At 35.6% G+C, this 72089-nt stretch overlaps 2 protein-coding genes and 1 long non-coding RNA gene across 3 annotated transcripts; 1 reads left to right on the forward strand and 2 right to left on the reverse strand.

The window, feature by feature from the left end:
- Positions 1–15457: 15457 nt before the first annotated feature.
- On the reverse strand, positions 15458–16740 carry LOC149956145 (dynein light chain LC6, flagellar outer arm-like). The gene is made up of 2 exons (XM_090164635.1): positions 16679–16740; positions 15458–16029 (listed from the first exon to the last, which is right to left on the reverse strand). Exons 1-2 carry the CDS (start codon positions 16723–16725, stop codon positions 15561–15563), a joined length of 516 nt encoding a protein of 171 aa, XP_090020761.1. The 5' UTR covers positions 16726–16740; the 3' UTR covers positions 15458–15560.
- Positions 16741–20676: 3936 nt separating this feature from the next.
- Positions 20677–25586, forward strand: LOC149956146 (uncharacterized). The gene is made up of 3 exons (XM_090164636.1): positions 20677–20920; positions 23495–23836; positions 25097–25586. Exons 1-3 carry the CDS (start codon positions 20866–20868, stop codon positions 25438–25440), a joined length of 741 nt encoding a protein of 246 aa, XP_090020762.1. The 5' UTR covers positions 20677–20865; the 3' UTR covers positions 25441–25586.
- Positions 25587–26537: 951 nt separating this feature from the next.
- Positions 26538–33532, reverse strand: LOC149956147 (uncharacterized). Its single transcript, XR_016478625.1, has 5 exons — positions 33488–33532; positions 31681–31800; positions 28696–28737; positions 26716–26751; positions 26538–26573 (listed from the first exon to the last, which is right to left on the reverse strand). It is a non-coding gene; the product is annotated as an uncharacterized LOC149956147 (long non-coding RNA).
- Positions 33533–72089: the final 38557 nt, after the last annotated feature.

Consider the following 72089-nt stretch of genomic DNA (forward strand, 5'->3'; position numbering starts at 1 on the left):
TCAGTTATGAAGGTCCCGATGAAACAGTTTACAATGGTGAGGATTAATTTAAAACGAATTATTTTTTAAAATTAGTTGATAACGCGTTATCCGCCATGGAAAGTAGATTTAACAGTACAGAGAGCACAAAGATGTATTTGGTGGGGGTGCAATAAAAAACATTTCGGAAGAAGATCTACAAAATTCTTGTAAAAATCTTGAAACGACGTTAACTGACGATGTAGACGGAGAAGAATTCTTTGAAGAGTTTCAGTTGTTTAAAGATGTTATTCCTGTAACAGTCTTGAATTAAATTATTTAACTAAAAATAACATGGTTGTACCCTAATATTGTAACAGCTTTGAAAATTTTGTTGACCACTCCAGTTTCAGTAGCCTCAGCAGAAAGATCTTTTTCAAAATTGAAATTAATTAAAAACTATCTATGATCAACTATAAGCCAAGATGGACTGTCATCACTAGCCTTATTGTCAATCGAAAATAAAGTGGCGAAATCATTAGAGTTTGATGGCTTAATAAAAGATTTTTCTGCCAAAAGATCTAGATGTCAATTTTAAAGGGTAAAGGTAACAAGTAACTGTTACAACTGTAAATGAACTATGAAAAATAAAATAATATCTTCCAATGTTGGAAACTAAAAATAGTGCAATATTTGATCAATAAAACGACGGGGGGTAAAACGGGTGTGTGTAAAAGGGAGGGTAAAGCTATAGGGGTTATGAAATCCGAAAGTCGAGAGCCCCGCAAGTATATTTCGAACCCGGCCCCGCAAAACACCGGCCCTGCTCGGCGTATTCATTCTCCCTGAGTATAAATAAATTATACAACAAGTTGGCAAGCCAAAATATACCTCTCCTCGGAAGTATGGTCCCTAGTGCTATTAATTTCTCGATACGACCCCCAAATATATCTCCGCAATTCAGAGTTATTTACGAAAAACGTATTCTCGGTTCAAACCCTGCCCGGTATAAAATTTTAATTTTAATTTAAATAATTGAGACGAAACAATCGAGTTTAATTTATTCAGAATATTATAAATTAAGTAGTTACAACAGCGAGTTAGATTCACTAAAACAATGCACAATTGAATTTAACCCTTTTTACAGTACATGTTTATCAGTTGAATATAATACTAAGCAAATTTTAATGAAATAAACATCTACAGATGGTATTTGTATTTTTCTCGCTTACGAAATACTTGCCGCATCTTTAACGCTCATTTTATTTCAACTTCCAGTTGACGTTGTGACACATACCGCATGAAAAAGACCAATGCCGTCCAATTTCCAATATCATATAATGACTCGCACACCCAAGAAATCATTGACTGCGTTAGAAATCGTAGATATCCAAATATCCACACCAAATATATTTACTAGAAGCAAAAACCTTACCATCAACAAAGCACAGAGAGCCACTTGACTAACCGCCAGCTCTTAAAGCAATTAACGTTAAATTATCTCCTTTGAATTAACACAACTATATATAGGTCGTTAAGAACACCCGTAAATAAATAACAAAAAAAAACTAACAAAGTGGACCACCCACAGGGTCTACCCTTTAACCCTCTAATCTCGGCTGACTGCGCTAAAACAAGATTTAACCTTTAAAAAAAACCAGATTAGGCCTTCATAAATTCATTAATAAAAAAAGACTTTATTACCTATTATGCTTACGATGCCTGTCTTAATTTCAGTGAATCTAAGCAGCTATCGGTGGTTCTGTGGTAGAGCGCTCGACTGCCAAGCCGAATGGTCTGGGTTCGAAACCTGGGTGGCGCATTTGTTTTAATTAATCAATATAGAAACGCTAAATTAGAATTTCTTCGATGCAATAATGTCAATTTCAATTCTATTTCAATTAAACCCAAATTTCGTACTCTATTAAATACGCTTCCGATAAAGTTGAAGGTCTAATTTTCAATAAGGCGTAACACGTGTCGGTGGTTCTGTGGTAGAACGTCCGCCTGTCAATCAGGAGGTCTCGGGTTCAAATCCCGCCCGATGCGATCGCAAATTGATACTAAGACGAATACCGTGTACAACTGGTGGAAACCCTGCCATTGGACGTTGAGAGGTAGCATTACACTCAGCACTCGGTCCGTCCCAAAGTCATTAAGAAGAAGTTGGAGAGAAAACGCCCATATAAACACAACAGACTCAACATGCACAACCATTAGAACACAAACACAACAAATTCAACACTCACAACCTACGCATAAACATTACAAAAACGTAATACACCAAACCATCATGACGGTGAGCGAAAAAACACCATCCAAACAAAACCGCAAATGCTTCCGTTAACGCTCACCGTCACACGGTGGTCTTGCCAACCCTTTGAGAAACTGCGTACGCAGTGATTACACTTTGCACCGAAAATGCGAACGCGTTCGCAGGCCTGACAGACCCACAGACCCACAGACCCACCCACAGTCCCACAGACAGACACGGTCGTTGTATAACCCCTCCTAGGGGACTTTGTCCCCTCGGAGAGGTAAAAACCAGTTCTACGAACTGAAAAAACAGTGTTTATTCTTGTAAGTGTTACGGCTAAGAAGGGACAGACATTAAAATAAATTTAGAATTAATGTTTTTACGAAACATCATAACAAAAAATGCCCGCAAAGTTTATCCAGAATAAACTCTATAAACGTTAAGAGATTATATACCAAATTAAAGAGTGGAAAAATAATTATGAAAAGCGATTCGAATCGCACGTCATAATTATATTGTATAGAGATATAAAAATAACAAGAAATGCATGTTAAAAAAGGTTCTCAGTCGAAATTTTGGGGCTTACGGTTTCAGCATAGGCCAAAGCCAGGCGATGCGGAACAGATTGCGTTGTAGAATGGGGGGGGGGGGGCTTGTAGAAGGCAGGAGTCGAGGGTAAGAATAAACAGTAAACCTATCGGTTTACTTTAATACATTCTTGTTAGAATTTAAGTTTTTCTCTGAAATCTATTTTTGGAAACTATATTCATAAAATATTGGTTTTTGTAGAGATAACCTATCAAATTTGGAAACATTAACTTATAGAAACCCAATGATACAAATAACAAATAATAACTGTAAGATCAATTCTATATTACACTAAATTAAGGTAAAACATTATTGTATTAGTTTCATCTAATTTTGTACACAACTAATTAGTGTTGAACTGGAAATAAATATAACGTACGCTCTCTCAAATCCCAAAAATGAAAATATTTGTCAATATAAATTTAATTTTATTCGTGAAATTGCATATTTAATAAAATATTGCACAAAGATACAACTGAACACTGCATTTGTAGACACCAATCTCCAGAAACCAAATTACCCGTTGATCAAAGATATTACTGAGCACTGCAATTGTAGACACCAATCTACAGAAACCAAATTACCCGTTGATCAAAGATATTACTGAGCCCTGCAATTGTAGACACCAATCTCCAGAAACCAAATTACCCGTTGATCAAAGATATTACTGAGCACTGCAATTGTAGACACCAATCTCCAGAAACCAAATTACCCGTTGATCAAAGATATTACTGAGCACTGCAATTGTAGACACCAATCTCCAGAAACCAAATTACCCGTTGATCAAAGATATTACTGAGCACTGCAATTGTAGACACCAATCTCCAGAAACCAAATTACCCGTTGATCAAAGATATTACTGAGCACTGCAATTGTAGACACCAATCTCCAGAAACCAAATTACCCGTTGATCAAAGATATTACTGAGCACTGCAATTGTAGACACCAATCTCCAGAAACCAAATTACCCGTCGATCAAAGATATTACTGAGCACTGCAATTGTAGACACCAATCTCCAGAAACCAAATGACCCGTTGATCAAAGATATTACTGAGCACTGCAATTGTAGACACCAATCTCCAGAAACCAAATTACCCGTTGATCAAAGATATTACTGAGCACTGCAATTGTAGACACCAATCTCCAGAAACCAAATTACCCGTTGATCAAAGATATTACTGAGCACTGCAATTGTAGACACCAATCTCCAGAAACCAAATTACCCGTTGATCAAAGATATAACTGAGCACTGCAATTGTAGACACCAATCTCCAGAAACCAAATGACCCGTTGATCAAAGATATTACTGAGCACTGCAATTGTAGACACCAATCTCCAGAAACCAAATTACCCGTTGATCAAAGATATTACTGAGCACTGCAATTGTAGACACCAATCTACAGAAACCAAATTACCCGTTGATCAAAGATATTACTGAGCACTGCAATTGTAGACACCAATCTCCAGAAACCAAATTACCCGTTGATCAAAGATATTACTGAGCACTGCAATTGTAGACACCAATCTCCAGAAACCAAATGACCCGTTGATCAAAGATACAACTGAGCACTGCAATTGTAGACACCAATCTCCAGAAACCAAATTACCCGTTGATCAAAGATACAACTGAGCACTGCAATTGTAGACACCAATCTCCAGAAACCAAATTACCCGTTGATCAAAGATATTACTGAGCACTGCAATTGTAGACACCAATCTCCAGAAACCAAATTACCCGTTGATCAAAGATATTACTGAGCACTGCAATTGTAGACACCAATCTCCAGAAACCAAATTACCCGTTGATCAAAGATATTACTGAGCACTGCAATTGTAGACACCAATCTCCAGAAACCAAATTACCCGTTGATCAAAGATACAACTGAGCACTGCAATTGTAGACACCAATCTCCAGAAACCAAATTACCCGTTGATCAAAGATATTACTGAGCACTGCAATTGTAGACACCAATCTCCAGAAACCAAATTACCCGTTGATCAAAGATATTACTGAGCGCTGCAATTGTAGACACCAATCTCCAGAAACCAAATTACCCGTTGATCAAAGATATTACTGAGCACTGCAATTGTAGACACCAATCACCAGAAACCAAATTACCCGTTGATCAAAGATATTACTGAGCACTGCAATTGTAGACCCCAAGCTCCAGAAACCAAACTAAGGAGTTTAAAATAATGATGTCGTGAAAAAACAATGTGGATGATATTTAACAGCCTATTATACTTAATTAAATCTCAACGTTTGCATTGAGGATGAAAATGCGCTCTTTTAAATTCCAAGGAACAAGGTGAGATTTTCCATTAGGTAAACAACAAAATTAACATACATAATAAAGCACTAGAAAATACGCTGCTATATACTTAAGAACAGAAAAAGCAATAATTCCATAAAAAATCGATAATACATAAGAAAGTAAGAGGTACATAATGGTACCCTAAAATGTAAGAAACAACAAGTTGGCAAGCCAAAATATACCTCTCCTCGGAAGAATTGTCTCTAGTGGTATTAATTTCTCGAGATAACCCTTAAAGATATATCTCCGCAATTTGCTAAAAATGTTATCCCAGTTCTATTCCGCCCGGTATAAAATTTCAATTATAATTAAAATAATTGAGACGAAACGACCAATTTTAATTTATTCAGAAAATCATAAGTTAAGTAGTTACAACAGTGAGTTAGACGTACTATAACAATGCACAATTGAATTAAACCCTTTTTACACTAAAAGTTTATCAGTTGAATATAATACGAAGTAAATTTTAATGAAAGAAATATCTACAGAGGGTATTTGTATTTTTCTCGCTTACGGAATACTATAGCCACACCTTTAACGCTCGGGTTCGAATCCCGCCTGATGCGATCGCAAATTGATACTAAGACGAATACCGTAAACAATTGGTGGAAACCCTGCCATTTGGACGTTGAGACGTTTATCGTAACCCTCAGCACTCGGTCCGTCCCAAAGGCAAAACGAAGAAGTTGGAGAGTTAACACCCATACATACAAAACGTAAACACAACAAACTCACAACCCACAACCGCCATAACACAAACTCAACATTCCCACCATGGACTAATTAATGTATACACAGGGACGGTTCGCATAGGAAATTTAGTGGCTAGCGATTGCTAAATGTGCTCTCGAGCGGCGCTTCTGCGAACTAACGGCAACCGAGTCAAAAGGGAACGAATTTCCGGTGAGTGGGAAGCTCTCTCGTCTGCTTCAAAAATAACACGTGTGTTCCACGCGTAAGCTTTGTCGTGAAACTCGAGATATAAATGCATTTTAAATAAGTTTAATTTAATTTTTTGCCCTGAATTTTTCGGCCTGCACTTCTGATACTGTATTCTCAGTTTCCCCACAGAAAAAAATGAGTAAATATGAGGAAAGTGATTCTGATATTGGTAAGTTATTTATTTTCACTAAAGCTTATATTAATTGCCTTATTTTACCATGGACTGTGGTTTTACTATAAGAAACCTTAATTAGCATACATTATTATTTAAGGTGATGACTTTCAAAATTTGAACTGGGATGATTTGGTAAAAGGAATTGACAGTGAAAATGAAACTGAGGAACCTAAATGTTCTACATCATCTGTTCACGTATTTGAGGATATATCAAATGGTAAATGTAACACGTAAAACAGAAATGAAATGCAATAACACTATCTTTGATTCTTTGATTTAGATTCCACGATTCATTCAGAGTTCATTTCAAAGGCCGAGGTCATTAAGGTACTCAATGATGATATACCTAAGAAGAAAGTGCAACGGAAGAAAATGGAGCCTTTGAAAAAGCAACTAGTATCAGGTAAGGTTTACCAAAGAGTGATTGGTTTAATAATAAATGACTTACTTTGCAATATTTATAGGGACGTTGTATGACTCAATCTTCGCTCCTGCATGGAATGATGCCATTACATCATTTGAAAAATTAAAACAGCTCAATGATAATGAAAACGTAGCTAAAATGTTTTCTTGGGTTAATAATATCAAAGAAGAGTCGGCTGTATATTTGGGAGTAATATATATTTATCAAGATGTCTTTACAAACACCCGAGAAGATGCCGTTTATGAGAAACACAAGGCAATATTTTTGAGAAATTTCTATGAAGTTGTTCAATGCGATACGACAAATGAGGTACTGTTTATTTAAACAGATTAACATCTAATTATTGAAATAACAATTCTTTAATTTAATTGTAGTTGGAATTGAATGATGCTGAAAAAGAAAAAGGAATTAAACATTTTCTCTTGCCACTCTACAATAGTTTAATACTACATGTGAAGAAAGACCTAACATCAGAAGTTCAAATGAAAAAAAGTTGAAGAAAACTGTGATATTTTATACTACGTGAGCGGGACTGTAATTAATAAGTTGCTAAAACCATCAAAATCTATCGAAAGCCATAAAATTGGGAATATTTTAAGAGAGGTAGATCAAGAAAATGTTGATAAACAATTAAGAGACTGGGTGGATAAGCAAAATAGGAATGGTCTTAAATACGCCACTAAACAAGCATTTGGTTTTTTTTACATAATATTTAGGCATATTTCAACATACTACAACAACAGTTTTGTTGCCCAAAAAAAATTAAAACATAAGGCTCAATAAAGAATGATAACGAGTTGAACCAGATTTGGTCTGATATATGCCATCAAGCCAATGTTAGCGGAGAAAAAGGCGAGTCTATTTTTCAAATAATAATAACTACATGTAGCAATACCGTTGGTAATGGACATACCAAGAAAGTGAAGAATAATATGAAATTGCAAGTCAGAAAGAAAAGAATGGAAACTAAAAGCAATTCCAAAGAAAACACACTAGTTAAAGCGCAAGCAGGTGTAAGAGGACTAATTAGTACAAAACTAAAATTGTGATTTTCCCCAAAAAAATGTGTTATTTTTAAAAAGTTGAATGGTTCAAAGTTAACTATTTTAAATAAAGGTATTTTTACCTTTAGTTGTTTAATGCTTCTGTGTTTGCTCCACCTGATTTGACCATAACATTTCCTTCTTGTAGTGTTTGTAATCTTAAGGTATTAGGGGAAAACTGATAAAAGGTGGGTTTTGAACCAGCTTTGCAGGCTTGTCTGTGTTTACTAAATAGCTGTTCAATTGGGTCCTGATTAAACCTTGCAGTAAGGACAAATTTTGCTCCCCTCTCAAGTAGAAACGGAATTATTTCCAGTACTGCATTAACTTTAGTAGAAAAAAATGTTACATAATGAAGTGTTATTTTAAAAATTGAAGAACGTACTAGTTTGTCGTAAACCTGATAGCGTTTCCCTACTGAGTAACATTTTTTTCTTCTGTTCCAGTTTCACTTCAAAACTGTTCACGTAGTTTTCCCATTCCTCGAGATACCCTAGGAATTCATCTTTTAACCACTGGAAAAAAAGAATATTATTTTCGTATATTCATTACCATATTTCAAAAGTGTATGTATACCCGAAGTCTTTGATCATTTTGGCTTCTATATGGATTCAGATTTGGGTTTCTTGAATGATATCCTTCATACAAATAACCGACATTCATCAGGTCAAACCATTTGTTAAAGATAATGACAAATTTGACCAATTCTTTATGGTCCTCTCCATATTCCAATTCCAAAGCATTTGCTACCGACTGACTCAGTATCTGCGGAGCGAGCTTAACTTTCATTCGGTTTTCTAAATATAGATGATCTAGTGTGAGTTTATGCAATTTTCTTAAAATTCCTGGCTGGTCCATATCTTTCTTGAATAGATCCTGTAATATGTCCCAAGTCAGTTTTTCCCCGTTGATTTGCATGATTCGCGAACCACCAATCTCTCTGCTTCTTTCCAAATCCACCTCTATTTGCTATACGTTCCATTTCAACAAACTGCGAACTGAGCGTACCATAAAGGTATTACGTTTTAACAAAAAAAACTTCAAATTTTAAAGTATTAATAAAAACATTTAATTAAAAGAAGAACAAAATATCGCTTCCAACAGACTTAAAAATATATTAAAACGCTTCCATAAAAATCAAAAGGAGTAGAAAGAACAAGTTGGCAAGCCAAAATATACCTCTCCTCGGAAGTATGGCCCCTAGTGGTATTAATTTCTCGATACGACCCCCAAAGATATCTCCGCAATTCAGAGTTATTTACGAAAAACGTATTCTCGGTTCAAATCCTGCCCGGTATAAAATTTTAATTTTAATTTAAATAATTGAGACGAAACAATCGAGTTTAATTTATTCAGAATATTATAAATTAAGTAGTTACAATAGCGAGTTAGATTCACTAAAACAATGCACAATTGAATTTAACCCTTTTTACAGAACATGTTTATCAGTTGAATATAATACTAAGCAAATTTTAATGAAAGAAACATCTACAGATGGTATTTGTATTTTTCTCGCTTACGAAATACTTGCCGCATCTTTAACGCTCATTTTATTTCAACACTCGCCCTTGATGAAGAAACCGTAGAATAGCTATATTCGATATCAGGTAGTGGACGACTCGTAGACTTTCAGTTGACGTTGTGACACATACCGCATGAAAAAGACCAATGCCGTCCAATTTCCAATATCATATAATGACTCGCACACCCAGGAAATCAATGACTGCGTAAGGAATCGTATAGATATCCAAATATCCACACCAAATGTATTAACAAGAAGCAAAAACCTTACCATCAACAAAGCACTGAGCCAATTGCCTAAAAGACAGGTCGTATTTCAATAAACGTTAAATAAACGCCTTTGCATTAATACAACTAAATTTTAGTCGATAAGTAAACCCGTAAATAAATAACAAAAAACTAACCCACAGGTTCTACCCTTTAACCCTCTTATCTCTGCTGACTGCGCTAAAACAAGATTTGACCTATAAAATTTGATACTTAAAAATGTAGACTTTAAAAACCATTAATATACTCTAACGCTAAGCTTAGTTTATAATTTTCAAAGAAGGGTTATATATACAGGGTCTTTTTTTTGCTCGGAAGAGTGTTTTTTTTTCAAAAACTATTTATAGTACCGATTTCAAATTTGGAAGGTCAATTCTCTATACCGGGGGACATGAGTTTGAGAAATTTGAGCGTTTTCGGTAATGTTTTTCACCAATTTTGAAAAATTATTTTTCGACCACTAGGTGCGAGATAAAAAATTTCTATTATAATAAAGTTGTAGGCCGTCATCGAAAACCCTTAAAAATTGTTCACTCGACGAAAAACAACTTATTTATCAGTGAAAATTCGAGCTTGAAAAATTTACAAGTTGGTGAAGCCAAATTACGATTGTTTGAAACGATAATTGAAAAGGGAACAAGTCTAATACAAACGTAGTAGAGTTTTCACACTTGAAAAAATGTACACGTTTGGTTTTTAAATGCAGATATTTTATTCACATGAATTTTTACAAAACATTTACAATAATATCACCATTGGCTGCAACACAGGTTTGTGCGCGGACAATTAAGTTCTCAAACGCTTTCTCTACCATTTCTGGTGTGACGTCTCGGCAAGCACTGATTATTCGTCTAATGAGTTCCTCCCTAGTTTCAATGGGCGTGGCGTATACCTTTGCTTTAACGAATCCCCAGAGAAAATAATCCAGCGGTGTTAGGTCAGGTGACCTTGCTGGCCAATGCACTGGACCATTTCTCCCTATCCACCTTTCAGGAAACTCGTTGTTGAGGTGCTCAGTTACTTGCCGGGAAAAATGCGGAGGGGCGCCATCTGGCTGAAACCACAACTGACGTCTTTCAGCCAATGGAAGGTCGTCGATCGCGTCACTCAGTTCGTTCTGTAGAAAATGTAAATACCTTTGGCCGTTGAGGTTCGTCGGCAGGAAAAAGGGACCAATCAAACGGTTTCCAACAAGTCCAACCCAAACATTGACCCGTTCAAATTGAACCTGGTGATGATATTCAAAACCCCAATGTGGGTTGATGTCAGACCAAAGATGGCTGTTTTGATGATTAAAGGGCCCATCTCTAGAAAATGACGCTTCGTCGGAGAACAAAACATGGCGCAAAAATTATCTATCTTCTTGGACAGCATTTAGTAACCAGTTGCTAAATTCATAACGTCTTTGATGGTCTCCGTCAATTAGTCCTTGGTGGAGCGTAGCTCTGTATGGGTGATAGCGATTCTTACGAAGAATTTTCCACACACGATTTGCAGAACAACCCAAATCAGCAGCGGCGTTAGCGCAACTGTGACGAGGATATGCCACAAAGTACGCGAGTACATTGTTCTCGAAGTCTAAATCCGGTTGACCCAATCCCCGAAACCTAGGTTGCAAGTTACCAAATTGATTGAAATCGTGAATTGCTCGTCTTACTGTATTTACAGATGGTGCTCCATTTGGATGTCTTTCTGCGAAGATTTCAGTCACTCTTCTTAGGTTTTGCGCTGCTTCTCCATAGTAAATGGCAACTATCTCGGTACGCTCAGCTACTGAATAACGAGGCATTGTTCGAAATATTATCAAACACTGATAATAATCTCCCAAAGTTTTCCTTTAAATACCCAATGCATGTTTAGGATTGACCTATAGCCTCGTGTTTTTTAAATCCGGTCGTTTTTTTAACCAAAGTTTCAACTGGATTAGGTAATTCGGTTTCAATTATCGTTTCAAACAATCGTAATTTGGCTTCACCAACTTGTAAATTTTTCGAGCTCGAATTTTCACTGATAAATAAATTGTTTTTCGTCGAGTGAACAATTTTTAAGGGTTTTCGATGACGGCCTACAACTTTATAATAGAAATTTTTTATCTCGCACCTAGTGGTCGAAAAATAATTTTTCAAAATTGGTGAAAAACATTACCGAAAACGCTCAAATTACTCAAACTGATGTCCCCCGGTATAGAGAATTGACCTTCCAAATTTGAAATCGGTACTATAAATAGTTTTTGAAAAAAAACACTTTTCCGAGCAAAAAAAAAGACCCTGTATATATCAGTGGTTCTTTGGTAAAACATTCGCCTGTCATGTAGGAGGGCTCGGGTTCGAAGCCTGGGCGGCGCATTCTTTATAATCAACAGAGAAGAAGCTACATAAGAATATCTTCGATACAATAATTTAAATGGAACACGAAATTTCGTTCAATATTTAATAAAAATCAAAATATAATATTCTGTTAATTTGTAATAAACACTTCCGATAAAGCTGAAGGTCTAATTTTCGATGAAGCGTAATAAGTGTTGGTGGTTCTTTGGTAGAACGTCCGCCTGTCATACAGGACGTCTCCGGTTCAAGTCCCGCCCGAAGCGATCGCAAATTGATACTCAGACGAATACCGTAAACAATTGGTGGAAACCCTGCCATTTCGACTTTGATACGTTTTTCGTAACCCTCAGCACTCGGTCCGTCCCAAAAGTCAATAAGAGGAAGTTGGAGAACATACGCCCATACATACCAAATGCAAACACATCGCACTTAACACCGACAACCACCATAACACGAACTCAACATTCCCACATTACACATAAACATTACGATAATAAAATTTTCAATGAAACTGAATTGACACCGTCACGACGGTGAACGTTAACGAAAAACAAACAACCAAACCGCACCAGCCGTTTCTTGGATCATTGCGTACGCAGTCGAATAACCGTTTTAGCAGTTTAAAGGTTGGCAAAACCACCGTGTGACGGAAAGCGTTAACGGATTAATTTGCGGTTGCGTTGCGTTTGGTTGCTTTTTTTTTCGTTAACGCCCATCGTCGTGCCGGTTGTTATGGGTGCTATCTCTCCAACCCCTTCTTATTGACTTTTGGGACAGCCGGAGTGCTGAGGGTTACGGTAAACGTCTCAACCTCCAAAAGGCAGGGTTTCCACCAATTGTTTACGGTGTTCGTCTTAGTATCAATTTGCGATCGCATCGGGCGGGTTTCGTACCCGAGATCGCCTGCTTGACAGGCGGACGTTCTACCACAGAACCACCGACACTCATTATGCTTCATCGAAAATTAGACCTTCAGTTTTATCGGAAGCGTATTTAATAGAGTATGAAATTTTGGTTTAATTGAAATAGAAAAAGATTTCGTGTAAGATTTAAATTATTGCATCGAAGAAATTCTAATTTAGCGATTTCTCTATTGATTAAAAACAAATGCGCCACCCAGGTTTTGAACCCGGGTGGTTCAGTTAGGCACGAGCGCTCTACCACAGAACCAACGATAACTCCTTAGCTATTCTGCAAATAAGACACTCATCGTAAGCATAATAGTTAATAAAGTCTTGAATTTTTTTACGAATGAAATTATGAAGGCCTAATCTGTTTTTTTTTACGAATGAAATTATGAAGGCCTAATCTTGTTTTTTTACGAATCCGGTAATATCCGAATATCGTGTGCTGGACCGTCTGTTAGGGGTAAATTATTTTTTGTTATTTTAGCCTGTTCTATTCATTGACCCCAGTGGCGCTAATCGCCATATTATTAGTGGTATCCGCTTTTTTATCAAGCGTTATTTAGGGAAATTATAATTACGTTTGGCGCTAAATTGATATATATATATATATATATTTATTTTTAGAGAAAAAGTTCATAACGAATGTCAAACTGAAATTCAAGTTATTTCTCAAGATATTTTTCAAATTTCGTAATGGAAATAAACACCAGTAAAATCAGCGTTAAAGATGCGACAAGTAGAGGTCGGGGACGGTTAATCATTAGCCATGTTCAAATTGATTTTTTTCGGGAAAAAAATGTAAACAAAGAAATTTACCGGTTAATATTTCGGAAAATGATTAAAAAACATGTATTATTCGTAAAATTTGAGCTTTTTATCGAAAAAAACGTCGTTTTTCCGATTAATTTAACAAATTTATCAAAAAATTAATCGGATAATACAGAAATATAATTTACTTGATCAAAACATTTTTCGAATAGTTTTGAGAGCTTTATCTATTGAATAAAAGTTAACAATCCCCGAACTCTAGCGACAAGTATTTCGTAAATGTAGTGGCAGGGGGAATAAATTATACTAAATTTATAAATATATAAATTTTAAATTATTAAAATGTTTAAATTTTCGGCCCGTTTATTAACGTGTTTTATAAAAACCAATGAGTTGCCGTTATAACAGTTTTACTTTAGCGTCGTTATAACGCGTGGGGAATGAACTTAAACCCCTCCGATGAGAGGTAATATTACGGGCTTGACCGACTTGTTAAAAAATCGTTTATATAACCACAAAAGGAGACGACGCCACGAAAGCAGACGAGAAAAACCGCGAATCAGAGATGGGTACAGGATCGGGATTGAGACACTCGTGTTGTGGTGCAACCGAGGGGCTAACCACTCTTAGAAAGTCTGTACACCGGATGACGCTTAGATTACCACTGCCAAAGGCAGGGACTTCAAAGATTGCACGTAATCCCAATAGTACAGTTAAAGGTACGGCTCTGTACACCGATTACGCGGAGTGATCAGCCCCTCGGGTGCAACGCAACCACATTTATCTAAAATTCATCAATTAATATCCAGCTAATCATTAGAGTTGAATAATTTCATGTTTAGCTTACCTTGAAAATATTTATTAAGTCCTTTATTAAGTTTTAGCTCAACCCTTTTCTTGGCTTTGGGTTTTGGTTTTGGAGTAGATGTTAGGGTGAAGAAAAACATTCGCGGACAGACCAAACTGAACACTATCATTAGCTAACTCCAAAGTATCTAACTCGAGGCCGTGGCTAAGCCTTAAGCTATTTTCGTCGTTTACTATTTCATTATTTTTCACATTTTCATAATAATTGTAAATACCATTTAAATAGTCCGCTTTCTTCCATTTAGACTTAAACTTTATGTTTAAATTTTCACACAAGAGTTTCAACTTCTTTAAATTTAATTTTGATAAGCGAACTCTACGGCTATCTCCTTCCTTTTTTTAGAAGTGACGTCTGCTTTTGAAACAAAGCTCTGCGCATTTCCATTTCTATTAATCTATTCTATGTAAAAGTCAAAATTGTCCAAAGCGTAATAGGAAGCTAACTTGGCCATTATAGGGGTCGCATGAAAAAAATATGTAGATTTGACAAATCCAGGTATTCTGAATAAATGAAATATATATAAATATTTATTATATGCACTCTCTGGAGTTTTTGGCCTAAAAATCGGTCTTTTGGAACACTGTGCAACGTTGTTGTCGTTTATCGTGCTATGTAAAAAATACACGTATGCGTTCCTGATGAATGCAAGTTTAGTTCTTAGGCTCGTGTGAACTATTTCGCATAAAGTAGCATTGAATCATTTTGTAACTAGGTTTCTGAGTGTAAATAAGAGCCACAAAGCGGCCAACGCAAAGATATTCTTAACCTTTCAATTATTAACAAACGCTGTTTAATTAATAACGAAGTTTGCCTAGCAGATGAACATTCAGCACTAGGTAGTTTTAAACTGAGTATTAAACCGATTAAGGTTGTCGATTTATTGAAGATAAGAAGCTTTATCCGCACGGTGGGTGACCACCACATCGAGTTGTCGTGGCTCGACAGGTATATGAAGGGATTAGAGGCTGTGTTACGAGTATGAGAAACAACACATTGACATTTGTTTTTTGGTTAAACACCTATTATGATGGTAAAAGTTCTAGTTGGCTGCAGTTTCAGTTTCGATTGATGTGCATTTAAGTTATTAAAAATATATTAATTATGCATTATGGAAGCAACCTTTTTATTCGTAAATATATTACAATATATTATTCATCAAGGGTAATATCGCTTAATAAGTAACAAAGGATCCGTTAGTTCATTTAGTTTTATACAACATTATACCATCTTGGTCAACGTAAAAGAAAGTAAAATGTTTGGATTCATGAGTGACGTAACTTCCGAAACTTCGGCCAACTATGCAGTGCCAAGCTGGTCCGTACTTGGAATCGAATTCTTTCTTCATGAACGTAGCCACGTTCTTCTCCAGAGAAAACCTTTTCAGAGCTTCAATCGCCAAATTAATGGCTTCCTTTTGCACGGCGTCAACCATATCGGCTCTCTTAATGACGACCACTCGTTCCCGCACATGGTCGTTAGTGCTCTGGGTCCTCTGTCTTTGTGTGATTCTCCTTCTAGAGCGCCTGCGATTGTTCTTTTCGACTTGGGTTTCTTGAGGACTGACGTTCAACGTCACGTGTGGTTTGTTGGCAACATTCCCAGCAGGTTCACCAACAATTGCTGGTTGGTTTTGATTACTGGAATTGTTGAAGACCATTTTTGGAATTCTGAAAGTAGAATAGCGTGGTATTATTAAAAAGTCAGATTCCACCATCTACCGAGATAAATCGAAAGTATTCTTATACTCATCGGTTCTTCCGAATAGGCTGAGAAAATGTAACACTAGGTGCCCGGTATTAGTCTTAAGATAAGTGGACCCCGAAAAATACCAAGGTCAGAGGGGCCCTAGTGCGCCACGTACTGACTAGGATGGGCGGCGTCTTTCAGTATTTTAACCGCCAACGAAAATAACATTTTATTTTTAGAAATATAACGTTCTACAACATCTATTTATAATCAAATTAATATTTGGCACTAAGCCTTGGCGATAAAAATTGCTACGTTCCAGTCGTTAGATATTAAACGTTTTTACGCCGAGACAAGCCACTAAACTCGCACGAAGGAATCCCCTCCCCATTTGGTAGACTGCTTAATTTAAGTCGATATTCATGATGGAAGTGAATAAATTAGGAAAGTCTGCACGTAATTTACCAGTAGCGGTAATTTTAAAAATATAACTTACATGTTAAATTGCTGTCGCGTTCGGTATCGCAACTGAATCAGTTAAAAACAAACTAAACAAGCGACGGTAATATTCTGAAAATAAGCATAACATCGTAATAGCTTGCTATCTTAAAAAACAGTTTCAATTCATACCTTTCTTTACCAAAAATTTTGATCTGTTCAAAATACCAAAAATACATAGAACTACTTACATAAAATAACAGAAAAACACTTTAATCGATTGCGCCCAAAGAACTTTTCGACGCGAAATCAGAAATAAGAATGAATCTTGATACGCATGACTAGCTATAAACAAAAAAGTAATAAAAAGGTGAAACCTCCCACGATGGCGTAGACTCTCTAGTATTAAACTGTCGACTTTGATTTGCGCTGTTACTCTAAGTTAATGTTACCTGCGACAACTACTGGGGCAGAGATTTTCCGTAACTCGTACGTAATAAAATTTAGGTTACAAGTATCGCCGTCTACCGACCACGTTTTAAATTGAATAAACGAAAGCTTCCTGCAAATTATCCATTGAGTTGGGAATATTAATCTAGAGACCTAATCAAATCTGCTCCCCGCGAAACAAGTTTTTGAAAATTACGAATGTGAAAAAGAAAAATCTTTTTGCCGGAAAACGCGTCTTATTTGAACGAACCATTGAGAGATAGACGGCGCCACGGGTAGAATGATTAAGTTTTCTCGTCATTTGGGAGCAGATGGCAGTATTCTTATTTTTAAAAACTTGTTTCGCGAAATACTGAAATCCGACGTTTATATTGGACCTCTAGATTAATATTCCCAACTCAATGAAATTAGAAATGAAAGTTCCAAAATAAAAATATATAACTACAAATGTCATCTGCTATTTCCTCACACATAAGGTTGTTGGGAATTAATCCACATAGCGCTATATTTCCTATGCTAGATAAAGTGGTAAAACTATTTTATCAAAACTCAAATTTAAAGGAATAATATAAGTTTCTACATTATAAAGAAAATTACAGCCATGTTTCAAAATAATATATAAATAAAGACCAACAAAACTTTTGTATATCTGTGTAGATTTTTTAAGAGCTTGAGTCGCGAGTTCTTTCTATTTGTGTGAATGCTTTTATTTTAAAACAACGCCTCTTAAACAACAGTAGACGACTAACGCCCTCTCTTGATCAGTTAATGAAGTCCCAAGGCTGCTGTTCAAAACCGACAATTGAATGGGTGGTCGGAATGCTTCCGCCAAGGATGTCACCAGCCCTGTCCGAACGTATCCCCCTGTTGTTGTGGCCGTTACACATATCTCACCCCTGATTACCCGAAAAGGAGGAAACAGAACAGCTATTTGTACCATAATATTCCTGTATAGCACTAAAAAAAGAAAAACAACCACTGACAAAGCGACTAAGCATGTTGCTTTTAGTGGCTTGGACTTACTAAAAATTTAAAACAAGGACCTTCCGATTCCCCAAAAACTCAAAACACTTCTTTCGATCCTTCTCCCGACTTGAAAATGCTTCACTTATTTTGCGAAGGTATCACAAAGTTGGCCCTTGTTTAAAAAGAAAGGGTTGGATATATTTGCGTCTCAGATATTTAAACGTGATACCTTCGCACATGACTATTTTCCCCGCTGCGTGGAAAGGCTAAGAGTATTTCGGGCTTGGTCATGAAATTTTGTAGCACCGAAACGTCCCTATATTAATTGGTTCAAGTTGATGACGCTACTATGAGGTCGGTGTCACCTGTTGTGGTAACTCCTTATGTCACTTCCCCTGGATCATGCTTACTAGACTATAACACACCATTAAAAAATTAAAGAGTAAAAAAATTAGTATAAGAAAGGTGTCACCCCTTCTAAAGGTGTCACCCCTTTTAAGGGTGATCACCAGTGTGGTCCACATACCCTGATTTGTGCTACTGCTCTTTAGTACGATTAGTATTAGCTGTGCCGGGTTATGTGGACCGCTGTGTGCCCGTCGTTCCCCTTTAGGAGATCGTTCTGAAGGGTGTGGCTCTCTACCTACGTAGGTAGGGTGTCGGCTAAAGTTGCTATAGCATCCACTCTCTATCCCACAGATGTGCGCGAAGTGGGAACTGGTCGCTCCATTTCTGCGCCTTTTGTCGGGGGCATGACATTTTTACCAAATAGGGGGCCCCTTTCGTTTTAAGTATTGATTTTTTAATTCCTTTAATTTTTTAAATATTTATAAAATTATACTTTAACTATTGGTAAAAATGTAGAAATCTGGGAATATTTTCAGAGAACTTGTAAAAATGGGGAAAATATTTTTTTTTTATAAAGGACCCTTTTGATATCCTGCTGGGGGGGGGGGATTTTGTCGTTACGCCACTGGTACTACTTCTACCCATGTTGGATTTTTCACCTGTCCGGGCTTGTGGACGCTGGCGTAGGGCAAATATGATGAGACCACTGGTGAAGTAGGTCTTCTTGATTGCGCTTGGAGCACCGGTATAAAGGTTTTCTGACACACTGCTATCCACGGAATAGAAGGAATAAAACTTTTAGGAGGATTCTACTACGAGCAAGGTAAATTTTGTTTTTAGATTACGTAATTTTAGAAGTGAGTAACAAATGATGTTTCCACCAACCTATGAAAAAGTCAAATATAGAGCTCATAGAGTAACCTACTCACATAGAGTGGAAGGCTATCAGCGAAACTTGTGAACACTTTTCGTTCGCAATATGTCTTGTTTTAAAGGCGTTAAATAAACAAGTTGGCATAAAGTGAATGTACAATATTTGTATAAAAAAGTAAGTTTATGTTCTAAAAAATGTAAAAACAACCCCATCGCTCTTCGGACTATATTTACTTACGCCTCGAAAACAAGTTGGCCCGTTAAGATTAATGTTTCATGCGCTTACATGGGCTTTCCACTCTAATTGAGTGGGTTACTCTATGATAGAGCTTGTGCTACCGCGACTGGGCCAAAGTTCTGGTAGAAACGTTTGGCAGGAGGCCAGAGAGTAGGAAATGATTCTGTATTCAAAGAAGTATTGAATTTCCTGAACTCGATTTATGGCCGTTGTGGTAAACAGGGTTGTCATGTCACAATTAAACAAAATTGTGATATTTTTGATTGACTGGAAATAATACAGTTAAGATTTGTTTATTTAATTTTGAGTGAACCAATTAAAATAAGAATGAATAAATGCATGTTTATTTACTTTCTGCCCCCAACCCCTTTTCAAACAGGGAGGAGCAAAGCTCGCAGGATACAATTATATGAAACATTTTTTTAAATTAATTTGAAAATGAAAATTAAAGCTAAAGACAGTATAAAGTCAAATATTTACATAATTACATAGGTTTCAAACGTAGACAGTTTTGTTATATATATTTTGGATATCGTTATTTTTTGGCGAGACACAAAGTTTTATATTAACTATATTACCAGAGAAGGAAATACGGACAAATAATGCACATTCATAGTAATTTATCTTAAAAACAAAAAAAAAATACTATGGAATCATGTCCCATTAAATGAAATAACAAAAATGTATACATGGATACATAAATTGCTTTTCCTCAGTGTCATGTGCCAGAGTTTTACTTCGAATTCCGAAGTTTGCCGCAACTCCAGCGCCGGTTCTGTAACAGCCAGTAACATCGTAGATTATCAAATTTTAAATAGGGCTCGGCGTTCGGATAAGACATTTTCCGTTCATTTCTTTTATTTCCAGATCCGAAAATTATCCGAATAAAATCTTATTTATTGCATATTAAATCGTATAATAGTCGCGAATAATATCCATAAATAAACAATTAATCGAATTTTTTATGATTAATTGTAATTTTTCCGGTTAATTTATCCATTTCCCGGAGTTTTAATTTTAAATTAAATATATTCCTTGATGACGACATAAAACTAAGTATGTGTCTAACAGCAATATTGCTATTGTTATTTCTAATGCCCTTAACAACGAAAATAATTATAAAAAACTTTATCATTACTAAATCATTAGCGCGGCTGGTCTTGAGTATAGCTTACGCGTATCCAACACTACCTGGAATGCTTATTTTTGATTGTTGCGCGCGCAATTTGCTCTCCTATTGATTTGAACGAAAGTGTAGACGCCGTAGTGTTGCCACAGTTAAAGAAAATCGATTTGTGTGTAATTCTCTCGCCAGGCGTGATATTGATCCGTGGGTAGCTGCGCTTGCCTGAAATCCCGAATCTCCGCGATCCGCTTCGTGTACGCTCGGCAATGCCTAAGTTGCTTACGCCAGCCTGAACAAATATTCGACAGCGAGCCAGCGGTACTTTAGCTACGTGAATTTAAGTAACCGTACAATAAGTTCGCATTTTATTAATGGTAAATGAAGAAGATTGCCCAAAAAGCGGCCTTGTTGGAAATGAAATATATGGATTCAGGTAAATATTAATATTTGCATATATTTATTTAATAGGTTATAATGATAGCAGACTCGCAAAATGTGATACTTCCGAAGGACCCTTGAATTTTCGTGTGGGTCACTGACCAGTGTCGGGGTGAGATGGGGGATTAAAATTAGGAAGTTCTGAAATTAAGAATGGAATATAAAAATTAGAAGTTATACATTTGAAAAAAATTGTTTCTTCAAAATGTGTATCCATTTAATTTGGGGGTCCTGGTGACCTTTCTTCCCCTTTATTAATCATTTATTACGAGGGTTCCCCCGGGCTGCCCCTTTTTTGAGTCTAATAATATGTGTATCTCTAAGCCTTTATAAGCCAGTAACTTCCATAAGTCAATTCCAAGACTCACTTCCCCAACCTAACCTTGTTTTCTTTTCGTCTCTCCCAAGCTTAAGGGAAGACGAAGTAACAGACGACGTTATGACGTAGATAAAATGTGCTAAGGGGAACGAAATTTTAACCCACTGATTGTCAGAATCGATATATTGCGTAATCGTTTCAAAGAAGTCCGAATAACTTATGGGGCCCTGGGATAAAGTATTATAGAATATAATTCAATTACACTACACTAATATACTAGAAGTTGAAGTTATCGGTAATAGTTAGTGTAGTGAGCTCGCGTGGTATGAAGGGCTGGCCTCGCCCCTCCTACTAATTTTACTTCGTTTGTAAGCTGAATAGAATTTCAAATGTCAGAAATCATTGAAGTTTTGAAGTGCCAATCAAAACGCGAAACATAAACAGATTTTAGATTTCGAAAAGAAAACCGCTCGGAAAACTTACTATATTATTTGACAATTTAGAAAATTGACAATAAATTTTCGAATGGTTTTGGTTGAATGGAGCTGAACCGCACTATTTCAAAGACAGAATTGACATTATGCTAGCTCTGTTAACTAGAGCTATTGGTTTTCAGAAGAAATAAATGCCCAAAGAGCGTCGTTTGAATTTTTTCCAGTAAAATGAGTTAAAATGCGTAATTTTTTAAAATGCCACCCAAAATTATGATTTATACGTAATATTCCCTAATTCCACAAAGCCGAAATATCGCGTTAGGATTTTTCCACACTTTGGAAACATTGATCTGGGTACACACATGGATAAATAATGGCTAATAAGGAGAGGAGGCACGTCATTCCCCAAATAAGGGACTGGAAATGGTTAAAGAATCCATGACGTAGAGTCTAATGGGACGACTGTTAGCTCAAAACCGCCGCTTTCATCAGAGAAATTAGATAGATTAAACAAACTTTCAAGTGATTGATTCTATCAGTGGCAGCACCACGATTCTTTAATTAGATAAGTCAAGTTTAAGTGAAGCCTTCTGTTTCCCTATTTTATTTTTTTAGACCCAAAGAAGGATTTTGATTCGCCATTTTTTTTCAAAAAGCTAGCAAAATTATTCTCAAAATTTCCATTTCTATTCACCCTGCACTAAAGTTCCGTAGAATTATAATAGATTTAAAAGGATAAATTTAAATGTTTGAACCCCAAACCCCCAATTTCAATAAAATCAGATTATTAAAAAACCAATTCATTTGTTTTCAACTATGTTTCATTTCTAGCCGCAAAGTGAATAAAAATTTCATTAATACTAAGTCACTTTCGATTTATTTGTTTTTTTATAAAGTTACTTTGAAATAGTTTTACATATTTTTAGTAACATCCATCCACTCTTCAATCTCACATGTCAGCCCATTCGTACCCATTCATACAGAGTGGGTGGGATAATTTAGTCCGCTCGTTTCTACTTTAGACGTTCCTAGCACCACGACAACGGTCAGAAAGAAAGGGATAGGGACAGGACATCCGAGGCGGAAGTATGTCAACCACCCGATTAAAATGACTATGTTGAATCTATCCGCTAATTTTTGAGAGGGGGGGGGTGGCAAAAACCGTCACCGGCGTGCACTTCAATCAATTAAAAGATGCCACCAAGGGGTCGGACATTGAAAGGAATCCGGAGATTTTTTTCAATAATCTCGAAATCCAGCAACTTATCCAGATATCCAGAAATCCAGAAATCCGACGCGAAATCTTGAAATCCAGCAAGAAATCCCGTAATCCGACGTGAAATCTCCAATTCCGGCAAGAAATCCCGTAACCATACGTGAAATCTCCAAATCCGGCAAGAAATCCCGTAATCCGACGTAAAATCTGGAAACCCAGCGATAAATCGAAAAATCTGACTAGAAATCTGACACTAAAGTTAAGAAATCCGAAATCCAATAAGAAATCTTGAAATCCAGGGTGAACAAAATTCCGTACACATTTTTAGTGAATGTCCGACCCCTAATTTATTTTTATTTTTTTTTGGTGGAAAGAACTAGCTACTTGTCTTGCATGAACAGGATTGGGAGCAAAGCTAAAGATCGTATCATACAGAGTCATTCTCTCTGTATAAATAAATAAATTTATTTAATTTATGTTGCTGGGTATGTCCCCCTCTTAATGTTTAAAAGCAAACAAAATTCTAAACATATTGGCGGGATATTGAATGCACCTTCTCAAGTAACTAAGATAATGAGTTCACCCGTGTTTTTGTCGCAGATAACAAACGCCGTCCGAACTTCACGGAAGCGGAGAAAGAAGCGTTGATCAACGGGGTCCTGGCCCATTTCGCCGTGGTCACTGGCAAACTCTCTTCGGTAATTACTAGCACGAGGAAGGACGAATCCTGGAGGGACATTTTGAGCCGGGTCAATTTCGTCAGTGACTGCAGTCGCTCGTTATTCGAGATCAAGAAGAAATATCAGTCTCTCAAATCCGAAGTGAAAAAGAGGGCGAAGAATTCGCACTTGGTGTTCAGTAAGAGCTCCGTCGCACCAGATGTCGCGAGTGTTGCCGATACCGCAGACTTTAACTCTTTGATCATACCCGGAATTCGATTAAGTGAGTACCTAGGTTAACAGTAATAGTAAGTGTAGGGAGCGTGGCGTGAAGGGCTTGCCACCAACCTCCTACGCATTGTAACCCGGCCACCTGAATTAAAGGCAATAAAAGTCACTAGATGACTTGGGCCTAGGGTTGTGCCTTGGGTATAAGTTAAAAGGAACCACCTATGGACTGCATTGTAATCTAATCTACTTATTCGCAAATTTTATGAGCCTAATTGAAATAAGGTCATTTTTTCGCTACAATTTTGGTAAGTACGTAGGATAGTATGGATTCTTTGCACTACGTTATTGCAAGACAAATATACTTTTCATTTTTGCTTAAGTTTTTTAACCATCGGAATATTATTAAAAATGTAATATTAACCCAACCTAAAACCTGGTTCACACGGTACCATTTTGTCGTGCGCGACTGGCAGCTTCAATAGTACAAAAAGTGGTTTTAAATGGGAGGAACTCCTTCGAAATATTTTAAATTCATTATGTGCGGTCAAAATCTAGTCTAAAGCCTGTAACGGGGTTTTTGACATTTATTTCGGTGGGTTTATGGCGTACTAGTTCAGAAGAGTCCGCGGGTCAGAAACGGCGTTTATTCTTCGCTTCGCACACAGAATACATAGATCGATTGGTTTTATTTATCCGTGGTTACAATGTCGAAACGCGAGCAATAATCACCGGAAAACACGAAGCAAGCTTTCAGCACTGAAAAAGAGGAACAATTAATTGATTTTCACGCGGAAAACGAATTTCTATGGAAAAGCACCATCCGGATTAATTTCACAAAAATAAACGATACATTTTCTATCGATAAGAAATTTTAGGGCTACTTGTTTCTTTAATTAAAGCGAGCATCTATTTGTTATTGGCTTTAGCGAACGCATGGTGTGAATGAAATTTAGACGCGACTGGGCTACGAGGCGCGCGGTAACGAATCGCATGCGACAAAAGGGTATCGTGTGACAGTGAACCAGACTTAAGAGTTATCGTTATTTCAGTATCAAATGTTTGTTTAAAAATTTTACCGATTAATGAGTAAGGGTTCTACATATTTAAAATCTGTGATGGGAAATGGCACCAATGGCCACGTTCATGTTTTGACACGAAACAAAATCTCTACGAGTTTCGAATTTCTCCACTTAAGGCCCAAGTCATACTATACTTACTATTACCGTTAACGTCAACAAATTTTGACGGAAAGTTGAAACCAAAGAATTCGGGAAAACCCTTTTACTTATCCTAACGTTCTTTGGAATCCTAGATATGATTAAACAAGAGGTGCCATCTGATTCTGACTCTTACATCGAAGACACTCAAACCGTTCTAGTGGCTCCGTCTAATGAAGATATGTTTCCCGAAGTGCCTAAGTCCGACGATGAAGTGCCAGTCACGCCAAGAGCGAAGATGAGGCCTATAAGACGATGGAGTCGCCGAACTAAACCAATAGCCTCGACTTTGTTGCAGCTCAAAAGAAAGCAGGTCCATTTGATATCGTTGCAGTTGCAAGAAATGCGAAAAATGAACGATTTTTTTAGCGTGAGGAACGCTATTGAACGTGAAAAGCTAGAACTTAAAAAACAAAAGTTGGAACTTCTCGCCAATTGAAGTGATTATGTTTTATTACTTTTTTGGGAAGCAAAACTCAAAGCACCACTAAAACACCACAACCTAAAGTACTGAATCAGTAAAACAACTAGTTGACCTAAATTGTTGGTACTGAAATCAGTTTCTTAATGCGATTTACGATTTTGTTTTTAAAGCAGGTGGCGGCTCTATCATTGCCACCTCTATTATGAAAAGGCCCCTGTTATTAGAGATGGCCATGAATCTATCCGATTCTTCGAAAAACGCGATATTACTGGAGAGAGTGGTGCCATCTATTTATGGCAAAGGAAGCTAAAATTAAAAATAGCGAAATGATAACTTCGTCAGAGAGCCATTGTAGAGCATTATAGCTAGACAACTTATACTCTATTTAGTGGACTTTAACCTAAATTATATATATATTGTAAAACTATTGTTTATAATTGCTGTAATTTCTGTTACTGACCAATTTGACAACTATTCAATCAACGCGAAGGGTACCTATAAGTACCGCGTTTTTGATTTCGATGCTAGCGATATCTATTGAAAAAAAAAACTACTTCACGTTGAAGTTGTAGATAGATTGGTTCAAAGCAAGTGGCGGTTCAACGGTTGAACCGCCACTTGCTTTGAACCAATCTATATACAACTTTTCGTAAAAGTACAAAACGCGCCTAATAACGAAACATTTTGCAATAAGTATTTCTATAAAATACGGTAGGTCACGTGTAAATGTTTTTTCTACGTCACTAGCTAAAGTTATTGAAGATAGAGCGCGTGCGCTCGAGTCGATAAAGATTTTGGTATTTGAAGTCGACGTGCGAAACGCGCGTGCCAATAAAGCATTAAAAAGCTTAAGCTCGTGACGTGGGGAAAAACAGTTTATACATTTAATTTTTTTATTGATTTATTTTATAGAAATAGGCCTACCTATTATTCGGCAGCTATAATTAACGCTAGGGGGAATTACTTCTCTATTTTCATTGTTGGTATTTCTTATTAAAATTGAAAGAAATCAACAAGATCAATTTTATCTTGATTCACTTATATTGTTATTTATAAATATATTTTAATGAAGAATTTTATATAAAAAAAGGAATTTAAAATAATTTTTCATATTAATTTTGCCGATTGCGTAGTCCAAGAATGCATTGCTAAAAGAGAAATTTAAAAATTATAATATGCAACAACGATATAAGAAAAGACTAATTAGTGGAAACAAAGCAAGATCTTATAATAATCGATTAGTTTTTATCATAGAAGTATTTTGGTTGTTTTTAAATTAACATTTATTACCTCCAATGATTGAGCCATTTCGAGAAATTGTTCGTGCTAAACGAGAAATTAAAAATGATAAGATGAAATATTAATTTTTAGTAGTATCTACCAAGACTGCAGTTAGGTTAACAGTTTATGTCGTGGGCGCCATTGAAGCTCACCGAGAGAGCCTGCAATCTTATTCGAGTTACTTCCCAATTACCGGCAAAGTGGCGGAAGATTGCGCGTGGGAAGGCGTGGTTTTTCTTCCGAGAATCAGGAAGCGAACAGTATGCTACCCACGCATCCTTCGTTAACCTTATTACATGTTATTGTTACCAATGTTCTAGGATATAGGGTGCGGTAACTCGAATTTTACAAGTCACAGTATGACCACCAAAGATGAACTTAAGAGAATATACAATAAAGTTGCTTGATTTGAGTTGAACACTTATTTTACCAATCTTTGAATAGTTTTTGTGGTTTTAAGCTATATTGAAGCATTTTTAGGACATTTTCTTCCAATGTTTTAGCTTTCGAAGTGTATCCAATTTTAAATACACTAAAAGGACGTTTTGCAGACTAACATAGGAAAAAAAACGCTGAATCAATAAAACCCGTTCAGCGATTCGTGTACATAGAGTCTGGACGTGCAAGCTACTATTTGTATGATCAGCGTCAACATAAAATTTCATGTTAAGCCTAACAGATAATTTTTGCGTCAAGGAGAAATATTTTATTAAGCCTTAACCGAATTGTATGCGTTTACGCCATTTTCCCATATTTAAATCTTAAAAGTAAAGAAAGTAATTGCGATTGTTAAGTTAGTATGAATTGTGGTTGGCTAGCTAGACAAATCTGGCAACCGCCCAACCGGATATTCCAACTACTTCCCGGCCTAGGTAGGTATTTTGAAGTTGGGTGTAGGAAAAACGGGAACTTTTCGTGACGTCATGACTTCCATCCTTACCGCTTGGCGACTTCACGTTTTTCATGTCTATGATTATTCATTATCTTAATAATTTGCGTTTTAATTTAACAAGTTCAAAGCTAGATCTAAATTTCCAGTTAAACCATCATTTTGATTCGGCTTTATTTCCGAAATATAACGGTCAGTTAACTGAGATGGCGCCACGTGTTTGTCTCTGTGCATGCTCTTATGTCAACCAAACCGGTGTTTTTCTTTAGAAGGCGTCTAGTGTTGAAGGAGCAGCGATATTTAACAATTCCAGCCCCTTTCTTCTACCGTCTATTCACCGAAACGAGTTTAGGTGGCGTAATGGCTCTAGCTTCTCCGAGTTCGGCGTTTGGATAAAAATTAACCACTTATTTTATTTTTATCCATAACCTAAAATTATCCGAAAATCGTTGTTTATCCATGGATAATATCCATAAATAAACAGTTAACCAAACTATTTACGATTAATCGAAATTCTGTCAGTTAATTTATCTGTTACGCAGAGCTCTATCCGAGGTAGCGCCTATGTATGATACAGCGTCTGTTACAGACAAGTTAAAAAGTCATAAGAACGTTTTTTTCTTAAATTAACTTATTAAAACATAAGCAAACGATTGGAAAATTATATTAAAATTCAAGTATTATTATTTCTAGAGTCAAATTTACGAATTAAACTAATAGCATCTGCTTTATACGCTAACTATCTAGGTTTCGCCTCGTAGGGGGGGGGTCAAAGATAAATTCTTTTAGTAAGAGTATATGAAGAGTTTATCTTACCCATGAAGTTAACATGCACAAACACTTTTATTAACTTAATCCGATTAGTTAGAGTGGATGCGATGTTTAAGCCCGTAATTTTTTTTACTTTATTCTACAACTTTTAAGGGTTTTTCTAAAACACTTGCTGAATATCTAAGCTATCAAATTAAGGTCCGCATTAGAGAATTTGATTAATTCAATATTAAAATTCATTTTTAAATCAAAAAGGTGTCCGAGTTACCGCTTTACCCTGTATTCCATTTTTCATTCTATCTACCAATTATGTTAAAAATACGTCTTACCGATATTTCTCCAATAACGTCCACCTGGTAGCATTTATCAATCTATAAAACAAAAATAAAGTAATATGATGACTAAATGTGCAGGTTGAAAAAGTCTAAATGTACAGATAATTAAATGACCATAAAGAGCTCTATTAACTGATTTCATCCATGTTAGATCTTCCCTTAAGAAACTAACAATAATCGGCCTAACACTGATATTGTGACTTAATTGAACTGAATTGAATTGAGTAATTTAATTCAACTTACTAGCCAGAAAGTTTATATTTACGTTAATTGAATATTATCGAAAATATACAGTAGCGGCGCCAGCAACAGGCCTACATGAAATTTTGGTAGGGGCCTCCAAAAGTCGTCTTAAAGGGCCTCCAAAATTTAATGTATGGGCATCCAAATTATTTAATATAAAAAAATTCTGTAATTTGTTTGTTAAATAATTTATTTATTTATTAATTTTCCAATATTCAATGCGAGAGATTCGCTTAACGATCCTGCTGTTTTTATTGCTTTCAATGGTACGAGTAACTTTTCTTTGACAGTAGTTTATTTTTTGTTTTAATTTTTCGCGAGCGCTACTATATCCAAATTGTATCCATAATTTTATCTTTACAAATAAATGGTTCTTAAACTTACTTTACTTAAAATTGTTAGTGTACCTACGTTACTACGTACATTCATTTTCGTAAAGTTGTAAGTTCTGATGTAAGGGATGTACATGGGAAGTACCGAAGGAATGAATGTAAATTGATAGACTGGAATTCAGTCGTAGAAATAGTAAATAACTACTCATTTGTTAAGTGTTATCGGTACACCAAAAGGATCAACAAACACTCTGTTTTTAGTAATGTTTAAATTCATAATTAATTCTAATTGTTTCGTCGCGTACCCATTTTACCAAATATTTCACCACTTGCTTAACAAAATTAAAAATCTACGTGGACGAATTTGAAAAAATTGTGGTGGGGGGCCTCCATAATTTTGGTGGGGCCTCCCCTATAATCCTGGCGCCGCTACTGAAAATATACCAATATTATAAATGAAATAAGTTTTGTGCGTAATTTATATTTTGGTCACAAGTATCGCCGCCTACCGACAGAGTGTTAAATTGAATATATGATCATTCTCTCCGCACAACAGGTGAAAGTTTCAACCGAAAAAAATTGAAATTTAAAAATCGTCTGCTTTTTATTCACATATTTAGTTCACGGATATTAAGGCAGATGGAGCTATGCTTCCTCAGCTCGAAGCGTATATTATCACATTATTGGGATATCGTTATTTATCTGCGGACATTGTTTTCTTTAAAAAAAAACTAACCGACCACAAATATCAACGTTTTTAAAATCTGTTCAATCATTCGCCCCTGCATACTCAAAAGGGAAAAAGCACTGTCACTGAATGATTAAAGGAACATGGGATGCATTTTCCCAAATCTACACCTAAAATCACAACTAGGTGAGCGAGAATGTAGCCAATCCAAGAAAATAAACTTAAATGGAATTTATATCTTCCTTTTTCAATGGACCTTTCCTATTCATGTAGATGCTTCAGTGGCAAAGATTTATCCTCTCAATTTTATTTTATTTTAGTCAAACGAAAGAACTACCTTCAGTAGCTAACATGACAAAACCATTTGAGTTAAAGACGGTTAATAAAACTATTTCGGTTAGTGACAACGGCAACACAGTTGTTACTAGTCATTGGAATTAACATTCTGGCGTGCACTGTTTGTTATACCAGGTATTTCACAGGGATATCACTTCCAATATCCTTTTATAACTTACCACAATACCACAAGACGATGCCAAAGTGAAGCAATGCAACATTTTAAATTCAAATACGAAATTATAATTAGCTAATTAGCCGTTGCGGCGCTAAGGGTAGGCTGAGGTAGGTCTTCCATCAAGGTACAAAATGGATCGATATTTGATGAATTTGGTTACATTTACTTGTAATTTACATAAGGACACCAAACCAAACTAAAATAATATCAAGTGCTCAAAGTAACGTAAGAATATCATCATTTATCGCATATCTTTAAGGCAGAATTGATTTTAATATGAAAGGCAAATAAAATTATAAAAGGCTTCAAGAGCTACTATAGTAATTAACGAGATGGTAGTATCGGTACTTGGTTTTTAATAGTCTTTGTTGAAAACCAACATTGGGATAAAATTAAATTTTATTCTCTGATTATTATGTTAGTAACGATAATATTACGGAAACCATTACTTAAGTTATTTCTACCATGCAAGGGTAGAAAAATATCCAGGAGGCCCGCAGGAGGGAAGCACAGTTTACCCACCATCCGAAATTAAATCCTGGATATACGCCTTTGTTACCATGAGTATTTATATCAATACGTATTCAAAACTGTGGGTCAAGGATAGCCGGTAGCTTTCTTCGTCCTTTGAGACAAGGAGACCACACGTGAAAGAGAAGAAGACATGGCCTAAAACACTGCGTTCCGGGGATTCACGCGTCAACCGGGAAAAACAGTTCGCTGGTAATTCTTAGAAAAATATCTGTAGAAGTTAGAAATTCCTTATTTATCATTACCTAAGGTGTGAATCTTTCGAAAAGACGCGTTTTAATATTTTTAGATATAAAATACAGCTTTAAGCCTTGGTAATAAAAATTGCAAAGTTTCAAAAACTTTTGGGTCACCCATAGGCCATAGCTAACCCAGTTGGTCAGACTACCTAATGCAGTTATATATTCAAGGTAGAAATAGGTATTGAAACTATGCTTTCAACATTTACGTTATTAGTTTTTGGAACTTATAATGTTTCGCGATAGGCAACACGTCAAGAAGCCACTTAACGATATCAGGGGCACCCGCAGAAACATTTTATACCTAGTCAAAACGGGAAAGGAACTTCATACCTTTATTAATGCATATATAGCTCATAAAAGGAGGAATTTTATCCATCCCCCCTGCGGGCGCCCATGCCACCCAATATAATCTGTACTGTCATTACTTACCACATCAAACTTTCTTCGTGCGACAGGGTCCCCACCAGAGCAAAATAATTCGGTAATTTCGTTGTAAGTGACGTGTTCCATGGATTGTTTATCCAGACAGTCATTCACCTTTTCCAGAGTCTAAATCATATTTAAAATATATGTTTATTCGATCAAAATTAGATAAAAAAATCCCTAATACCCCCCCCCCCCCCCCAGTGGCACTGACTTGAGCTTTACAAGGGTAAAGTTTAACTTGGCAAATGTCCTTCTTGGGCTTATTGTTAATCCGCCACATTCATTCCTTTCACACCACCTTTTTAACACCCTTAAATGTTTGGTAAAGCTTGAGAATTAAAAAAATACCAAGTCCAAGATTGTAAGGTGAACTGATGCAGATATTGTAGCTAGAAAATGCCCCCAAATTAAAACTAATGGATGGTTTTAATTGAATTTCCAACCATAAAAATATGATGTTTAAAAACCATACCATATCACATTAAAAGCTTCAGATCGATGTCGTGTTAAATTTCACCGATAGGCTGATCACTCCCCTTAATCGATAGACAAACTTCTACATTGACGTGAGGGGTAGTCACTTTAGTAATCAGGTGTAAAAATCGTAGGTAATTACGGGTAATCGGTTAAGAAAATCTCTGAAAATCACCGAGAAATTTCAAAGATTTTACGAGTGACTACCCCTCGCTTTGACTAAAAGCGGCATAATACCCAAAAGTGTGCCATATCGTTATATTTTCAACTAAGAGCTGATCGTGAAATAAAAAGAGAGTGTAGGAGAAGGCGTAAGGAATACGTCATACAAATTTAAAATTTTCGCCACTCCAGCACCACCAAGTGTGGCATTTTAGAACGAATTCTATAGAGAAGAGAAATCACGTCAAAAGAAATTTGACCAAAGAGAAAGCTTCAATTCATAGCCATCTAGTTGGCTTTGTAGTCGATAGTGATATATTTCAAAGGCGCAAAGGTAAGACTCGATCACTTTTGGGTCTTATGTCGCTTTTGATGTGACTATACTTAAGTTTTTTCTTAATTTATTACTGATTTAGCTGTATCAAAGGTTGTACTCAGTTTCACAAGTACATATTTTTATTATCTGGTTAGCCGCTCGCAGTGCCTTATTTCCGCCTAGGCCAACCAAGGCCGTGGCCTAGGGGCCCATCCTTGGAAGGGGCCCTCCAGTGACCGTAATTACTGTATTCGAAGGTATAAATCTATAATATCAATCGTAATTTAAATTGGAGAAATTAGTAGGTAGAAGATTTTGCTTTAAAATTACCCAAATTTCTGCCTGGCAGTTTACGGACGCAGCCTTAAATCGCAATGTTGCATAATTATCGCATATTTAGTCGACGATTGTTAAGAGCTTTTATTAAGTAATATAACCGTAGAGCTCAGATTTCTACGCTGAATCGGGATCGAAATTCAGGCACAGCCTAGTTCCAGGGATAAGAGTAAATGCAGCGCGTGAAAATGGGCCCCAGAGTCCTTATCTGTCTATGGGCCCAGGATCTCTAAGTCCGGCCCTGGCCGCTCGGATTTCACTACTATTTAATCATCCTATATTAAAAAATGGGTAAAATTGTACGCTAGCCCTGCATACAAATCTCGGCTGTTCCGTAGTTTGGGTTTTTGTTATGAAATCTTCTCTACATCAGACGACCTTTGTACTCAATACCAGAGATTGGTGTTAACATCAATTCTAATAATACAGGATTGGCCGACATCTTATCCACATTTTAAATTGAAAGTAAACGGTTTTGGAATTCTGAAATAGTAATTTGTTAAATTGATTTCACTGTCTTACCCAAGCAGGAAGATTGTCTTCGTGACATTTCGCCATCGGACTTCTCAGTTCTGGAGAATTTGACCACAAATCTGTAAAACTCTCTTTCTATAAATTTGGCAAGTATATTGTACTCGACGAAGTGATATCTCTTCCAATGATTTCGATAAAAGGAAAACACAAAATATTTTGCGTAGAATTAGTAGTTTTTGGGTTTCGGATATTGCACAGCTTGAAAGCGCTTTTGAAGGTACGATATCAAAAACTATTATTATTTGCAGCGCTTGTTTTCTGGGAAATAGGCTTTTTCCCCCATAGGCGTAAATAATCGCGAATTATTTTTGCTAGTTTCCATGGCACCAAAATTGAAATTGATATTCCTTGTTCAATGAGTAAAAAATTGTTATGCCTACTTACTACAAATAAAAGAAGTTCCCAAGTTAATGAGAAGTGATGTCGAAATCAGAAAAAATATAACTTTCATTTTTATCTGAGCACTGTTAGAATAAGACCTCAATAATGGGAGCTAATCAATTGCACGTTTGTTCAATAATTATGTTTTAAACTAATACAAAACAACCTATCTTTCAGTAAAGGAAATCATTAAATCCGTGGAAATAAGTGATTGTACAATGTGCCAGTAAAATGGAAATTGGTTTCCTCCGAAAATCGTTATACAACGACAATTTGACGGGATAAGAATTCTCCTAGCAGCTGCTTTCACTGATTGCGATAAAACTCTTTTATTTAATTGTAATATAATATTAGATTTGGATTATTTCTATGGGCTTTAACATTGACAACGTGGCAAATGCCCTACTTTAATGAGAAATTAATAATTAATAGGAAAAAGTCGGCGGACACCCATGATCATTGGTTGACTATTGTGTGGGTTTAAAACAACTGCTCCGTTGCTTTATTAACACAATGAATCGGTATATGGCTTAAGTATATTCAACGAAACAAATTGTAAGACATTGGTGGAAGTCACCGAAATGTCTTTATAAATCACATAATGTTTTTCGAAAATCGACAATTTTTTACAAGAAACTACTATTCGATACAAACAAAATCTGTCTTTTTTTCTTCTTTGTAATACATGTGTAATTAACATTTTTACAGGAAAGACGGTTTTATGTCCAATAAGTTATGAGCATTCCAATCACGAATTAATCATTCAATTCATGATTTAATCATTCAATTCACGATTTAATAATTCAATTCACGATTTAATCATTCAATTCACGATTTAATCATTCAATTCACGATTTAATCATTCAATTCACGATTTAATCATTCGAATCACGATTTAATCATTCATATCACGATTTAATCAATCAATTCCAAATTAAATCATTCAATTCCAAATTAAATCATTCAATTCCAAATTAAATCATTCAAATTACGTTTTAATCATCAAAATTTAGATTTAATCTTTTTATCATGAATTAATCCATTAAATCGCGATTGAGTACATTTAATTCCTATTTAGGGCTTACAAGTCACAAAGGATGACTTAGTCTAATAACCTCTTGTAAACAACGCTTTTTAAACATGCTAATAAATTTGAATTTGAATTAATTAATTTGAACCTGATTTAATCCAATTAACCATTATTCAATCTGATTAACCATTTTGATGGTGCCCTAATAATCATAATTGTGACCGGTTCCTCGCTTTTATTCGAATATAATGAGATTATAAACAAGTTGCCGAAAGGCAAAATACAAGTCCAGCGCTAGTTATTTGTGGAATGTCAATGCAGCTTAGTAGGCTGAAATATGTTTGATGTTTTGTGTATTGAACGGACTTGGTACGCGACAAAAATAGGTTGAGGGATACTGGGGGTGAAAAGATTCTGATAATTACTATTAAAAGGGTACCTTTAATTTCTAGTATCCAAAGTATACAATTTATCCCTTATGAGAGAACTATTCATCTCTATAAACTGCTAATGGTATTTACTTGAAACCGGCACCCGAAAACGCTCCCGTCGATTTTTCAAAAGAAGTTTCGAAAGAAAAATTAGTGGGTGGCAAAATACATCATATTACATCGAGAAAATATGATTTATAAAATAAGTAAATATTGCTACGCTATGTTATGATTTATATTGTCTTGGGATAAACAGACTATCAAATAATGTCATACCTATGTTTATTATGTTACTTATGATAATACAACAATTCTCAAACCCTACTCTTAAATGAAATCGTGCACTCATGAGAATGGTTTTGATAGTATTCACAACAGAAATTTATATATTAAACCTGAAAAAAATTTGCATATCACCTAGATTTCCATGTTAAATATACAAACTTAGGGCCCGGTGCAGAGACGTTTTTTAACTCTCGTAACTTTACAATCCTCGTAAATTTAAGAGGAAGTGGGCGTGGCCAAAGAACTTACGATTTTTTTCGCGAAAATGGTGTGCAGAGACAATAGGCTCGTAACTTTACGAGTGACTTTCGCTCGTAAAGTTACGAGTGCTCTGGATGTCTCGTAAAGACGTAAACGACGCAAAATATTGATAACAAAAATGGCGGAGTTTGTCGCTTTGCTCGCGATGCGAAGAGCTGAGGAAATTAATCGAGGAATAAACGTTGTTGAACCAGTTGGAAATGAGAGGATTTATCACGAGAGACCAGACCCTTTGGTCAGACAGAGTTTTTAGCAAATTATCGACTTCCAAAAAGGGTACTCATTAAACTTTTGAAAGAGCCAAGGCCCGACCTTGACCATGAAACATTGATCTCAATGACATTGAGATCAGTATCTGCAGCTTCCCAGGTAGGAATATATATTTTTATCACTATGTAAATTTTTTTAACTACTATTATGTGCGTTAACACCGGTTATATGACAAACACGTTTGTTAACTCTTTGTACAACCTTTTGGAATACATATTTTAATCCTACTCTTTCATACTCAAAACTGATATTTTATCTAGGCTTAGTTTTTGAGTAGTAAATGAGTAAGAAAAGCGATTGGGCAAAGGTTGAAGAAAATATCTGGGAAGGAAGATACCTCACCCCTTTCGTGAGCTAGGGGTGCAAAACCAAACCAGAGAAAATTTGTGGTATAGGGTCAGTTTTTGGGAGATGTACCATCGGAGGTTAAAAAATTTGCATAGGGAAAATAACCGAGTGTAAAACATTGTAAAATTTGGTCTTTTAACATTTTCCTACCTTGTGTTGCTCTTTAATGCTCATATTTTGCCACTTCTAATCATTGTTATTTTCTATAGATACTCATTTGCTTACATTTTTACGTGACTGGAAGTATACAGTGGGTGACGGCCAATGATCATCGCCACATGGGCGAGAGATCCACAGTATCAAGGATCATGGAGTGAATACGGAGGCAATTTCCTGTATGCCCCAGACTTAAGGTTTGAAAATTTGTATTCGCTTGTGTCATCTTGTACAATTTCTACCTTGGCAAGGGTGTGGAAATGCCCGAGGCAATGGTAGAAGAACGAGATGGCCCAAGCGAACAGGATCCCCCGTGTCAACTCACTAATGCTCAATTACATGCTCGGGCTAATCAAATTTTAAATCAATTGGTGGAAAACTTGAATGGACAAAGAAATTTACATCAAGAATAATTTCAGTTTTCTACGATATGATTTGATTTTTAAAATTAAAACCGCTCTCTCCCATTATTAAATTTAATCTTGGGGACATACTTCTAGAACAAATTTGCTTGTAATGTAATCACGTGGTAAGGATTCTCATTTTGGAACTAAAAACTCTAGTTTATCTAATAACTCCAATGATTTTGTTCTCTTGTGATATTATACTTTGTTATTTATTACTGGTTCAATAATATGTTATTCTTCGATTACTTTCAAATGTTTTTCCAATGTAAATTAATTGCTCTTCGCCAATAAAAAAATATGTTAAAAGAAAACATGGTAATTTATTAGAATAATTAGAAATTCCAAAAGGGCGCCTTTTATTTTGGGAAAAAAATCTGGTGGGTAGATGGAGGCTTCTTATTAGAAAAAAATCCAGCTGATCAGAGTAAAAAAAATAGCTGTGAAAAATGAAAGAGGTACATAATGAACAATGAGTTTATAGAGTGGTTTACAAAATATAAATAGATGGAAATAATGCATATGAAAGGATGATAATATATTTAAAAACATAAATCTTAGTGCTAAAGATAAGTAATTAATAATTTGCACCAGTTTTATTTTGAAAGATTAGACATATCAATGATTTTTTGTTTTAGGGTTAGGAAGTGGAATTGATGTAACACCAAGGTAAAGATTTTCAACAGGTACTTGAGTGTTGTGAATGCCAATAAGAATTCTATTTGCATTTTCTAAATGATTGGAAAATGCAATGCCAAGTTAGGCATCTTGTGACCGTTTGGCTACCAATTCGGAAAGTATTGAACCCAAAATTGCATTTAACCTTTCTTGATAATTCACAACTGACTGAGCTGTTTTTTCTAAGGTGTTAGCAGCTGTTAAAGAAGGCTTAGGTTCTGGGTGTCTGGTAGTTTGCCTTTTGTGACTTCTTTTTGAACTGTCACGTAAGTTTATCAATATTTTCAAAAGTCTTTATCAACCACATTCCACGGTATAGCCACAATTATTATCGTCCAAATGCACTTGAGTTTTGTAGATTTTCCCTTGAATATTTCACCCTAAATTACGCAATTTTTACTTTATAATGTACTTACATTTTAACTTAAAAATCTTTCCCACTAAAATTTAATACCCAGTTTAAGTTTTTTTTTAAATTTTCAAATCGTTAAACTTGGTTCACTGGGATAAATTTTCTGTGTTTTCTCATTTCCCACTCGGCCTTCTGTAGTGCTGTAAAACGCAAGAACACAGAGAAAATGGAAAAGCTGCTAACGTATGTGAACCAAGCTTTAAACCTGTGAAAATCCTGTACTCAGATTTTTCTGTCAAAATGTGAACAACGATTTCAGTATCAGATCTGCCTTTGAAACACGAAACTGAGCCCTATAGGTTTCATTGTAGGCCTAGGTGGAGAAAATGGGTTTTCACTACCCATTGCTCTTGCATCTGTTTATGAGAGTACAAATAAGCTAAAGGACTTGATAGTTTTAACGTGACCTTATTGAAATGTACCAATATCTGCGACCAACTCTTCCATATTTCTAAACTTCTTTTCTCGTGCAAGCTCATCAATTTGGGAAGCTAAACAAGATTATGTTTAACCAATGAAACTGTGATTCTACTTCTAAGCCCATTTTACCATGTCTCTTCAGTGAAAAATCTATAGCGTCACCACAAACACTTGCTGGCATATTGAGGGGAGTAACCCGAAATAGCCCTGAGTTAGGAGTGCCAATGAGTCGTGCTACACTTGTTACAGTGGAAGATTTTCTAGCTTTTCATTAAAATAAAAATTAATTAGACTATTGTGGTTTCATTTCAAAACACTAGCTTTGCACGAACAAACAACCTGGAGCCTGACTTGTGAGCTATCAACTCCTCTAATCCCGTACAACGCAGCTTCACTTATTAAACGGCAAACGGACACCTCCATTTCAGTCAATTCTGGAAGTGGATTTGGGCCTTTTTTTAACGGTGCTTTTGTAATCAGTCCACTTAGCTCTTATTTTTACTGTCGTTCTTATGAGGCCCATACGCATATATACAGGCAATTTCGTGTTCAATTTCTGCCCAGGCCTTCTCCACATCTTCACTACTTTTGTAGGTTTTCAATAAATCAGGCCTAGCTTCCAAACCATTAATAATTGCTTGAAGTTCTCTTGTACTAAAGTTTGGTTGTCTCTCTTCACCTGGTTTCATTTTCCCCATATTCTTTCTCAAAAAAATACTTTCAGCTAACTTGTTTTCTTAAAATGTGTAAAATCACAAAAAAATAAGTAACTTCTAAAATAGAGTTGAGCCTTCAATCAAATGTTTAAATTTTTGCGTCAAAATAACGCTTTCTCATTGGTTAATAAGTGGGCGGAGCCTAAACAAAAACAGATTCCAAAATACCAGACTCGTCATTTACGAGAGCCCGAAAAATTGTCTCTGCACCGCGATTTCGATTTACAAAATCGTAACTTTACGACATCGTAAATCCGCTCTCGTAACTTTACAATCCTCGTAAAGTTACGATAAATTTTAAATCGTCTCTGCACCGGGCCCTTAGATAGATGTAGATGGTCATGAAAACTGTAAAAACTTGGAAATTTTAGAGACTTTAGACAATTGAAATTGAAATTCAATACAAAATCTTAAAAAAATATATAATGCATTATATTTACAATGTAAAATGTACAAATACGTATATGGCTGTACAATGGTTACGTATACTGCTGCAAAATATGTTACGTATGCTGAAAAAAATTTAGTTACATACGTATGCTGTTGTATAATGTATCTTAATTTATTAAATTTCAGATTTCCATTAGATACTGTACAAACTTATAGTTAGTTGGGCGGGCCATGTACATGCTTCCCGTAAAGCATAATTTGAATAAATTGCGTAACTGTTTTACAAAATCGAAAATATTTTACGTTTTTAAGCATATTCCATATAATTCTCATTTAAAATATGGTCGGCCACCTACCCGTTAAAACGATTTTAAAAAATAGGTATTTTCTGAATTTTGAAAAATAAAGTTTTGTAAAACCTGAAATGTTTAGAATTCTTCGTTTTTTTAAACAAAACATCCTGTATAAGAAAAACTCTTTACAAATGAAGTTAACAAGAAAGACTCCTTATCTAAAGAACGGAAACTAAATATTGTACGAAAAAAAGATTAAGATGAAGTACTGGCCTTATCTGATATAGCAGTAATTCGTTAAAAGCGCGCCCTCAAAAAAAAGCACTTTTTGTGAAAAAGTAAACATCGTGTTATCTGAGAATATATAAAGCATTGAGTTAGACAAACGTCGTTATTATATATCTTGTTAAAACTCAACAAATTATCAATAAATTAGAGGTGGGATATCAAAGAGGCTACGCCTTTATCATGGCAAGGACACATTTTAGAGATTTAAATCAATTTTTATAATTGCGCGTTCCTTGGGCTTTTAATTTTTTCTCAAGGAAAATCTCTTGAAGACTAAAAACATTTATCAACAGCAAACTTGTTAGATACATTTTTCAATATCCAAAAATTATCTATATCCTTCACTGTATTTCTGACGTAATGATATAATATAATTTGAAAGGTGACTTTTTAAATGTATAGAAATTGATTCATCTACTTTTGTTATCTTCAAGGATTACTAAAACTATTTCAGATACTACTTTTGATAGTATCAATATCGTACGTTAATGTGAAATTGAATCCACTATCAATCGGTTATTACTGACCAAAATTATTTATTCAAAAACCCACTGAAACATTTATTATTGCTTGACGATTTAAAACTGTGTTATCATGTAAGTAATTTAAAACAAACCTAATTCTAAAACGTATCACGATTAATCGTAATGAAGTTTAACTTTTATAGAATCTGCCGTACTTACTAAGCTACTGCAACGCATAAAAAAATTAACAAAAAACTATAAATAACTTTTCGATAGATACTTTATTCTAGTGTTGTAAGTCGGAAAATTTTCCGCGGAAAATTTCATTCCATTATTAGTCTAGTACATTGTTTTCAAATTTAAAGAAAACGGCATTTTCCTCTATTTTTTTCGAATCTGGAAGTAAAACTAAACCTCTAGACTAGTTTAAACGGATTAACCATGTAACACTATTAATGTTTTGTAGTATATTTACTGATATTAGACATTTTATACCGATTAAAAGTTAAAAACATTAAAAATCCGAAAAATATGAGCATTATAGTATTCTGTACGTTTTTGCTCCTTTAGATAGTAGTCACTTTTGCTCAAGATAACTGGATGTGCTTCCACCTAGAAAAGTAGACTCTAGGCAGATTTTCTTCGTTTTTCGGTAATGTCAAGATGTACTTGTCGGCTAGGTAGAGTTTGTTAAGCTACATTTCAAAATTGTAATAGGCCCTCAGATTTTAATGAAATACTAACTTCCAAGCCACAACACAATTACAATCAGACTTAAAGGAAACTTATTTTGTTCTAAACGTTTAACCAGTGATCAGGCCAGTCTTAAGATCTTTCGGGGCCCTGGGCTAAATTATTTTGTTAAGACCTTTGTGATCCTTAACGGTCAGCCTTTGTATGTCCGTTGTCTAAATTCAACTACACAATAATCAAACCAAAACTTTCAATTTCAAAAGTATAACATAGGAATACTGAAAATAAGATTTTTACTGACAGTGAGTCAGTGACTCGCTGTTAGGTTATAGAAATTGTTGGTACCGTATGATACACGACGTGGCGATGAGTCAAATTATTTTAGACGTAACTAAAAGATACAAAATATTAAATGAGCATAAATAATATTTAACTGGTTTAAGGGGTTTTCCCCCGAGTTCTTCGGTTTCCCCTTCCATAAAAACTTGTCGAGGTTAACGGTAATAGTGAGTGTAGGGAGCGTGGCGTGAAGGGCTTGCCACCACCCTCCTACGCATTGTAACCCGGCCACCTGAATTAATGGCTTCAAAAGTCGCTTGATGACTTAGGCCTAAGGTGGTGCCTTGGGTATTAGCCTAGCTGATTATTATTATTAAAAAAAAACTAAACCCTCATCCCTAGAGTAGAGGCTGTATGGCTGGTCTTTCCGGGCCCCACCCATTTAGCCCATGGATTAAGACGGCCCTGCCAGTGATAGCGTGTCAATAGTGCCATATATGTTGCTTCCCATTTACAACCTATAAAAATATCTGGTATCTGCTTCTCAGACTCTTGTGTTTTACAGACAGCAAAGTGCACGAAACAGTTCGGTCATATAACACCCGTTTGCTTTTTCTTAATATGATAAATGACCTGCTTTTTATTTTAAAAATCGGTTAATCAGACAGACAAATAACAGATTTTTTAAAAAAAATTATGTTGCCTCAGAAGTAAATTAAAAAAATTAGAGGAAGAGTTTCCTAATTTCAACTAAAGCAGATTTTCAAAAGCATTTTAATCGAAACATTTTGGTTATGATGCCTTTGATTATCAGTAAACAATAACAGATCAGACATTCCGGTTAAAAACAGAAGTCATAATTAGGTAACACATTCCGGTTGAAAGCAGTAGTCAAATCAGTTTACAAATTCGGGTTGAATGCAGTAGTCAAATCAGTTTACAAATTCCGGTTGAATGCAGTAGTCAAATCAGTTTACAAATTCCGGTTGAATGCAGTAGTCAAATCATTTTACAAATTCCGGTTGAATGCAGTAGTCAAATCAGTTTACAAATTCCGGTTGAATGCAGTAGTCAAATCAGTTTACAAATTCCGGTTGAATGCAGTAGTCAAATCAGTTTACAAATTCCAGTTGAATGCAGTAGTCAAATCAGTTTACAAATTCCGGTTGAATGCAGTAGTCAAATCAGTTTACAAATTCCGGTTGAATGCAGTAGTCCAATCAGTTTACAAATTCCGGTTGAATGCAGTAGTCAAATCAGTTTACAAATTCCGGTTGAATGCAGTAGTCAAATCAGTTTACTAATTCCGGTTGAATGCAGTAGTCCTATCAGTTTACAAATTCCGGTCGTATCAGATAAACCTTTCATCTGAAAAATTATAGAATTAATTGAAAACTAAAATGATAAAAATTGTATGTTTATTATTACAATAATCATTTTTATAATTTCAGGTATTTTAAATGCGATATCAATAATAAAAAAATTTAAGCCTCTTTTTCGTTAAATTATAAAACAGGTTTATTTCTTCCGTGGTAAAGAAGTACACCTATTCACATTTCAATATTCGTATAATTTAAAAATTGATAAAAGATTGACACATACCAAATATTAATATAATTATTTTAAAGGTATGAGGAATCAATCCAAATACGGTGGGTTGTGTTCCGCACGAGATCCTGGCATAATCGTTACAATTAAAAAAGATACATGCTTAGTATGTTAACTGAGTCTTTTTCTAATGACTTCGCCAGGTAGAAATCAATAAAAAAAAATTAATAACCTGCTTTCACGACGCCTAGTCTTTTTAAGGTCGAATACTCTGTCTCTTACTCTCTACCTGTCTTGTTATTCCGTTTTAAGATTTCGCCAGTGACGGTCACAGAATATAAATGATTCACTTTAAGGATTTAGTAAAAGTGTTTACCCTAGTGCAAATATCGCTTGCACTTATTGCGTTGTTATTTTTACTGATATGCATTCGTTGGAAATTAAGAAACGCGTCTTAAATTAAAGGTAGGTTAAACAATTTATTTTTTTATTATTAATAATTGATGAAAAATAATAGCCAAACAATAGAAAGTGTAAGTTCCAGGCACTGAAACTCGAAAAGAGATCGCGGCGAACGTCTGCTAAACTAAAAAACGCTTGTCAGATAAATGATTAGAGCACATACATATTAAAAATATTTTAAAGAAATATCGGAATATAAGGGAAATGTTCCAAGCCATTTTTGTAGACTAAAATACCTTATAGCAAATATTCTAATATCTCTCTTAAGGGAGAAGCTATCGATTTAAGCCATTAAAATGAAACTTTAAAATGAAATCAATACCGATTCGGTTGAGCATGAATTTACTAATGCTTCGCTTAAAGATGTAAAATGTAAAAATTGCATTGCGTGTTGTTATTAACTTCTTGATAAACCATATTGTATCGATGACATAGTACTATAAAATCAATATATGACTTTTTTTACCCAAATGGTTTTTGAAACCAACAGGAGCCTGCGAAGTTACATTCTTCAAGCAAATATACAGGGTGGTTTTTTTGCTCGAAAAAGTGATTTTTTTTCAAAAACTATGTTTTCTAGTAAGTTGAAATTTGTACTGTACATAAAACGTGCCGGGGGACACTTTCTACCAAAATAGCATCTAAATCGAAAAATATTTTAGCGTTTTTTGAAAATTTAAATTTTAAACGCTAGGTGCTACAAGAAAATTGTAAACGAGAAAATTGTAGAGCGTGAAAAAAAATAGACGTCTTTTTCACTGAAAAAATACGATTTGAAAAAGTGACAAGTTGGGCAAGCTAAAATAACTTTTTTGAATTCCATTTATGAAAGTCAGAAATTTGTTAATCTGGTGTTTAATGCAATAAACACCGCTGAAAAATCTAGGAGACAATGGCGAAGACATAAAATTAGTTAATTAAATTATGAATGGCGATTTATATTACGTAAGATCTGGCGACCTAACTGGCCAATGTGCCGAACCGTTTCACCCTATTCATCGTTTTGAAATCCATCTTAAGCTATCGTTACGCCCTCTTTTGGTTGTTGTCGAAAACTAGATAGATAGCGCATTAGCAGACGATGGCCCTATTAGCGTTTAGCTAGTAGTTAGGGACCTTTATGGTACGCAATTACGCGTGTTAGACGGTTATGATGGATAAAATAGAATCTACAAAATGTAAATATTAGAATTTTTTAATAATACTTTACTAATTTTTGTTTCCACTATGGTAACACAGAGCTATTACAACTCCCAAGTAAACGCATTTTAGTTTAATTTGACAATAGCACACGCTAGATCGTATTCGCTACCTATGAGAAGGGTGGCGTCATCTAGATTCCTTTCAGTCGCGAATATTCTTATAATAGTTAAGAGCTCTCACGATTTTTGTAATGTTATTTTATTTTATTTTAAGGAAGTGCAAGTGGATCTTTTATTTATTATAAAACTATAGCCAGGTCTCAAGCCAAGTAATTGATGATTCTAAGCACAAGTATTTGGAAAATTTAATACGAAATGCGAAAAGAAACGCCAGTTCCAAAAGCGGCCTCCGAAAAGGTTCGCTTCGATCGTGACGCGCCCCAAGGCTGTAAGTGGGAGATTATTTCGGGATTTTGAAATGGTAGGAATACTGAAGAGTCTCACCTTTATTTCTCAATTGAGCATCTGCTGAAGATACAGAGATCCATGAACCCTCGTCGAAGTCAAGATTAACCTCTGCCCTGCCCCATACCAGATCCATCGGGTGCTTATGATCGTTTTATCAATTTAGAAATTGTAATTAAAAAACACCTCACTTACATGTAATTCTGCGTTTCACCTGTAAAACTTTAAGTACTACTATTGGTTTGAGGAAATATTTAAGTGGCGTATGACTTATAATTGAGTGGTAAAGTATAATCGATTGTATTTGCAATGATTATTTAAAACGTAAAATAAAACAGAATCAATTTTAACATTTGGATTACTCTCAATTTAGATAAAGTAACGTTCAAGGTAAGTGTGTTCCTAATTTTAATTGGTTTTACGAAAGCTTTTATCTATTCTTAAGGCAGTAAACCAACCATTTCTCAATATGTAGCTTATACTAATTTTTAAGGCTGGTAAGTCGCAAGGAAACCTTTTTTCCTTGTGATTCACGAAGTGTCCAAATACTTTTCATTATCTCCTATCGAATCGCTTTCTTCGGAATGTTGTTGGGCGAGATATTTTTAGGTGAAGGTCATTCGTGACTAACTAAGGGGGAGATGGTCGTGCAAGCGTGACAAAGGTTACAGGGGTAGCAGAGGGGCCACTGAAATATGAAACCTCAATTTTTTAAAGATACACAAGCTAGATGTAAATCGTTATTTTCTATTGAATTTAATAAATTTACTTGCAAACTAAATAAGTCCGAGTTTTCACCCAGTGCGACAGGCTGGGATCGAAAGCGGCTCCTCTTGCTGCGAGGCGAAAGTGCTTACCTCTCCGCCACCTCACTATACAATTACTATTCTATTATACGATGGTAAGGAGTCCAACGTTTTATCAAATTGTGAACGACCAATAGCACCACGGACTTTTTAGCCTACTTCACTATTCATATAAATATATATATATATATTAGGTATATTATATTTTATTAATAAGATTAGTTTAGTCTTAAGAATATTGTAGCTTATGAGGGCACGGCGGTCCTGTTTCCCGGCCTTTTGGAGCCTCACCGGGATCTCCGGTGTCAGCTGTGCCGGGTTACTTGGGCTGCAGTGTGCTCGTCGTTCCCCTTTAGGAGCTCTCTCCAAAGGGTTTGACTCTTTACCTCCGTAGGTAGGGTGTCGGCTTGAGTTGCTACAGCATCCACTCTTAATCCCACTGCTGTGTGCGAAGTGGGAATTGGACCACCCATTGCTGCACCTTCTGCTGGGTTGAGTTTCTTGCGTAAAAGGTGCGACCATCAGTAGTAGGGTACTACTACCCATGCTGGGTTTTGTCACCTGTCCGGGCTAGGTGGACCCTTGCGTAGGGCACTATGATGATAGTCCTCCGGTGGTATGGTCTCTGTTACTAGGAACACCGGGCTATAAATTCTGACACACTGTCAACGTCGATACAAACGATTTGTCAATCCCTTCCGACAATATCGCTATCTTTTCCGGTTCCCAAATTTCTTTTATTCCCCACGTGTACCTGTGTTAACCTTGAGCGGTCGAGTTTTCACGTATTTTAATTCAATAAAATGATTCTTTAAAAAGTTTTATATGAAATTTGTAATTTTCTGCACGTACCTACCAGTCGATTTACTAAACGTTTTGATATCTCTAATATTTTATTACTTCAATAATAATAATAATAATAATAATAATAATAATAATAATAATAATAATAATAATAATAATAATAATAATAATAATAATAATAATAATAATAATAATCAGGTAAGCTTTTACCCAAGGAACCACAACAGCCTAAGTCAACTAGTGACTAGTGAAGCTAATTATATTTTAGATCTGGGGTAATGATGATAAATCTCAAATGAAAGGATGATTTTACATCGCTTTTTCCCTCAAGGCGTTGTAATCGCTTGTAACTGTACCTTTCTCTGGCAAAGTGTGCTCTTTGGTGGTAGCCTTTTAAATGAGGTTGTTGAAATATAACTTGTTATATCTGGGGAGAGCTATTTTATTCTTTTTAATTCACAATTAAACTTCCGGACTGAAACAAAAGCTAAGTCCTATATTTTTACTTAAATTAACTAAATTTAAATATTAGTTCCCGATCGCGTCGAAGTGCTGAGTTATCAAAATTTTTTATTTCACAAGAAAAACACTGTTTACGACTACGAATAAATTATTTATTACTTTGAACTTCCAATTTTACCATTAGGGTCTATCCAAGAGAAAGGTTTTTGCAATTCTGCTCTTCCTCGCTATCTGGAGTATCGAAGAAAACTCCGCGTCATAATGAAAAATAGGGGGCCGATGACCAATATCCGTTGTAAGTGTGACCACTAGGAGTGGAAAGCAAGGTAATTTACTTTTGCTTTTCTGGGTTTTATCCAGAGAGCGTGGAAGATTTACAAATAAAATAAAACAAAATAAAATAAAATAAAATAAAATAAAATAAAATAAAATAAAATAAAACAAAATAAAATACAATAATACACTGGAAATATACATATATACAAGGATTTTAACAAATGTTGGAAAGATTTGGACTACATTTTAAGGTTTACAATTGTTTAAAATGATTTAGTATTTCATATTAAATTTTAAGTTTTAATTTATGTTTAAGATTAAGTTAAATTTTTGTTTTTAATTAATGAGTGCGATTTGATATTTAACATAACTTAACTGGAGGCCTATTCTACAGAAATCGGTTAGCGAGCGATAAATTTTTTGTGGACGGACTGAGCGACCACTCCCTAACTACAATCGTTCTGAATTTTGGAAATGGGTATTCTACTCCTCTTATTCGGCGATAAAGTTATGAACGACGGAGATTTTAAACCAAAAATTCCTCCTATGAATTTAGCCAATCACGACGTCCGTTGCAAAAGGTTTTGCAATCAGCTGCTGCCGGTCAGCTGGGGAAAACACCCAAACAGCACACACTGCGTCACACGTGGTTATTGTTGGCTTCATATTGTCGTGTTTTAGAGTTAATTTCATAATTAAAATTAAAATGGCAACTGATAATGGGAAATGGTCGGGGAAAATATCGGATATACAAAGAGAAATAATGGTGAATTATAGGAGTTGTAATCTGGAGTTTTTATCATCAAAACAATCGCAAACGTTCACAAACAAAAAAGGCTTAATGTGGGAAACATTAGCTAACATGATGGAAGTGGTCCACAAAAAAGTGTCATTTAATTCGAAAGCTTGTGATTCATCTCTTATCACTCTTTGTCTTCTTATATCTCGACGACCTAACCTATCAGCTATTTCATCTAATCTTAATATTTGAAATTCGATTACTGCTTTCGCCATTTTATTGAGAATATTGGTCGGTGAGATCTTAACTACACCATCAGACCTAACGAGAAAAAAATTTAACGACGGAGTAGAATTCGATTTTTATCTTTTAGCGACAAATTTTTTTAAACGACTTTTTTTTGTCGTTCAAAAGCCTAACGAGTCGAGTAGAATAGGCCTCCCGAACTGAACTGCATAACAACTATAACTTTGCCTTTTGTGGCTTAATGTGTATTTGATATTTTCTTTTAAAAATTTAATTTTTAGCTGTCTTTGTTTATTGGTACAGGATTGAATAACAAATTAATGAAGGTATCTAAAAGAATATATTTACGCACGCGCACGCAAAAAAAACTTTCAAAAAGGGCTAAAAAGTTAGAAAAAAGAAACAGAGAAACGAAAGGTTTTAAATAACAGCTCTAAAGCTTATACTATCTAATAATAAAAAAATCGGGTTTGCACCACAGTTTTAGTTAATAAAATGCCGATCGTAGACATGGATAAATGAAATCCATTCGACCTTTAAATTAAGGAGCCTCATTTCGTCTTATATTTTACACAATATTTTTTTTCTCCAGAGGTCATTAATAGAAGACACATTTTAAGTATTAATAGAATTGAAAACAAACTTATTTATAATCTAGGAAGTTCGCACGGAAACAAAATCCAAGATATTTAATCAAGGGCCCGGGTATAGGTTAATCTAATAACATGAGAATATGATTAACACTTTTGCTCAGTAGATAAGCATTAATTTCCTAAAAGTAAGAATATAAAATAAATCCCCGGAAAAAATAATACGGAAAACATGTCTGATAAATTTAGGCTATAAAAATTCGAAATATGGGAAATTTTAATTACCAATTTTTCGCTAAATTGTGAAAGGGAGGACAGTTGATTTCTGCCACGCCCAATTGCCCAAAGGGCACTCGTAACTCTGATGCCAACAACGGAACACGAGACATTTTGTGTAATTATATTTATTTCAATTATTTTAATTTCAATAATTTTTAATTACGTTACTACCCCAGTAGCACATATGCGCCGAAATACGGTTGGTTAAGAGTCTATGTGTCGGGTAAGAGTCCAAAGTTTGTAGACGGTAAAAATTACAATTGGCCGACTGTCGGCGGTATACTTGTTTCGGGCCTGATTACTGACAGTCGGCCGACCGTTGCATTAAAGGTCTCTTTGTAGACGGTAAAATTACAATTGGCCGACTGTTCAAATAACTGTCGGCAGTATACTTGTTTCGGGCCTGATTACCGACAGTCGGCCGATCGTTGCATTAAAGGTCTCTTTGTAGACGGTAAAAATTACAATTGGTCAACTGTTCAAATAGCTGTCGGTGATATACTTGTTTCGGGCCTGATTACCGACAGTCGCCGACCGTTGCATTAAAGGTCTCTTTCTAGACGGTAAAAATTACAATTGGCCGACTTTTCAAATAACTGTCGGTGATATACTTGTTTCGGGCCTGTTTACCGGCAGTCGGCTGACCGTTGCATTAAAAGTCTCTAATAACCTCAATTAGGTTTATACAGCCGACAGTCGGTCGACTTTGATCGATAACATCTTATTTTTAATTTAGTTAGCTAAAGGCTGGCCGAGGAATTTACAAAGTGCCTCTCTCTATTCTTAAATGTCTACAATGTTTTTTTTTTCTGCTTCCCCGTGCATAGAGTAAATTCTAGGAATTGTAGCCGTCTACTGACCGAAATATAAAATAATTATTTCATAACAATCACTAGAGTAATGCTTAAGCATAGGCTTAAGAGACGACTGTTACGCAGTGTACCCCCTTAGCAGACGCTATAACTACAGCGTCGTTGCCAGGCTGGGAAATAAGGATTTTTTTTTACAGTGGACATTTGACCAGTGACCCCCTGGCCTAAAATAAATAAACTGGTCCATGACCAGTGCAGGTCGTCTGCGACATTGGAATAGCGAATGTACTTGTACTATGTTAACTTAACACCGTTTTTAATAGGGTAAATTCAAATTGGAGTGTACAAACTAACTAAACTAAACATAAAATATCGTTTATAACTAATTAGTATTTTATTGCCTATTTATGAGCTTACAAAAAATGTATATGAAAATTTATTACTTTTCGGCAGTTTAAAGCTATATACCTTTAGAAACGTTTAGGAACTATGGTATGAAAACGTTATACTTAATTATCACAAAACTCGTCAACCAATGAATATGAAATGCTATCACTTTTTTGGCAGTTTAAGGTTATTTGCCTTTAGAAACTAGAATGAAAACATAATGAAGTTGATACTTAATCATCACAATTAATTATATCACAAAACTCATCTACCAAAATATTAGTAGGGAAATAGTCAAGATCTTCTGACTCTTCTATCAGTACAGATTAAGGGCAGGCTGACAGTCAAAATCTTTAACAACTATGTTTTCCATTTTAATTCTAATGGAATTCTCTAGGTTTTCTCGACTTAGGTGACCCCTATACAAACTTTTGGTAATATTACACAAACTAAACCCACGTTCTGCTTCCGCAGATGTCGGATTGGTTATCAACAGTACATTAAAAAGCCTACTGAAAATTAGAAATCGCTCTTTAAATGAATCAAGCAATTAAAATTAACATTATCTTGGTTTTTATACAATGACTGAAAATAGTTCCAAATATCTTCAATTTGGTCCTCACCGTGTGTGTCCAGGTCTTGGAAGTTATTTGGCCAAAGCCTAACATCGAAAACTGAAGTATGCTTCCATATCAATCTTCCTTTAACTAGCTCAATAAGGTGTTCATGCATTTCATTAGATAGTATTGCCGTCTCTTTCAGAAAAGATACTACATCCAAATCAAACTCAATTTTTTACCCTAAAATGCAATTTTATCCTTAAGAAGCTCTTGTGTAAAGGCATTTACCTTTTCTCCTCCATCAAGTCCTAATTTCTTCACAGAATCTGCAGTATTTTGATTTCATCATACGCTTCATAAAGTGATAAGTTACGAGCTTGCAGCTTAGTTGAAAGATCTCCAATCAAACAATAGATGTCATACAAAAATGCTAATCGGGCTAAGAATGAAGATTTTGTAACTTCCGAAAGCAAGGCCTCTGCCTTCTCTCTATCTGCCTTTTTCTTATCACTAGAAACATTTCGCAAATGTTAAACCATCGGAGCCCAATTCTTTTCCACAGCTGATATTGACCTAAAATGAAACATTAGCCACCTTGTCTTGGGCAGAGAACCAAATTTAGAAATCGTTATATCCAGTTCCTTGGCTATTTCTTTAATTGCTGTTTGTTTCTTTGGAGACTTGTAGTAGTATTTGTAAATTTGTTGTATAACTCCACAGAAATGGTCCAATTCTTCGTTTTTCTTGAATACTTATTTGCAAGAGAGTTCAAGCTTATGAGCCATGCAATGATTGGTCATCAGGAAACCTTCTTTCGCTTTTTGATAAGCTCAAACAACCCGTTGTACTGGCCATGATACACAGCTGCTCCATCTATAGTTATACTACCCAAAGTCTCAGCCCAGTTGTTAAAGGACACAGATTTGAAGATACAGTATCCAAGGCTGCCAATAAACCCTCTGCTGAAGCATTATCTGGTTCACACAAACCCAATTATTTAGTTTTAAATATGCCTTCTAATCGAAATGAAATGTAGACAATTTCATGAGATGAGGTTGTGCGGTCAGTGGAGCCATCCATAATAATAGCAAAGGTTTCGACAGATTTGAGGTCTTTGACAACTTCATCTTTAAAAGCTTTAGAAATATAACATGCCAATTCTGGTACAACTTTGTGGTTAGAAGTATATGGCTCTCCGGGTGCAACACCATTTTTTTCTGGAGTGAACAGAGTTCTGGATAGCTTCTATATGAAGAGTTAGTGTTGATTGTATAAAAAACACTGTGGAAAATATATTCCAATCTTTTTCTATGAGCTTCGTTCAATTTTAGTATGCTTTTAACCATCGGGGTTTTTACGATAGGTCGCTTCTCTAATTCCCGCTTTTCCTTGGACTCTTGATGGATTTTAGTTTTCTGATGACTCACAATAGATGAGATTCTAAAATTTTATTTCCCCGACCAAAACTAACTGAGCTTTTTTTATATTAAACATCAAATTCTCTACATGGCACGCAGAACATAACTTCTTCTTCAGTGTTGAAGTCAACAAAGTCATATGTTGTCTTCCATAAAGGATTAAATTTTCTCTTGATTGGTTGTGACGAAATTTCTTCTGCGTTATCATTATCCTGCTTAGAGACTTCAGATCTTTCAATTTCACTGTCAGTGGCTGCACTGCTATACATAGGTTGCCATAAACTGCTTAGAGTTGTTTTTTGGGGTACTGGTTTTCCCATCTTCGGTCTTCCGGCTCCCGGCATATTAGTTTCTTCAATTCTTTAACTATTTAAACGATTAGGAAATTAATTAATTTAAATATTTACTTTAGAAGTAAGAAATAACAGCAATACTTACCGCCACCGCCTTATTTCCCACGCTGGTCGCTGCGCCAACTAGCAGCGTGGGAAATAAGTCGGTGGAAATTGCTCGAAGCAGTTTATTAATTAAATCGGAGGGGGTTAGTTAATTCGAGGTGTTTTATATTTTTGTTAGTAATTTGTAAAATCCTAAGTTATAAGTTTGTACACTTCAATTTGAATTAACCCTATTGAAAACGGTTAAAAGTTTAACACGATATTCTAATGTAGCAGACGGCATTCACTGGTCCAGGGTTAGTAAATTTTAGTAATAAAAGGTTGCCTCGATACGCTGTGGTTGCTAAGGGCTAAGGCTGGCTACTTCGTTGCTAACGAAAATCGTGACGTCACTGAGATGAGATCATATTGAAGATCAATGGGATCTCATCTGGGTGACGTCAGCAACAGACGAGGGGGGAAGTCGGGTGTCGGAAGTTGTAGGCTTGGTAGTGGTTTTTACTTGCAGTTATGGTTTCTTGGGGGGTTGGAAGGCGGTGCTATTTTCTATCGGAGGGGTCTCTGTTTCTACCCCTTTGAATGACTTTCTATTTTTCGTCCTTGGCAACTAAGTTTGAGGCATTTTTCCAGAGCTGAGTCTGACCTTTCACACTGTAAGGCAGGGGTTAGGTCTATCTGGGGGTAAGTAACACTAAGGTGGGACAATGAATAGAATTGATTCGTTAAATTATGGTTTTTAAATAAACTTTTCAGTTTTATGGGTTTTTTAATTTAATTTTAATATTTAGAAGTTTAAAATTATATCCATCTTCTGGAATTTTTCTGGGGCTTTCTAACCATACCACGCATGGCATGCCAAGTATCGTAGGGGTTAATTAAGTGTATTAAAGGATTTTAATTAATTGGGTTTTTTTTATTATATTTGATGTATACTATGGGAAATTATCGTATATAGGATTATGGGATACACAAATGAGAAACAATCTTAATTTTATTAACATTCATAAATGGGATACACAAAACGAAAAATTTTATAAAATAAACAAACATGTAAACCAAAAAACTTTTTTCTCTCGCCATATGGCTCCACAGGGGTAACAAAATATGATATTATTATTAGGCCTTAGCGTAGATAGACACGTGGATTTTTTTCTCTATAATCTTTTGTTTTTAAATTAAAATTTTAAAATATATAAATTAAATAAAAAAACAGGTGAAGCTTTTGCGGTATTTATATTTCAAAATAATTTTTAACAAATTGTATATAAAGTACATTAGTACTCTTTATAACATACAGGTGGCGCATAAATAGCTAAATCTGGAACAGGGTTGGCAGGCAGTAGAAAATAAGTGGACCTAATCGCTAGCATGTTCGAAGGTACAGGGAGCTCCAACCTGTGTAGATTCTATAAACCGTGACCAGATATAATATTAAACTAAGGTTTATTTTATTTTAACAAAGTGTAAACTAAATATTGGAAAATCTTGTCAATTCAAGAGTTGTAAAAACTATAACAAGAAGACAGACATATTTATTATCCCTTTTCCGAACAAAAATAAATGTCCATTAATTCCAGTTTTAGCCCCAGGCCCGAACTTCGTCCAGATACCGAAGCAGACGAACCCACTGAAACTTTTCAGACTAAACTTCCACCCCCACCTCTCCCACTAGGGAATCGCATGAGACAACGCATTTCGCGTAGTTTTCTACTTTTGTATATCTTTTTAAAATGTTAAGCCTTGCCGATCACGGTACCTTTATATAAATTTTATAAACTATATTCTCAATTAATATATTTCTAAGAAATATTGCTTTCTTTAAATATATATATTAATATAAAACGTTTTTATAGGTTCATACCAGAATTATACGTATAGAGACATCTTAATATTCCTAAGAGTTCGTGTTGGGTATGAATCCAAAACGGGGTCTTGTATGAGTCTGAAACGGGGTCGGGTGGTTATCCGAAATGGGGTCGTGTATGAATCCGAAACGGGGTCAGGTATGAATCCGAAACGGGGTCAGGTGGGTATCCGAAACGGGTTCGGGTATGAATCCGAAACGGGCTCGGGTGGGTATCCGAAACGGGGTCGGGTATGAATCCGAAACGGGGTCGGGTATGAATCTGAAACGGGGTCGGGTGGGTATCCGAAACGGGGTCGGGTATGAATCCGAAACGGGTTCGGGTATGAATCTGAAACGGGGTCGGGTGGGTATCCGAAACGGGGTCGGGTATGAATCCGAAACGTGGCCATCCCTGCATTAAACTTTGTTCTATTTATAGCGCAATCTGACGTGACGTAATTGTACAAATATTCAGGATTAAACTGAAAAACAAGAATATACTTTCGTTTGCTAATCTATTCTGTATGACTTTAATATCAACCTGATCAGATATCCTTAGCAAATAATCGTTTCCAACAAACCAAATGCCATAATCATATGTTTATTTGAACTAGAGATATTTAATTTTACAATCCAAAGGCTATCCAAATTAAAAGTGTCGTTTTCAAACTGTGGTATTTCAATAAAGATAGAAAGTCCAACTTAAGACCAATTTTATATCATGAAAATAGAAAAATATTTATTTTAATTAATTATTTAAAGACAATTTATCTCTTAGTTTTAAATTGATACGTAGCCACTATGGCAGTGGTAAAAAGGCTTACAACAGCTAAATTAATTGTGAAGTATTTGTAGTCCCCGAGATAATCTCGAAAGTATCCTGTAAGAAATTATATCCAATTAAAATATTTAAATAAATAAATAATAACAAGAGCTCAGAAATGTGAATCAGCTATAGAGTAAGACATAAAGATCAACTCGATCCCAAAAACCATAGTGCTAAAATGACCCTTTGTCTGTGAGTTCTTGTGCGATAAAAGTAGGGATATTTAAAATAAAGTTACAATTACAGTTCAAGAAATCTGTTAAATAAAAAAATAATTGTAAGACCGACTCAAAAGTGCAAATTTGTAATTAGCATCAAACTTGAATCTTTTTACAAAAGAATTTGGTTTCTTCTAGCTCACAGACAAATGAATTCTTCAAAAAGCTTTAATAGTTATCATGTTAGTTTGATTGTACGAACGCAAACGACCATCAAATCTTTTGACTGGGTTTTTAGAGAGTATTTTTGATCTACAATTTATAATGTTGGCTCACTGCCAGCAACCCTATCCCCACAATGATGGATTACGTATGCCAGTTCTTAAATAAATCGAAAAAAGGAGAAAATCCAATTTGACGGACCTTACAAGAAACCGTTATAAGAATGGCGTGACGCAGTCTCACAAGCGGTGTCAGACAAAATTGTTTATCATATCAGTGATAGCAATTTCTAAAGTGGGGTGAAAAAGTAGTAAGCACTTTCACCTCGTAGCAAGAGGAGTCAGGCTCGATCTCATCTTCTGGCGCTAGGTGAAAAATCGGAGCTACTCCTTCTGCTTTGAGAAAACAAATTCTCTACCGAGTTCTACGGTTTCCCCTTCCATATAAATTCTTGAGGTTATCTGTAATAGTAAGTGTAGGAAGCTTTTGTCATGAAGGGCTTGACACCACTCTCCTACGCATTGTTACCCGGTCACCTTATTTAAAGGCATTATAAGTCGCTAGATGACTTGGGCCCAAGGTTGTGCGTTGAGTATTAGCCTAGCTGATAATGAGCTTTTTGTCTAATATATGAAAGCGATACAAGGCTATGGAAAAACTAACCAAGATCTACTTACCAATAAAACTGGGCAAGAGTAACAGAGCAACACCTGCAATGGCTTTAGAAGAACCATTATGGAACGCCACATTTTCCTTCTCCAGCATTGAGTTTTGCTTATTGATGAAGTTAGTCTCATGTCTGGTTTATCCTATGATCCAGCCAAGGACCAGGTTTAAGGCTTCATTGATATGGGAAACGGTGATAGAGAACAAAATTGGCAAACGAAGCCTTTGTAATCATGATTCAAGGGATCTTTAAGCCTTGGAGACAAGTCCTGAGCTATTCGTACGCCAGAGGCACAACAAACTCAGGAAAAATGGAAATATTTCTGAAAGAAATCTTATCAAGGTTGCAAAAAATTGGTATCAGTGTAAAAGCTGTTTTTTTCATGCACAATGGCCAAAAAATTTATGGACTTTGTGATCCTCCCCATTTGCTCAAAAGCCTGAGAACCAACTTTCGAACCTATTTAATGGAAGTGTTTGGCAAAACAGTGAGGTTACATCACGTCGATCAGTTTTATCATTTCGACCGCACAAGACCTCTACGCTTAGCTCCAAAACTGAAGAAAAGGCACATCCCCCCTGCATCATTTTCTAAGATGAGAGTGAAAGATGCTGCCCAAATTTTATCCCACACTGTATTGGCAGGAATGTCAACTTACATAGCATTTGGTACGTCAATTAAATTTCTACCATAAATTTCAGCTGTATACATAATAATCTTGTTTATTAAACTTTAGGAAAACTTGAAGCAGAAGCGGCGTACACAGCAGATATTATTAGCAAAGTAGATACACTGTTTGATGCGGTTAATTCCTCAAAGTTCAATTCTACCAAGGAGCTTCGGAGAATGATGACTAAAAACTTTGCCCACCATAAAAATCTAAATGAGTCAGTGGAAATGCTCAGATCAATCAGATTTATCTTGCCTAAACCAAGCATCAGGATTCTCTGCGTTAGTGGCTGGTTGCTCACCATAGCAGCCATTAATGGGCTATGGAACGATATCCATCAAGAAGGAGCAAATTTTTTGTTTACAAGTCCCTTTAACCACCCTTACAATTTTTTTTAGCTGGAATTCAACTGCATATGTGCTGAATTATGACTGCTAGTCTGCAATCTTGCTACAATTTAGCTGTAGTTAAATGGAGTTCAAAAAAGGAATGTTCTGACCGAAAAGAGCAGATCTGTTATTTGGCTGTTATTTCTACATTTGCTGTTTAATGATGTATAGTGCCTATAAATGCAGCGTTTTGCAAAAGGAATATTTTTATGTCTTAAAAGGAACTGAAAATAGAAAGTATTCATTTGCAGTCACCTAATCTGCAATTCGACTACATTTATGGGCATTTTTAAGAACTTAACAGTAGCTGGAGTTATATCTACAATTCTAGGTGATAAAAAAACGTTTTCTGCACCTGAAATTTGACTGTTTTTTTTCTGCGATTTGCAGAAAGTTAACTTCCTGCTAAGCTGTAACTCGACTACATTTATGGGCGTTTTTAAGAACTTCATATTAGCTGAAAGTATATCTATAATTCCAGGTGATATGAAAAAACGGTTTTGTTGCTAAAATTTCACTGTTATTTGCAACGTTTTGCAGAACGCTAACTTGCTTGTCTTAAATTTGCGTGCATGACAAATACAAAGTATAAATTATCTGAACCTGCAATTTAACTGCATTTAAAGGCATTTTTAAGAACATAATAGTAGCTGGAATTATATAATATTGACTAAGCGGTTGCAACCATGTTTATATATTGAACATAAATGTTAATTATATTAGTTATATTCAATAACAATTTAAATGTTTACATATAAATTTATTTCTGTCTTTTTTCGTATAAAACCTTTTAATAATATTCCAGAAGTTTACACTAAATACAGTAATTGTTTTAAAAATTTATAACAGTAAAACCATTACTAAATTAAAAAATGAAATAATTCGGGAGAAATAGTTATTGTTGCATTAAGTCATAAAAACAAGAAATCTTATTGTATAATGCATTTATTTGCTTTTAATAATTGAAAAACTGAGGTCTTTAGTTATGTTGACCTAATGGGTCTGTTGGGCTAGTTGGCTAGTATTGCGTGCTGCTACAGTTATTCTCATTACAAATCACTCGCTTTATATTAAATTATTTACATCGCAAAGAAAAGTCTTATTTCCGTGTGGTAAGTGAAATAAAAAGCAAGGAGCAATTAAACAATTTCAAGGGACCAATTTGTAAGTTGGATAATCAAGTACATTAACAGAGTCTATAACTTGTTTAATGTGGGAAATGAAACCATTTAGCTCGTCAATTTCAAAACACTGTTCAACAGTCTTTTCTAAAACTTTAACATCGGCCAAAAAATCAACATTGCAACAAAACATATTTTCGTGTGTGTCTTATGATTTCCGATGTTTAACAAAATACAAAATCTTTCCATGTTGTAACTCATTGTCTAAATTAAATTTAACAACAGAAAAATCATGTTTCAGCTCATGTTCTTTTGTGAAACTATTATACATTATACGATTTACTTTTAGTTTGTGGAAAACTTATAAAATTCCAACTTCCTCAAATGAATCTAAAATGGTAGCCCTGAGGTCAATGGGAATTACATTGAACTTTTTGTATGCACCTACAGAATAGACACATGGGCTAATGCATTCTGCAATTTTGAATGGTTTGACATGGTTAAGCAAAGACTTACAAAATATTTGCACATCAGAACCATTAGCTAATTAAGCTACCATACTAGGTTGATGCAAAATATTAGATACTTCATATGAAATTTGGATTTCAGGATGTTGAGTCCCGTGTACCATTTTTATCATTTTGCCATTTAGATCTTCTAATGGAAAATTTGATGTGACCCGTGTGGGCCCCAACTGAAAAACCTCATCTGCCAAATGTAGTAGTTGGTGTACAACCGCTGTCATAAATTCAGCACCGTACAAGTTCTCAAATATGAACACATATTGTAATAAAAATTTATCGGCTATATCTAAATCAGTTGGCGATATTGATTCAGAATTTAGTATAAAAGATGCTGTTACCAGAAGTAAATTGTGATTCAAATACTCTTCTGGTAAAATGTCAGACAGCAGCGGAAGTGAATAATATAACAGGAAGTTCTTCAGCTCCGATGCTTTCCAATAAGCCAAATCCTGAAGGCTTCGTGGTACTCTTTGTATAAAATTCGGTGGTTTAAGATCAATCAACCTTTGACTAATCTCATCTCGAAATCTTGATGTTGAAAAATTGCGATTGTTATATTTCCCATCAAACCATAAGCTTAGCAATTTTTTCATCACTCCTAGATAAAGCGTGTGCATAGTATCAACTGCTGTTGAATTAATTAAATCTGGAACTATCCGCGAGATAACTGATGGTCCTTTAATACCACACTCAACTCTGTTGTGTCTAATAGCTATTTCAGCATCTGATAAAGTGTCCATGTGATTTCATTTTGGGCATTTATGTAAAGAAAACATTAAGTTTATTTTAAAAATTATTTTAAATTAGGTTGTAGGTCAACTTTACCTTTAAAATTATTCTTGTCAAATGGATAAATGTGCTTATGGCCTCTATTGGCTGTATGATAGGTTTCACCTTTTTGTTTGCACTTTGCACAACCATGAGCTCCGTTAAATTGATGCATGTTGAGAACCAGACATTTAGCTGGCAAATCACACGTACCACACCAAACCATCCTTCGAACCAAAATTGGGTCCACTGCATTAAGTATAGTAAGATGAACTCCAGTTTTTAAATCTTGGAATGATTTATGAAATGGTTGTAGAAAGAAATTCATATCCGGTTTTCCTTTGCCAAACCAAATACCACCAATTAACGTATTTTCTGACAATGACCTTTTTATGGGTGGTAGCTCATTTATCTTCAAATACAAGGGCCAAATAGAAAAGTTAGAGGAGGTAAAGAGAGAAACCCCGTCAGTGTTCCACAATTAAGATATATTTGATCTAATTGACAGAAAATTTCCATTTTTCATGTATTTTTTATATAGAGCCCCATCAATATTAGCCGTTGATTTTTTCACACGTTTAAATACATATTTCAAATTTTCATGAAAGCCTTCTCGTGAAAATAGAGTTTGTAGTTGATCTAAAATTGATATTTCCCAGAATAATGCGGCATCGACTTGAAATGAACGTTTTTTCAAACACTTGGGACAAATATTATCCGAAGGTAGCTCGGTGAAGCAAACAGTACAATATCGAGGAATTACCGTTGGAAATTTACACTTTGAGAAGAACTTTTTAAACAAATACAGTGTTTTGGTTAAACTGTTGCGTTGTCGACAATGAAGGTTTAATCAGAAGAAGTAAATCCGTAAGAGCGGCACCCGTTAATGAATATTTTATCGAATACAGCAAAATTGCAAGCATGCTCTCCATTAGAGTAAGACTACTTCCAGCGTATAAAGACTGTTTCTCATCCCCATCTCCGTTAATACCTAAATCATCCATCGAATAGTCGCTTGTTGAATTTATCTCTAAAACAACATAAATAAATATAAAAATAATCAAAATGTTTGTAATAGCTAAATGAGAATAGTAACTTACCATCACTGTCATAAATAGAATTTCAAACGTCAGTTTCATTATCTTCGTTATTGAGGTTTTCATCTTCAGCAACGTCAGGCTCATCCTCGTTAAAACTGTTTTAATTGGCAGCTTCAGCCTGATTATAGTTTTGGTTAAGTTGGGCAATGCCAGCCAAATTTCCAAAATCTGGGTTTTCAAAAACTAGCTCGAAGTCATGTACTACAACGCAATTATTAATTTGATCTAAATTAACTGACTTAATGGACCGATTGTCATCTGAACTTTCACTGTCAGATGAAGTGCTATCATCTGTTAAGGAACTACTAGTGTTCGAAAAATCCTTCATATTAGTGGTTGTGATGGCGTTTCTAACATACTTCAAATTAAGTTTTCGCTTTATTCTATTTCTTGTAGAACGTGACATATATTGAAGGGGACGTTTCTTATGGAAGAATCCACCACGTTTTATTTGTTCCATATTTGATACAACTGAATGTAGAAAGCGAAATACCTCATTTAAATTTATTCCTTGAAAATAGCAGAAGTATTGCTCAAAGTTGGCCGTAACACTAACATTGGCAAGTACCTCGAAAAAACTAATTTGGAACTTTCTAAAACTAATGAACTAAAAATTAATAATTACTCCTAGGGCTCATTTACAAATTTCACTTGGTCATTGACTAGATAAATTGTCCACTTCCAAATAAGTTACTTGTCTACACTGCACGTTGAAAAAAGCCTTATTTCTATTGGCTGCCCTCTTCGAACAAGTCTGTCAGGCTGACGTCTAAATAAAATATTCTTATGTCCAACCCTGGGTGGGAGATTAGGAATTCCCGAAGTTAGGGTTTTTCACACAGCGTTGCCATATTGTGGGAAATTTCGGCTCATTTTTGACTCTGTGGGAAAATGGAATTTTGTTTCCAAATAGGTCGATTTTGTGGGAAATTTGATGTCTTCCAGAGCTTATCATAATATTCATAATTTATTTGTAAAAATATTCGTCAATGCCAGTCTTTTTTGACATAATTATGAAAATTAAATTTTAAATTGACACCCAGAAATTACTGAAATGGCCGTAATGGCGTTCCGATGGCCGTCGGTGGCTAATTTTATTAGAGCCCAGACTCCAGAAAAATGTAAATAAATTTGTGTAAATAAATTTTTAATTAACAAAAATTCTCGAAAATGGAAAAGATATATTACGTTTTCCGTGGACTTTTCTTAGGAGGGAGTGGGTGTGGGAAATTGTGGGACGGAATTTTGCCTGGCCAAAGTTGGCAACGTTGTTTTCACATTCTTCAAAATCCGTAGCTGAGGTGTTACTTGTTAGTACAAGTACACCCGACAAAAGATAACGCATTTTAGTGTTTTAAAATTTTAATTAAGTAGTAGTAGAAGACAGTTTTGACATGGAGAAAGTATCCTTACACGTCAAGGATTTATTACATTTTAGCGAGACAAGTAATAAAGAAAAATTGTCTAAAAATAAAACATGGAATGCGGGAAGTGATGACCTAGGCACAGGGAGAAAAAGGAAATGTGGAAAGACTACAATTGAAAAAGTTGATTCAAATGAATTGGAAGCAATTGTGTATTGGATCGATGAAAAACAAACCACTATTATACCACTTACAGCAATCAAATATATATCAAAAAGATACGAAGGAGCTAAAACAAAGATTACATATGAGAATGTACTCTATGATGGTACAGTGGCGCCGATCGCTTTTTTCCCCAATGTGGGCCGAAGCTCACTTACAAACTTGGAATGAGGCTGCTGGCAACACTTTCTTGCTACGGATGCATAAAAGTAAACAGCCTTTAACATCGGCGGTTTTACCAATGGGGGCAGAGCCCCCATTGATTTTTCCCAATGGGGGCTTCGGCCCCATCGCCCCCATGGGATCGGCGCTACTGTGATGGTATTGTAATGAAAATATCAAGTAAGTTACATTTTGTCATTTATATTTGTGTGGTATCAAAATTAACTCAATACACCCCGAGTGTTGTCTATAAAAACAGTTCAATAATTGTTAGTCCATATGTAGGCAATCATGAAGAACTTATTAATTTAGAAATTGCAATTGGTGAGCAAATTTGCGAAGAAGTAGCAATAGATAAAAAGAAGCCACAAAAACGAAAGCCAGAGGCAACTAAAACCACCAAAACCAAGAAAGAAAATGAAGCTATTACCGTCAAGGCTAGATCTGATATACGCAAAGCTATTTTGAAAATGCCATGTCTAACTGATCAGTGGGCATCTAACTCATTCTGTGTTAGCTCATTCGATAGCACGGCAAAGGTAAATTTCATGGTTTTGGTCAGCGTTATTTCAGTGTTTTTATATAAACATATTTATGGAATTTGGCTTCCCTCACCCAACCACTATCTTTTTGTTCTGTATTTTCAAAAATTATTTTCACTTAATCAAGCTTACACACCGAATATCCAGTATTTATGGTTGTTTGGGTTCACCTCCATAGTTTTCATACATAATTTTCACTCAATCAAGCTTAATTTCCCCAACTATTGACTGTGGTAATGAGCTAAAATAACGAAGAGCCAATATTTATGGTAATTTGGGTCCTACTCCATAGTTTTCATGCACTTTATTAACTCAAACCTAATATTCCCAACTTTTGACTGAATTAATAAGCTTACACACCTAAGAGACAATATTTATCGTTATTTGGGTCCAACAACATTATTTTAGTTCATTTTCACTCTATTTAGCTAAATCTTACAAGTATCAACTCCAACCAATTGCCTACGAACAACCAAGTTCCTAGCAACTACAACCAAGTTCCTAGCAACTACAATCAAGTTCCTAGCAACTACAATCAAGTTCCTAGCAACTACAATCAAGTTCCTGGCAACTACCGTTAAGAGGCAGGGATTCACAGTCAAGGGTCAACGATTGACATTCAAGAGCCAACGATTGACATTCAAGAGCCAACGATTGACATTCAAGAGCCAACGATTGACATTCAAGAGCCAACGATTGACATTCAAGAGCCAACGATTGACATTCAAGAGCCAACGATTGACATTCAAGAGCCAACGATTGACATTCAAGAGCCAACGATTGGCATTCAAGAGCCAACGATTGGCATTCAAGAGCCAGCGATTGACATACAAGAGCCAACGATTGACATTCAAGAGCCAACGATTGACATTCAAGAGCCAACGATTGACATTCAAGAGCCAACGATTGACATTCAAGAGCCAACGATTCACATTCAAGAGCCTCCCAATCGCGACCGAGATTTTTGGAACCAGCTTCTTATAAACAATAGCAAACATTCTATTTACAATGAACCTATGGAAGCCTGTGGTTTGCGATATAAAATTATATTTTTGCACTCTACAAAATTACCAACTTTAAACATATAGAGATAATGCGTTAGGTAAATTGATGAACGATGATTTTGAAAACCCAGCGATCATGGCTCCCAAACATTATACAAATTTGGATTTGGATCGCGATCTCTCTACGATTGACAGACTAAAAGTGGAACTTAAAAGAAAAGACGCTAAAATAACAGAACTCAATTTGGAAATTGGTATGCATATATATCAGTTAGACTTAGGCCTTAGGTGGTGCCTTGGGTATTAGCCTAGCTTATTATTATTTTTATTATTATTATTTATATATTTAGATGTATTTAGGAGGCTTATGTTGACAGATGCATGGCAATGAATATTTTAAATTACTATTTAGAAAAGAGGGACAAGAGAATACAAGATCTAGAAATGGGAAAAGATTGTAATCAATGTGAAAATCTTGGAAAGAGTAATATTATATAATTTTCTTGACCTCTTTGGAAATGTTATTTGTTTCATTCTATTTCGAGAGCCTAATAAAGTCAATAAAAAGTTCCTTCAATGGTGAATAATATTGAACTAAACGAATCGGTAAATTATCGTATTTTCATCATACAAGCTTTAAATTGCATTTCAAAATTCCATTTTTTTATCCATTGAAAATATATTTAATTAAAGGCCGGTTTAAAAAAAAAACAAATCCCAAGAACAACTTGGCAAGTGGTTTTAGGAATATCCTTCTTTATACGCTAAAGCTTTTAAAAAGATATTTGCGTTAGAAATTGTTTATAATAATGGTTACCACAATTTTAAACCAGCCTTTAATTAAATATGTTGTTGGATCGCTGTCGAAATTGCGTTATTAATAATCGCTTGATGCATTTTAGGTGTTTCACAATTTCGACGAAAGTTTGTAAACGCGATAACTTCTCAACCGTTGGTTGTAAAGGGAAAATATTTCCACTTTCTAAATATGAATCGACCATTGTGAATTCAAAAACGCGCGAGTCAGTGCCGTAGAACCAATATTTAAAAAGTTGTCCAAAATGAGTTTTGACGGTACCCGCCAAAACTATTAATTTTTGGCAGACAAAACCGATAAATAACGAAAGATATTGGAAAATAAATAATAGTTGCAATTGGTTTCATTGATCTATCTATTATAGTTTTCTAGCAGAATTAAAAAGAGGGCAAAAATTTCACCTGTCAAAGACTTTTTAAACAGAGTGTACATTCATGCTCTTTGGCAAAATTAACTTAATTGAATGTATTTTGGGTATAAATAAGCTGTATTTTATATAGTTTCAAATAAGCTGCTTTCTGAGTGGAAGGTAGCTGCTTTCTGACTGGAAGGTAGCTGCTTTCTGACTGGAAGGTAGCTGCTTTCTGAGTGGAAAGTAGCTACTTTCTGACTGGAAGGTAGCTACTTTCTGACTGGAATCAAGCTATTTGAAATATGCCTACAATTCATCTGAAATATGCCTACAATTTATCGGAAATATGCCTACAATTTATCTGTAATATGCCTACTTTGTATCTGTGTTGTAACTGTAAGATAGCTGTACTCTGGCTGCTCTTTCTGATTGAGGAGTCTTTTACTTCTGTAAAGTAGCTTAAATTTGTTTGCATTTTAACTGTTACATATCTTAAATATATCTGAAAAGCGTCTGAAAAAGACAGCTAAAACTTATTTCTTGAAAATGGTGGCTGCAATCGGAACTGTTAAGTATCTGAATACTGGCTGGATTTGAACCTTTTCCAGATATATAACAGCAAGTTTGTAGTTTTTTGCAGACGTTTCGATCAATTGAATAAATTTTTAGATTGTAGAAAATATGCAGACAAATTGCAGCTTCAAATTTCTGTACGGGCAGGACCCTCTTGAAATTTATTTTTGCAGCATACGGCAAAAAGGAGGACACCGTGAAAATCCAAATGCAATTCAGGAACGCTTTTAAGCAGTTGTTGACGCAGTCTTTTCTGCTGAGCAGCGACTGTGAAGAAGACTTTGCTGACATTCTTCTCAGTTTAAAGTCGTTGAATAAACAACCAAATACGGTTTCAAAATAGGATTAAGGAGAAGAGGAAGACACTGGCTCAAACCTTCAAAAGAAGAAAAGGGTTTCTGGCATTAAAGAAATTGATGGAAAGGCAGTGGCTGACGCTTTTGGAAGCACGGTTGACATGAATGAAAGAAGACAAAAGACTATAATTGCTAATACAGAGTTGGTGCAAATTCTATGAAATTTTCTGTAATTTCAATCTAGTCCCCAGTAGCTTAAACGCTGGAGAATTTTTAACTTTTTTAATCGATGTGAAGCACCAGTAGCTTTTATCGTCTCATTAAACCATTATTTGAAGCTAAACTACAAAATGAATGTAAAATCGTGGAAATGGCTTGGAAATACACTTAATCCTTATAACGAGGGCAAAGCTTCAGGAATTATTAACAGATTTTTATTTCAAACCTTGGGTCATTAGAATTTTGGTCACTTCAACACTGGAGGCATAATTGATACATGATATTTTAGAAGCTCTTGGGGGTACTCTAATTTATTTAATATCAGCTGATGGAAGTATTTAATGTCAAGACATACCCGAAGAACCAAGAGGCCAGCTTACTTTTTTAATTATGCTGAAATTGCTACTAGTTTGCATATATAAGCAAAGAATGGCAGTATCTATAATGAAAAAGCTCTCTTCAAAGAAAATTGCGTTCCAGACCATTTTAAGCAGCAACTATTGCAAGAAATTTTCCCCTGACTGACAGGAAAATAGTTGTTGAAAAACGATAAAAAATGAAACACCGATTTAAAATTTCATGGATCGCGGAGCGCATAGCCATGGCGAACTGTTGGAGATGAACATCCCAAAGACCGTGATGTTCCTTCACATATGCCAAATTCATTAAGGCCATGTTTCTATTTACATGTTCTGACTGATTAGATTGTGGGTGGTATACGGCAGTTAACCGTTGCTTAACTCCTATTGTTTCTAAGGTACTGCGAAGTATTTTAGATGTAAACTGGCTTCCTTTATCGCTTAATACAACCCTGGAAAGTCCATACCTGGTGAAAACCTCCCCGACTAACCTCTCGACAATATGCTTAGCGGTTGGACGCCTCAAAGGAAATCCATCCACCCATTTTGTCATGTAATCCACGACCATCAAAATATATGTATGGCATTTTCAACTTTTAGTTAAGGGACCTTTCAGATCGACACCTAAAACATCCCAGTGATCACCACTCTTACTAGGTTGCATTAATCCTAACGGTTTAGTGTTTGGAAACTTATGGGAGACTTTGAACTCTATGTCAACAGTAACATTATGTGATAGGACCACTGACATCTTTACCTTACAAGAAGACCTCATATATATATATATATATAAATATATATGTATATATTTGCAAGTAAGAAATAATCGTTCATTCTAATTTGGTGAGAGGATATTAGAAATGGGTCGTTCAAATTTATCCCATGATTAGTGTATGTATAGTGTGTGTATTAATAAAGTCTTACAATTTTTTCCAGGAAAACATTGGGTGTGTATAGTTGGTTAAAACAATCGGCAGTAGTTGTTGGATCAGTCTCATTTGTCCAACTGTTCATAAGGCCAACTACTCATTCGTCCCTTTGCTCCTACACACACAGAAATATTGCACTAAAATATACAGCAACTCGCGGTCAGCATAGATGCCAGCAACTAAATGTTAATTTTACTAATGGCGCTGGCTGTTAAATATAACACCAACTTTACTGTGTGCAATAGTGTAGCGCTTGTTGTTTTTCATATTGCATTCGTTGTTGTTTAGAGTACGGTACGAGACAGGAAAACTACATTTAGCAGTTTCTAAATTTTATCACGTGTTGTCGTTTCTTTAACCGATATATTAAAGACATTGCACAATAACGGAATGTCAGTTTATTTACTATTGCTGTTTTTGGAATGAAAAAACAAACTTACTTAAAACCACCAAATAACGTCGCTACGATCTTCCTTACCGTTATAAGAACGGTTTCATAACACGCTCTCAAACCGACAACGACACGTTCATTAGCTGCACCTTACTGTTATCGCCACAGTTTCGTAAGACGTTCTTTAAACGACAACGATACGTGAAGAACATGTGTCTTACTGTAATTGCAACGGTTTCATTACAAATTGTCTTGACGACAACGACACGTTCATTAGCTGCACCTTACTGTTGTCGCCCCAGTTTCGTAAAACGTTCGTTAAACGACAACGATGCGTGAAGAACATGTGTCTTACTGTAATTGCAACGGTTTCATTACAAATTGTCTTGACGACAACGACAGGTTCATTAGCTGCACCTTACTGTTATCGCCCCAGTTTCGTAAGACGTTCTTTAAACGACAACGATACGTGAAGAACATGTGTCTTAGTGTAATTGCTATGGTTTCATTACAAATTGTCTTGACGACAACGACACGTTCATAAGCTGCACCTTACTGTTGTCGCCCCAGTTTCGTAAAACGTTCGTTAAACGACAACGATACGTCAAGAACATGTGTCTTACTGTAATTGCAACGGTTTCATTACAAATTGTCTTGACGACAACGACACGTTCATTAGCTGCACCTTACTGTTGTCGCCCCAGTTTCGTAAGACGTTCTTTAAACGACAACGATACGTGAAGAACATGTGTCTTACTGTAATTGCAACGGTTTCATTACAAATTGTCTTGACGACAACGACACGTTCATTAGCTGCACCTTACTGTTATCGCCACAGTTTCGTAAGACGTTCTTTAAACGACAACGATACGTGAAGAACATGTGTCTTACTGTAATTGCTACGGTTTCATTACAAATTGTCTTGACGACAACGACACGTTCATTAGCTGCACCTTACTGTTATCGCCACAGTTTCGTAAGACGTTCTTTAAACGACAACGATACGTGAAGAACATGTGTCTTACTGTAATTGCTACGGTTTCATTACAAATTGTCTTGACGACAACGACACGTTCATTAGCTGCACCTTACTGTTATCGCCACAGTTTCGTACGACGTTCTTTAAACGACAACGATACGTGAAGAACATGTGTCTTACTGTAATTGCTACGGTTTCATTACAAATTGTCTTGACAACAACGACAGGTTCATTAGCTGCACCTTACTGTTATCGCCACAGTTTCGTAAGACGTTCTTTAAACGACAACGATACGTGAAGAACATGTGTCTTACTGTAATTGCTACGGTTTCATTACAAATTGTCTTGACGACAACGACAGGTTCATTAGCTGCACATTACTGTTATCGCCCCAGTTTCGTAAGACGTTCTTTAAACGACAACGATACGTGAAGAACATGTGTCTTACTGTAATTGCTACGGTTTCATTACAAATTGTCTTGACGACAACGACACGTTCATTAGCTGCACCTTACTGTTATCGCCACAGTTTCGTAAGACGTTCTTTAAACGACAACGATACGTGAAGAACATGTGTCTTACTGTAATTGCTACGGTTTCATTACAAATTGTCTTGACGACAACGACAGGTTCATTAGCTGCACCTTACTGTTATCGCCACAGTTTCGTAAGACGTTCTTTAAACGACAACGATACGTGAAGAACATGTGTCTTACTGTAATTGGCACGGTTTCATTACAAATTGTCTTGACGACAACGACAGGTTCATTAGCTGCACCTTACTGTTATCGCCACAGTTTCGTAAGACGTTCTTTAAACGACAACGATACGTGAAGAACATGTGTCTTACTGTAATTGCTACGGTTTCATTACAAATGGTCTTGACGACAACGACACGTTCATTAGCTGCACCTTACTGTTATCACCACAGTTTCGTAAGACGTTCTTTAAACGACAACGATACGTGAAGAACATGTGTCTTACTGTAATTGCTACGGTTTCATTACAAATTGTCTTGACGACAACGACACGTTCATTAGCTGCACCTTACTGTTATCGCCACAGTTTCGTAAGACGTTCTTTAAACGACAACGATACGTGAAGAACATGTGTCTTACTGTAATTGCTACGGTTTCATTACAAATTGTCTTGACAACAACGACAGGTTCATTAGCTGCACCTTACTGTTATCGCCACAGTTTCGTAAGACGTTCTTTAAACGACAACGATACGTGAAGAACATGTGTCTTACTGTAATTGCTACGGTTTCATTAAAAATTGTCTTGACGACAACGACAGGTTCATTAGCTGCACTTTACTGTTATCGCCCCAGTTTCGTAAGACGTTCTTTAAACGACAACGATACGTGAAGAACATGTGTCTTACTGTAATTGCTACGGTTTCATTACAAATTGTCTTGACGACAACGACACGTTCATTAGCTGCACCTTACTGTTATCGCCACAGTTTCGTAAGACGTTCTTTAAACGACAACGATACGTGAAGAACATGTGTCTTACTGTAATTGCTACGGTTTCATTACAAATTGTCTTGACGACAACGACAGGTTCATTAGCTGCACCTTACTGTTATCGCCCCAGTTTCGTAAGACGTTCTTTAAACGACAACGATACGTGAAGAACATGTGTCTTACTGTAATTGCTACGGTTTCATTACAAATTGTCTTGACGACAACGACACGTTCATTAGCTGCACCTTACTGTTATCGCCACAGTTTCGTAAGACGTTCTTTAAACGACAACGATACGTGAAGAACATATGTCTTACTGTAATTGCTACGGTTTCATTACAAATTGTCTTGACAACAACGACAGGTTCATTAGCTGCACCTTACTGTTATCGCCACAGTTTCGTAAGACGTTCTTTAAACGACAACGATACGTGAAGAACATGTGTCTTACTGTAATTGCTACGGTTTCATTACAAATTGTCTTGACGACAACGACACGTTCATTAGCTGCACCTTACTGTTATCGCCACAGTTTCGTAAGACGTTCTTTAAACGACAACGATACGTGAAGAACATGTGTCTTACTGTAATTGCTACGGTTTCATTACAAATTGTCTTGACGACAACGACAGGTTCATTAGCTGCACCTTACTGTTATCGCCCCAGTTTCGTAAGACGTTCTTTAAACGACAACGATACGTGAAGAACATGTGTCTTACTGTAATTGCTACGGTTTCATTACAAATTGTCTTGACGACAACGACACGTTCATTAGCTGCACCTTACTGTTATCGCCACAGTTTCGTAAGACGTTCTTTAAACGACAACGATACGTGAAGAACATGTGTCTTACTGTAATTGCTACGGTTTCATTACAAATTGTCTTGACGACAACGACAGGTTCATTAGCTGCACCTTACTGTTATCGCCCCAGTTTCGTAAGACGTTCTTTAAACGACAACGATACGTGAAGAACATGTGTCTTACTGTAATTGCTACGGTTTCATTACAAATTGTCTTGACGAC

The sequence above is a fragment of the Leiobunum rupestre genome, chromosome 2, assembly GCF_980474605.1.
Source record: "Leiobunum rupestre chromosome 2, qqLeiRupe1.1.hap1, whole genome shotgun sequence".
In the NCBI taxonomy this organism is placed as follows: Eukaryota; Metazoa; Arthropoda; class Arachnida; order Opiliones; family Sclerosomatidae; genus Leiobunum; species Leiobunum rupestre.

Bases quoted from the DNA above. Each gene is read 5' to 3' on its own strand.
- LOC149956146 (XM_090164636.1), top strand. From the start codon at position 20,866: ATGAAGAAGATTGCCCAAAAAGCGGCCTTGTTGGAAATGAAATATATG. The intron at 20,921-23,494 runs GTAAATATTAAT...TTTTTGTCGCAG, and splicing joins AATGAAATATATGGATTCAG to ATAACAAACGCCGTCCGAAC. The intron at 23,837-25,096 runs GTGAGTACCTAG...TTGGAATCCTAG, and splicing joins CATACCCGGAATTCGATTAA to ATATGATTAAACAAGAGGTG.
- LOC149956145 (XM_090164635.1), bottom strand. From the start codon at position 16,725: ATGTATTTTTGGTATTTTGAACAGATCAAAATTTTTGGTAAAGAAAG. The intron at 16,030-16,678 runs GTATGAATTGAA...TTCTACTTTCAG, and splicing joins AAAATTTTTGGTAAAGAAAG to AATTCCAAAAATGGTCTTCA.